General features: G+C 34.8%; 3 protein-coding genes across 4 annotated transcripts in view; 2 read left to right on the top strand and 1 right to left on the bottom strand.

Annotated features, from left to right (window-relative positions):
• The first annotated feature begins 6,392 nt into the window (after nt 1-6,392).
• On the top strand, nt 6,393-34,140 carry LOC144962587 (uncharacterized). Of its 2 annotated transcripts, XM_078895670.1 has the most exons (11): nt 6,393-6,776; nt 11,157-11,236; nt 19,821-20,449; nt 20,940-21,090; nt 23,880-24,011; nt 25,110-25,339; nt 27,789-27,946; nt 29,085-29,132; nt 31,120-31,233; nt 32,538-32,648; nt 33,907-34,140. In XM_078895670.1, the coding sequence occupies exons 2-11, from the start codon at nt 11,175-11,177 to the stop codon at nt 34,075-34,077; spliced, it is 1,806 nt and encodes a 601-aa protein (XP_078751796.1). In that variant the 5' UTR covers nt 6,393-6,776; nt 11,157-11,174; the 3' UTR covers nt 34,078-34,140. The 2 variants fall into 2 exon arrangements, with proteins under 2 accessions (XP_078751796.1, XP_078751795.1); XM_078895669.1 differs by lacking the exons at nt 6,393-6,776; nt 11,157-11,236 and adding an exon at nt 17,463-17,668.
• An 8,276-nt stretch (nt 34,141-42,416) lies between these two features.
• Nucleotides 42,417-53,790, top strand: LOC144962588 (uncharacterized). Its single transcript, XM_078895671.1, has 8 exons — nt 42,417-42,527; nt 43,539-43,841; nt 44,226-44,308; nt 46,339-46,422; nt 46,749-46,853; nt 47,683-47,796; nt 48,407-48,479; nt 48,919-53,790. The coding sequence occupies exons 2-8, from the start codon at nt 43,604-43,606 to the stop codon at nt 49,128-49,130; spliced, it is 909 nt and encodes a 302-aa protein (XP_078751797.1). The 5' UTR covers nt 42,417-42,527; nt 43,539-43,603; the 3' UTR covers nt 49,131-53,790.
• Nucleotides 53,791-62,771: 8,981 nt separating this feature from the next.
• Nucleotides 62,772-64,668, bottom strand: part of LOC144962586 (heat shock protein 83-like) — an 11,857-nt gene continuing 9,960 nt past the window's right edge. Inside the window, 3 exon segments of the mRNA XM_078895668.1 lie at nt 62,772-63,108; nt 63,935-64,221; nt 64,223-64,251. Coding sequence (XP_078751794.1) covers nt 62,996-63,108; nt 63,935-64,221; nt 64,223-64,251 — 429 coding nt within the window. The 3' untranslated portion in view covers nt 62,772-62,995.

Raw genomic sequence — 64,668 nt, 5'->3', positions numbered from 1 at the left:
GCTGGATGATTAGTTTTTATTAAATTCTCTTAATCAGAATATTTAAAAATTCAATTTTATACACATATTTGTTTGATGGTAGGATTGATGTGGGGACGGCACTGATAAGTATTTTACCTTTAAAAACCAACAATATGATGTAAAAGCTCTCCAGCCGAAATGAATAAATGCTTTTTGTCATTAACTCTCTCCTTACCAGCGATTTTTAGAATTTCTCCCCAAAATTCATACTCACCCGACACAAAAATAGACTTTTCCTAATCAAACAAAAAAGAAACAATTCTATACAGATTGTTGTTCAGCAAAATGATGTCTTCAACACAGTGTTTAGTATTTGTAGCTGTAATCTAAGCATTTATTTGAATTGTGTGATGTACAAGAGAAATCAGAATGAGAAAATTGTAGATTGTATCGTGACGAATGTGAGGATTTTCCTGTAGTTGGTAACGAGAGGGGTACTGATGGTATTGGTGACTTTTTATCAGAACAATAGCATAAGCTCTCTGATGATATACGTTTAAGTAAAATATTCACCAGTTCTACTTCTCCAGATTCCATGTAAATCGTACAACACACATAATAATATTGTGTTGCCTTAAACATTTTTGTATGATTGATAGAATTTAGTGAGAACCAATCACCAAAGTGGCAATCTTAAATAATGAAAATGAGATGAATGACGTTAACATTCTCATATTGATGAAAATGGAAATAGTATTTAATATCTAAGTATTAATGCAAAATATCAAATGTTAGTTTAAATTCGTCCCTTATAGATAGAAATAAGTTGACGTCAATCAGGTCTTTGATATTGTTTGTTTTTTGTTTTTTTGCCATACATCTTTATGAGAAATTCCCACTAAACTGTATTAACCAGACTATAAACGTTCAAGATTATACATAGTTTTGTGTGTTGGTCCGTTATATTTCCGGATGGTAATCTTGTGAGTTTCTTAGCCAAACACACACTTTGTATAGTAAAATGAAGATGACGTCACTCAGGTCTTTGTTATTGAATTTTTTGTTTTTTGTTGTTTTTTTTTTTTTTTTGCCATCGACGTTTATGGGTATGCGATAGGCTTAGAAGCTCACAACATTGCAATCCGGAAATATAACGAATCAACACACAAAACTATGAGTGGCCTTAAACGTATAGAATCTGGTTAATACAGTTTAATGAGAATTACCCATAAACGCGGATGGCAAAAAGCAATAACAAAGACCCGAGTGACGTCAACTTCGTTCTATCTATTCTCACGTAACTGTATTAACCAGACTATAATCAACCAAGATTACACAGAGTTTTGTGTGTTGGTCCGTTATATTTCTGGATGGCAATGTTGTGAGTTTCTTAGCCAAGCGCACACTATCTTTTAGCTTTACACTGCTATGTTTACTTTTACATACAAGGGTGAATTTCATTGTGATAGATTTTTTGACATAAATTTGACATAGGTTGGTGAATAATGACAACAAACCACTCTAGATAGACAAGTGCATCGCCGAAAAAAAATGTACACGTTTTTTCCGGAGTGCTGTGGTGACGCATCGGCTTATAAAGAGAAAAAAAAACTATAAATAATGCACGAGTCCAAAGTACCTGGAAATACTCTTTATTCAGTTAATGGCCGTATTTTAGAAAGTTACGTATTTAATACTTTGGCCAGAAAACGTATCCTTCGATCATCAATCGATTTAAATGGCCCTCATCTTTGAAAAAAATCTCAAACCTGGGACCTTGCGAAGTGCCAGATTAATTTGAGAGATTTTTTGCCAAGACCTGGGTTATTTAAAACCATATTTCAAAGACGAGTTTTCTGGCCAAAGTTTTAAATACTTGGCTTTCCAGAATACGTCAGTTAACTGGTTATATTATGTTCCCTTCTTGTCAATCTGGCATCAAATCGGAATGAAGTAGACGAAAAAAACAATACGCTTCAACAGTCATGAGGTCACTTCCCTCGTGATGACGCATGGTAACTTAGCTACTGGTTCTTAACTATCAGAACAATGGCGGACGCCTTTATGACATATTTATCCGACGAGCATAAACGTGTATCCCGAGGGAAAAAAACATTATAAATCGGATCCTGTTTTGACTTTTACACATTCTGATCACAAGACATATGAAAAGTTCTATCCAGCATGAAGAATAAAAAGTACCGATTTTCTTTGTTTAGAACCACGCTGCTCGCCGTTGCTGGGCGACATGACATCAAACTATTGAAGGCCATGAAGCCAGAGTTTATCCCGGTGTCTATAGCGTGAAACGGTCACTGTAATGTAATAGGTAATGCAATAACTAATTTAAATAGCGCGCAGAACCCACGAAGTGCTCAAAGGCGCTAAATATATAAAGACAATAGACAACACACACAAAAAAACAACAACAAAAATTTTTAAAATTGAGCTTTATATAGCGCAATATCCACTAAATGTGCTCAAAGCGCTTTACAAGGGGTCCCTGGTCAGCAGCAACATTTAACATGTAGGACGGGACATGACGCCTGTTAGGCGATATTACAATTTTTCGGGCAAAGACAACGCTGTTTAACGGCCAGGTACTCATTTTACAACTGAGTACGGTGAGAAAATGTGAGTAAAGAGCCTTTTCCAAGGACTCAACTATGCGCCGAACGCGAGGCTCGAACCCAGGACCTTCCGATCCGAAAGCGAGTGTCATACCACTAGACCACATAGCCGCACAAAGCAAATACTAATACGACTCAAAGCCTACCTGAATATGAATATTTTCATGTTTCATAAGTTTGTGCGGCTATGTGGTCTTGTGGTGTGACAATCGCTTTCGGATGGGAAGATCCTGGGTTCGAACCCGGATCCTTCCCGGTCACAGTGCAATACATTAATCACTGGGCCACTTCGACCCCTAGTTAACATATGGGAGCATTAACCAGTCTTTCATTTTGAGATTTTGAATACAATTTAATAGCAATTGTTTGCTACGCTTTGTATAGATTGATAATCGATCGCAAGGTACTTTCCGCTAGGTTGAACAGACCCAGCTAGCCAATCACTGTACGGTAGACTGGGCTGGGGGGGGGGAGTATCTAAAAATTTCGGCTTCATCCATGATTTTATGTGTGAAGTGACTGATACTCTAAAAACTGACCTATCGGGACTCCCAAAATGATCAGAATTAGAAATTAAAGTTTATTATCTACCAGAAAGTGATTGGGAAGCTGGGTCTGTAAAATCTAGGGAAAAGTACTTTAAGATAGACTAGAGTCTTATCCAATGGGAAGCAAGCAATTGTTATTCTCCGTTTCACGCTATAGAAATCGGTATTAACTATAAACTAAGGCTCCATGGGCCCAATGGCTCTGAAGGACTACTTTTTAAAAGTTTAAAATAGAAAAAAATCACCCCCACAATGGAGCCGTTTGTTTCAATTAGGATTTTATAGGTTAACCTTTCAACTCTGCAGCAAGCATTCGGTTCATCCTGATATGGTACCGTTCTGAGGTGATTGGTCACATATACAGTTTACCGTGTATTGTAAATAGATCGTAAATTGCCGGGGTTTCACTCCACTTATAAGCTTGAGTAAAGTTTCGGTGTGTTAAAAGTAATTATAGAAGTCATAAAAGAACATTGTCCGGGGTTATTCCTGAGGAAAAGCGGAGACGAATTAAGCAGGAGATGTTTAACTTTTTTTTTTTTAATTGAGCTTTTATATCGAGCAATATCCACTAAACGTGCTCAAAGCGCTTTACAAGGGGTCTTTGGCCAACAGCAACACGTAACATAAAAAAACGAGACATAACGCCTGTTAGGCGATAATGTATTTTATTTCCGATCAGGTACTCATTTTATACCTGAGTATGGTGCGAGACTGTGAGTAAAGAGTCTTTTCCAAGGACTCAACTATGCGTCGAAGGGGCTCGTACCCAGGACCTTCCGATCCTAGAGCGAGTGTCATACCGCTAGACCACATACCCGCATGTTATGGATGTTATCCTTCTTTAGGATAACAAAAAAAAAAGAGATGTGTTTTAATTTTGAACTTTAAGGTAATGACAGTGTTGTGATAATTCGATATCTTTTTCCTATCATCAATACTTTTAGTAATGGCACTTTGGCGATAAATTATTATCCTTCCCCTCATCAAGACTTTGAGGTAATGGCACTATGGTGGTAAATTAACAGTTGTCACTCGTCGAGAGTGGGGAAATGACAGTGTGTTGGTAATTTTTTTTTTTACCGTCATCAAGATTTGGGGTAATGATACTGTAGTGGTAAATTAATATTTTTCCGTCGTCAAGACTTTGGGGTAATGACACTGTGGTGGTAAAATAATTTATATTTTTTTCCGTCGTCAAGACTTTGGGGTAATGACACTGTGGTGGTAAAATAATTTATATTTTTTTCCGTCGTCAAGACTTTGGGGTAATGACACTGTGGTGGTAAAATAATTAATATATTTTCCGTCGTCAAGGCTTTGGGGTAATGACCACCGCTCAATGCGGTACAAATTTGATTCCTTGAAAAAGTATCTTTATTGACACACTTTTGGCACGACAATTTATGATCTTCAATGTGCACCTAAAAATACTTTCGGACATTTCATTCTTGTTAAATCTAGTGTGATAAGTAATCCGTGTTATGCAATATTTAACTATAGGTCTACTGTTTTCATTTGTTGAAGTGTGGGCCCTACTCTAAATATGTAAATCATATGTGATTATTTTTTTTCTGAATATAATGTCTAACAGACAACTAAAAAAATGTGAGCAGTCTAGCTGATTAACACATTGACATTACTGCTGTAATCTGTAAAAACACATTTTATTCAAATTTTGGCCAGAAAACTCATCCTTCAAATTCAATATCGATCAATTTAAATGACCCTCATTTTTCCAAAAAAAAAAAAAATTAATAAACTCTCAAACCTGGGACTAAGGAAGTCCCAGGTTTGAGCGGGGTTTTTTTAAAAGAGAGTCATTTGAATCGATTATTTTTTGAACCACAAAGAGATTTCGGGACAAATTTTAAAACGTGTTTTTTCCTGAATTTGACGGATTAGTTGTTTTGACATTTGACTCCCACGGTACTCGACTGGCTAGCATGTATAATGTCAATATATTATATTATATTGTGATATTATTATACCTAGTCTACGCCCGTCACAGAATAGATAATTATAAACAACTAACCATCAACGCTCATTAATAATGTATTGCTCCATCCATCTCAGATATTATGCAACTGGTCTTATCAATCTGGGATAGAGTCCTAATGAAATAGATGGAAAAAAATAAGCTCCAAATCAGAACGTGTTTGTGTGTAAGATATTTAATCATTTGAAAAAACGATATTTAGGTACCGAGGTTCCAAATCAGAACTTGGTTATATATTAGATATTTAATAATTTGAAAAAACGATATTTAGGTACCGAGGTTCCAAATCAGAACTTGGTTATATATTAGATATTTAATCATTTGAAAAAACGATATTTAGGTACCGAGGTTCCAAATCAGAACGTGTTTTTGTGATAAATATTTGATAATTTGAAACTACGATATATGCCGAAAATTGTCAGATTAACTATGAATGTTGTTTCTATAATTTTGAAAAATGGTATCTATGTGTGAAACTTATACAGATCATTTAAAGGTATTTCAAGCTTACAAGCGCTTAAACAATACGATAAGACAAAAAGTAGGAAACTTAAGGCTTTTTAAAAGTTTATGAAACAATTACCTCTTTTCTCAATGAAGGATTTTTTTAAATCTCAAAAGTTATCATTTCAGCTTACACATTCTATTCATGTTCTAATCAAGTCCAACCCTACATAAACCTGTTTTAGACGATTAGTCACATATAAATAACTAACCATCATCACACATTCATGTATTGCTACATACTTCGCAGAAAGATGTGGGACCCACCAGCTCAAATTGGTATGAAGTCGGAGTGAAGCACGACGTGATGAAAATTGAAGTAAACGTTAAAATAATCAAAAATATGAACTTTAAAAAGTAATACCCCTCCTCAATAAAACATAAAAACGTCGACCAGGTTTTATAATTTGTACTATAAATTAAATGAACTTATTACTATCTAAATCACCCTGATGTCACTACCCTTTGGAGGAGATGGATCATATATATATATATATATATATATATATATAATATATATATATATATATATATATATATATATATATATATAATCTAACATACACAAACACACATATATATATATATATACATATATATATATATGTGTGTGTGTGTGTGTGGGTGGGTGGGTGCGTATGTGTGGATGTGTGTGTAAACCACTATACCTAATTGTTGATGTCGGCGGAAACACATGACCAAGTCATTATTCTGGTGTGTCTACTCGATCTGATGGTCTAGAAGTACTTAGGGGATTCGTGAGCGTTCAGTAGTCGAGTTGTGTCATCCTATTTACAAGCACATAACAGTTTCATATCATTGTTATTGCTTGACAAGTATTTTTAAAAAGGCATATTGCTTCATAAAACATTCATTTATAACAAAGGAAAAGTTTGATATTTTTTGTACCTAGTAAAGAATTTTCGTGGAATTATACTCTCTTGAGTAATCGTGCTGAAATAGCCTTGTTATATTATTATTATGTAAAGTCAGAGGCGATGATATATATTTTACTTTGTTACTTGTTCGTTCAGACATCCTTAGGTGAGTGTGGTATATTCACGGATACACGACCAGCTAAATGCATTCTGTTGTAAGGCGATTATGTCAATAAAAGAGCGGATATTGAACAAGGTAATATTTGCCAATGCATATAATTTTATAGGTGAATTTCCGTGATTGGAGTTCAGTCGACTCCGTGTACAAGAGAATTGTGTGAATCTGTCATGGATTATTGCTTATTTACTAATTTATTTGTTTATTAAATGTGGTTTCTAAGTAAATTTGATAACGGATTGACAAGGTATTGTGTGAAGTTTGTAAATTAAATTTATAACCATTATATCGGGGACCCGTCAACAATGTATTATAGATAACTAAAATTAAAAGGAGGTAACTTCTATTTAAGTCTCTTACCTACAGAAGTACAGTTTTCGACTATTGATGACGACCATTCTGTTTGAATTGCATTGGTTGCCAGTGAGAGACAGATTTGAATACAAGATCACACTTATCTGCTTTAAATGTCTTAATGGTTCAGTAGCACCTAGGTATCTTAATGAATTCATAAATGTTTAAGTTCCTTTTAGAATCCTAAGGTCTTCATCTGACCACACTAAACTTCAAGTAAACAACAAATCAAATTATTTATTTTATGATGGGAGATCATTTTCAACTCTACTCAAATATGGAACGATTTTTCCAGAGCTTTTCGTGAAGCACTAATTGTCGAGGTTTTTAAATCAAAGCTTAAACATTACTTTTTTTTTAAAGAAGTATATTTTTAAGTCTCTGTCAATGTTTCACATATGGAATTTTTTTTTTTAATTTTGTTCTTTTAAGTAAAAACTGAAACGGTCGCTCGTCTTGGCGAAAAACTGAGTGTTCTTAGTTAGCAAATATATATATATATATATATATATATATAATATATATATATATATATATATATATATTTATTTATTTATTTATTTATTTTTATATATAATATTTCAAGTTTAATTATAATCAGCTTCTTGATCATAATTACACTTGAAATATTATATAAATAGCTCCTTTTATCAAAAAGTTGAGCACTATTATTTCATGGTTTTTTTTAATGATTTATTTCTAGATATGAACTTTAAACATAAGTTTTGTTGTTTTTTTTGTTGTTGTTGTTGTTGTTGTTGTTTTAATTAATGTTTATTCGCCTAGAGCTTTATTGTATAGAGTGGGCGCAATATAAATAAATTTCATTATTATGATTATTATTATTATTATTATTATTATTATTATTATTATTATTATTATTATTATTATTATTATTATTATTATTATTATTATTCAAAAATGTGCCACTCATTTTTTGTTTCAATTGTTTGACTACGATGAGTGTTCGACAAGAAATTCTTCTTATCAAAATCAGATAATTGATTTTTTAAAATCATATGGTTTTCACCAAGAAATATTTTTTATGTAATGTATTCATCCAAAATGCATTGTAGTGACCGGAAATTACTTTACCATCGATTAGCTCCTTGTCCTATCCAAAGAGTAGCAGGCATTTATTATTGTCCCTTTAAAACTATAATAGTAATCGGAAAAAACTCCGCAAGTTTTCGCTCCTTTGCTCTAAAGGACTTTTTTCAAAAATAAAAACTCGAATTTTTCCTAGTACAGTATTTATTTATTCCTCGTTGCGGTCACATTTTGGTCATCACCATCAGTATTCACATAAAGCCAGAATAAATATCGGTATTCGGTAACAGGCAATGCTATTTTAGTTTTAGGGCGAAATGTAGGTCGCGGAGTGTAAAATGAATTGCACGTACTCCCGGAGGTCCCGGTTCGAGTCCTGCCTTTTGTCGGCTTGTTAAAGAAACAAGAAATTTAGCCTTTATTGCCTACTATGTGGCGTTGCAACGTGACTGCTGCTCAGTTATTTTTTGTCTGTGATACTAAGCTGCTCTAGAAGATGTGGACTGTAAAAACTAATAAAAATGAATATAACAGCTTCAAAATAGAACAAAATACCAAACACGGAACGTTTTGGGTTCAAAATCCTTCTTCAGCCAACAACAACAAAAAAAAACAATATAAACATAAATACATTACCAAAAATAAACCTGATCGACGAATAAATAAATATTTCGTACATCCTCTCTGTTGAAATAAAATCTTTCGAAACATGACACGACACCTACTAGGCGATATCACATTTATTTTTCCGACAGAGATAACGCTGTGAATGGCCAGGTACTCATTTTACACATGAGTACGGTAAGAGATGTGAGTTAAGAGTTTGTTTTTTGTTCCGAGGATTTAACTATGTGCCGCTAAGAGCAGGAATCAAACCCTGAGCCCTCCTAAGTGTTAAACCATAATATCACATGGCCACACAAAATCATTTCTCAATTTTATTTTGTATTTATTTATTTTCAGTCAATAAGATAGAGATCGCAATGGTTGACCGTGATCTTACTTACCCTGGCATTTTTCACCCTAAAGTAAATAACATATATCGTGAAGACAATGACTGATGGACATATGACCTACTTCAGGCTTAAGTGTTCTGTGGGTGTGTGTATGTATGTTTACGCATGAGCGAGCGCTTATGTGTATGTGTGTGTTTGTGTGTGTGTGTGTGTGTGTGTGTACATTTATGAGTAACACTTATTTTCTTAAATAAGATGGTCAAGTGGATACATCATCACAGCACACACGTTTCAAAGAAAACTTTACTCGTTAAGTCATAGCCTGATACTGACCAAAAAATCTAGGTCTGAAGACAAGTCCACGACCCCCAAAAGAAGACAAATCCTGAGTTGTATTCAAACGTTCAACCAATGGTATCATTTGTTTCCTTGAGCAATACGCTTCAACTGTCGTGACGTCCCTTCCCCCGTAATGACGCAGAGTAACTTAGTACTGGCTCTAAACTATCGGAACAATGGCGGACGCCCTTATGAAATACTTCTCTGACGAATAATAAAATGTATCCAGAGGAGAAAAACATTATAAATCTGATCATGTTTTGAATTTTATACATTCTGATCACAAGACATGTGAAAACGTTCTAGCCAGCATGAAGAATAAAAAGTACCGATTTTCTTTATTTAGAACCAAGCTGCTCGTTGCTAGGCGACGTGACATCAGACTATTGAATCCTATTGATGCTGTTCGTTTACTTTTTTTTAAAAACAATTCATAACAGTGCCAGCCGGATAGTGTCAGACCGTCGCCATCGTTAACGTATAGATAGAACGAAGTTGACGTCACTCTGGTCATTGTTATTGTTTTTGGGGGGTTTTTTGCCATCCACGTTTATGAGTAATTCTCACTAAATTGTATTGACCAGACTATAAACATTTAAGATTACACATAGTTTTGTGTGTTGGTCCATTTTATTTCCGGATGGCAATGTTGTGAGTTTCTTAGCCAAGCGCATACTATCTATAGCCTGACACTAAAACCCACTAAGATCATATTTTGATATAATTTTTGGGTTTGTGGACCGCCTAGTGAGTTGTCTTTAGTAGTGGTGAAGGAAACAAGTGATCACGTTGGTTGAACTGTTGAATACAACTGACGATCTGTTTTGGGTTTTGTTTGTGACCAAAGACTTGTCTTTTAACGTCATTTGTCGGCCAGTGACAGGCCATGATTTTTACGAAGGCCACGGTCAGTCCCACTCTTCGTCGCCATCGTACACTGGCAAAACACCCTAATTTCTATTTAAGTCGAAATTTCAAAATTCAAATAGCGATGAATTAATAGAATTGACACTCAACATTTTTTTTTTTTTTTTGCTTTTATTTCGAGTCCTCCAATACTGCCGTGCTCTGGAAACTTAGAAATTTGGCCAGAAAACTCGTCCTTCAAATATCGAACGATATAAATGACCCTCGTCTTAGGAGAAACTTTCAAACCTGGAACTTAGCGAAGTTCCATGTTTGACAGTTTCTCCTAAGACTAGGGTCATTTAAATCGATCGATATTTGAAGGACGAGTTTTCTGGCCAAATTTCTAATAAATATATATTTTTCAAGAGTACAGCAGAATACAGGATCTTCAGTCACTGGAGATAACTCAATTTGTTCATTGTAGACAATAATACGCCATTTAGAATTCCATAGATTCATTTTTGTGGCTTGATGGCTCGTCTTGTCGCAAAATTCAAGCAATGTTAAGCATGGCCAATGGTCGGTGGGTGACAATGATCGTGTAAAATTATGGTCCCGACATTGTGTCCTTGTGATAAGGCATTTTACACACATTTCCTCAATAGACTCGGATATTAATAAGTACATGGCTTTGGGCAATGACGGATATATTGTACCAGTGTTAGTACAAATAGGAAGCATTACAGGCAACTGAAACTATATGAAATGGAAATATGGTTCTTGATGGCCTGCTCGGGGTAAGAAATAAAACATTGTGATGCTCATTGCACATAGTAAATCCGTGGAGATGCGCTATTTAAATGTTCATATCATTTTTGTTTATCAATATTTTCCCTTTACTCAATTGTAGACAAGATGAATCTGTGACATGGCTCCTGTCAAGATGGACGCACACAGCATGGAGGAGGCAGTCTACTCAAATATCTCAAGGTTGGTTTCTTAACGATTTACGTCATATTATTGATAGCAAAACAATCTTCTTTTTTTTTTTAACTAAAAAAATAAATTTAAAAAAATAAAAAAGGGGCAGCGTGGCTCAGCGGTACGGTCTTTGCTTCGTACCCGAAAGGTATCGAGTTCGATCACCCGCCGCTGCGCTGTGTGGCCTTGAGCAAGTCACTCGCCTTAGCTCAATTTGCGGCGCTGCACTGCGGCTGACGGCTGGGTTATTCCAGTTTTCCCTTGGAGTAGACCCTAAAGATAAATTTCCCCTATGGGATGAATAAAGGGAAGTTTATTTATGATATTTTATTATTTATCTAAATTCTTGACCGTTGACACGTAGGACATTAACTATTTTAACGCTCTCCTTACAGTAACTTACAGATCATTTTCAGTATTTTCCCAAAATGGCAGGCTTACCCAGCAAGAAACATTAATTCTTTAAACTTAAAAAAGCTCTATACAACAATATTATGTTCTATTAATCAAACAAAGATCATTCTTCAAAGTTTTTGATATACAAAATAAATTTGAATAAGACAAAATGTAAATTGTGTGACGATTTTGGTCTAGGTGGTAAGGAGAAGGTTATGCAAAAATAAATAAAAATAGGACTTTCAAAAAAAAAATTAAAACTTGGAAAAAAATCCAATTTAATTACTCAGCAATAGACAATCAACATCAAATTAACATCAAACAATATTGAGCTGACTGCTTATTGTCATATCAATGATCGTTATTGTTGGGGATGGGGGGGGGGGGGGGGTCTTTTGCTTTTTTTTTACAAAAAAAAAGATTTGATATCGCTTAATTTTTGTTACGAGACGATACACCTTAGATAGTCGGTTGCTGGTGCAAAGGTTTTTAGATTGTCGCCTTTTACAATGGCAACTACATAGTATTGAGCTTTTTTAGCTTTATATAGTGCAATATCCACTAAATGTGCTCAATGTGCTTTACAAGGGGTCCCTGGTCAACAGCAACATTTAACATGTAGGACGGGACATGACGCATGTTAGGCGATATTACAATTTTTCGGACAAAGACAACGCTGTTAACGGCTAGGTACTCATTTTACACCTGAGTACGGTGAGAGAAAGTGAGTAAAGAGCCTTTTCCAAGGACTCAACTATGCGCCGAGCGTGGCTCGAACCCAGGACCTTCCGATCCGAAAGCGAGTGTCATACCACTAGACCACATAGACGCATATATAGTATATATTGAGTGTACTTTCAGGTCAAAGATCTTTGATAAATTAAATTAACGGATCGGGTCATTGATAATCTAATTAAAAACGATATATATATATATATATATATATAATATATATATATATATATATATATATATATATATATATATAGATATATATATCGATCACTCGAATGTATGTCAAATGCTTTTGTTTTTGGGTCAACGACTCTATCAGGTGTCGTTAGTAGTGACCACATGGTTAACCCTCGAGCAATATTTAGAAATGAAGACATCAATAATAATAAAATACCGATAGCGGTGTCCATTTAAAAATCCTGATATCTGATATTTCAACCAGTTCTCAAGTCTATCGAAACAACCGGTGTCACGACATTTAAATAAGTTTCAAAATTCGGTGTGCCGTTGTGTTCATTTTAAACAAAACTATCTGTATTTTCTTAGGTGTAGATCAGTATTCAAATTCTCCCTTGACGGAAATTTGTATTAGTGATTAAGTATAGTGTATTCTTCTCTAATGGAGTCATACCCTAGTGAGGAATCTTTGTACGCCATCCCGTTCAAAGGCAATTTGGATTGCATTATGAACCCAGTGTATGACCATGAGTAAGTTAGACAAAGAAAGTTTCGAAATTTTAGCTTCATTATCATTATTTCAATCTTAACATTGGAAAAAACTGTCACTTTTTTTTGTAAAGACATACTCATTGAATAATGTTTTGATCCCGTTGAGTAAAAGTTTTATTTAACGTTTGCACAATACTTCCGCTTAAATGGAGGAAAGTTGATAAGACGGCTGATTGACCATCTTAAACAATATCTTATTGCGTGTAAATAAAAATTCGCTTTTCGAGTGATCAAAATTGTCATTCTTGCATACAAAGAATGGCGAATGGTCGTTAAGAAAACCATCACTCATTAAGCAGTGCGAGCATCGCTGAATTATCTTCTGTTGGCATTCCCTCTCCCCCCCCCCCCCCCCCCCCCACAACTCCCCCGATATCAGTACAAAGTACTTACATTTGTAGTTTAATTTACTTTTCTTTTCCACTGGGTATATAAAGGTCTTTGAGCTAAACAACCCTTACCATATACCATGTTAGTAGTATTTGTCGTAGTAGTAGTAGTAGTAGTAGTAGTAGTAGTAGTAGTAGTAGTAGTTGTTGTTGTTGTAGTAGTAGTAGTAGTAGTAGTAGTAATAGTAGTATAGTAGTAGTAGTAGTAGTAGTAGTAGTGTAGTAGTAGTAGTAGTAGTAGTAGTAGTAGTAGTAGTAGTAGTAGTAGTAGTAGTAGTAGTAGTAGTAGTAGTAGTAGTAGTAGTAGTAGTAGTAGTAGTAGTAGTAGTATAGTAGTAGTAGTAGTAGTAGTAGTAGTAGTAGTAGTAGTAGTAGTAGTAGTAGTATAGTAGTGTAGTATAGTAGTAGTAGTAGTAGTAGTAGTAGTAGTAGTAGTAGTAGTAGTAGTATAGTAGTAGTAGTAGTAGTAGTAGTTAGTATAGTATAGTATAGTAGTAGTAGTAGTAGTAGTAGTAGTAGTAGTATGTAGTAGTAGTAGTAGTAGTAGAGTAGTAGTAGTAGTAGTAGTAGTAGGTAGTAGTAGTAGTAGTAGTAGTAGTAGTAGTAGTAGTAGTAGTAGTAGTAGTAGTAGTAGTAGTAGTAGTATATAGTATAGTAGTAGTAGTAAGTAGTCATAGTAGATCTTAGAGAGTAGTAATTTTATCTCAGATTCTGTAGCACTGAACGAATAGTGACGTTTTATTAATACTCTTGTAATATAACATCGCAAAATACTTTCCACCATGTTAACATAAACCCAACTACCCAAGTAATTCATAGAAGAAAATTGCCTGGTAGTTGCGGAGTCAAGCTCTACCCGTTTGTATACGACTTGAATGCTCTAGTTGTTAATCTGTCTGTCTGAACCATCACGAAAAGAAAAGCCTTTCAACATAATTTTATCGAAAAAGGCGGTCCGAGAAGAATTTGAATAGGCTTCAATAGTCGTGACGCCACTGCCCTTGTGATGACGCATAGTAACTTAGTAACTGGTTCTAAACTATCGGTACAATAATGAAATATTTATCCGACGATAATAAAAGTGTATCCAGAGTAGAAAAACATTATAAATCTGATCATGTTTTGACTTTTATACATTCTGATCACATGACATGTGAAAAAGTTCTAGCCAGCATGAAAAATATAAAGTACCAATTTTCTTTGTTTAGAACCAAGCTGCTCGTTGCTAGGCGTGCGTGACATCAGACTATTGAATCCAATTATAATAAGAGTTTTCTTAATGTTTATTAATTTCTTAAAGAGTCCTAAATGGTCTTTTCTACCTCAAAATGTGACACATCATTTAACATGAAAAGAATAGTAAAAAGTATTAGGCCATTAATAAGATTTGGTATGTTAGTTCACACGTCCATGAAAAGTTCCTATCAAACAAGAGCTGGACAGCTTATTTATATATATATATATATATATATATATATATATATATATATATATATATATATATATATATATATATATATATATATATATTATATTCAGACCAGAAATCTCCATGACATAATGTACAGTTCTAATAGATCTTCCAAAGATTTGTCTTCAACACACGCACGCACACACACACACACACACACACATATATATATATATATATATATATATATAAGCAATGAGAGCACACTACAACAATGTCACTACACATCAGCACTAATATCACCACTATACAACGGAAGTAAGGATACAAGAGTGTAAACACCAATCTCAAAGGGAATACATTTTTTCTACGGACATTATTATGCCAACTGACGACGTGGACCAAAGTCACAGAAACATATGATATGATTATATATATATATATATATATATATATATATATATATATATATATATTATTCAGACCAGAAATCTCCATGACACAATGTACAGTTCTAATAGATCTACCAAAGATTTGTCTTCAAATTTTTAATGAACAAAAGAAATCTGAAATGAAATATAATGATAGTTGTATCATGATGAATGGGACGGGTTTGCAATTGATGGTATCGAGAGATTTGTTTAATGTTGGGCGGGGCGGATCAGACCTCTGATTCAGAAGTGTGATCCGCCCAAAATTAAATACAACACGGTGCGCAAAGTTCGTATGTAGACTTCAGAGTTTTGATCCACCAGTCGTGAAAAGCGGATCTTCAGATGTTTGATTCGCTGACCATCGAAGTGGTCCTACGTACACACATTAGCAGGTCTGATTACCAAACACAATTATGGACTTGATTTAACATTGCTGTAATGGACCATATCTTTCATTGGTTTGAAAGCATCTCCGTTACGATAATGAGGTCATAAAAATTGTTGGTTAATCAGACCTGTAAATAAGTACACGTTGGTTTGGTACCTTTCAAGCTAAATCACAGTTACTTTATCAAATATCCTTTCGAATTGTAGTCTTATGTTTCTGAAAAAGCCTAATTCTATCTAAAGACATCTCACCTACTTACTGGCGTATCGCCTTTCGCATCATAAAAAACACGTCCAATTGGGGCGCCTCGGCTGCCCCTTTGATTTGCTGTGTGAAGTCCCTTCACTTTTCACGCTCTTCTCCCAAATTTCTTAGGGTTGTAAGGTCTTTTTTCGTAATTTGAGTTGAAGGTGTTTGAGGTCCTGTTCAGTACTGTGTAGTGTAGATTGTTATTGGTGGTCTCCCTTTGTATTTATCCTGCCCAGATGTTGTGAAAAATTGCGTTCATGGGTTTATTTGCTGGTGTAATATCATTAACTCAACTCAGTATATGACCGAAAAGTCTCCATTGCGTCTCTAAAATCTGAATTTCATTGCACTTGCTGTTTAGATAGTGTGCGCTTGGCTAAGAAGCTCACAAAATTACCATCCAGAAGTATAGCGGACCAACACACAAACCTATGTTTAACCTTGAACGTTTATAGTCTGGTTAATACAGTTTAGTGAGAATTACTCATAAGCATGGATGGCAAAAAAAAAATAACAAAGACCCGAGTGACGTCATCTTCGTTCACTCTATAGTGTTTCATTGCTAGTTTTTGTTGGGTATCGGATGTTGAGGACATAATTTCTGAGTTGTTTCATGTGAAAGCTGTCCAGTCTTTTCTACTCTAAGTTTTTAAATTATTATTATCATTAAATGATTGACGATGAGAACCGGGTGTAAAAGCGACGACAACTTCAAGATAAATCTTATTGGAACGAAAGACTGGGGGCTCTGTCAGCGAATTCGAGACATAGTGTGTTTGAAATAAAGTAAATAAAAATAATTGTTTTACAAACAGCACTGCAAGAAAATATGATATAATTCTATAATATCAAACAAACAAAAAAAAAACAAATGCATAAGGTAGAAAGACCCTTATATCTCTGTTTCTTAATACGCTTCAACAGTCGTGATGTCACTTCCTTGGTAATGACGCATGGTAACTTAGTAACTGGCTCTAAACTATCGGAACAATGGCGGACGCCCTTATGAAATATTTCTCCGACGAGCATAAAAGCGTATCCAGAGGATAAAAACATTATAAATCTTATCATGTTTTGACTTTTACACATTCTGACTGATCACAAGACAAATGAAAAGTTCTAGCCGGCATGAAGAATAAAAAGTACCGATTATCTTTGGTTAGAACCACGATGGCCGCCGTTGCTGGGCGACGTGACATCAGACTATTGAATCCAATTGTGGTTATTATCTGTAATTTTTATATTACAAAGGGGTGTTAAAAGTGTTGGGGTATAAAATACATAGTTTAGACCAATTATAATGATTATATGGGTATGTCTCACACGTCGCTTTTACATCCGGTTCTCATTGTCAATTTTTCAATAAACAATTAAATATGTTTTAGCTCACTGCATTCGCAATATTGAGGCGTCACGCTTCGGTGAATTCTGCTACCAGGAAGTAAAAACTTTCCATCTTGTGCATGAATTTTGTTCTAAACATGCCTGTGGCTTGATCATTATAATAGTTTGACTGTAACCTTTTCTGAGTTTAACTTCAAACATTATGTGTGCATCAATAATAATGAAAATTGCATTATGATATTATATTTTTATCGCTTTAATTTCGGCTATGGATTCTGTCACCGATTCTGCTAGTGAATTAGTTATGTCATTCGGTGCCGATTCAAATGTTAGAGAAGGGATGGAAAACCCAAGTTTTAACTGTCTGTGAGTATAGAACTGATAGATTTGACGTTCCTCGTCTCTTTGTTTTTGACTTTAGACAGCCAGTTGGGTGATTAGTTCTCAGTAAAATCCTTTTTACAGATTATAAATGTTATAGGTCACACGTAGCTTTGTGTGTGTGTGTGTGTGTGTGTGTGTGCGTGTGTGTGTGTATGTGTTACGACTCAGTTGGGGGGTAAAACAAGTGAATATTTTACCTGAATGCATAGCATCAATATAATCAGTATACACACTATAATGATAAGCAGTCTCTATGGAGTGAATGAATTTGACGTCACTCAGCTCTTGTTATTAGTTTTTGACGGCAGTTGGGTAATTGATTGTCAGTACATTCACCCAATCAGACTATAAACCTTGCATTGTAAAGCAATTTTTTTCGATCAATGTCAAGCTATGAGTGTGCAACGGTGGCAGTCCTACAGGTGTGAGTCCAATGCCCAACGTGCTCATATTTGCAGGTCTGGTAACAGGACGCTTATTGGTTTGATTTAACATTGTTGTATTGGACATTTTGCATTGGTTTGAGAGTATTTCATTTACAACACTGAGCCCATAACAATTTGGGTTATCAGTCCTTCAAATAAGTATACGTCGCCAATGCCCTATCCACTCGGTCGGTCATCTCGCTACCTATAGACCTATAGAACGAACGAAACTGACGTCACTCAGCTTTTTGTTTTTGTTTAAAGACAGCCATGTTGGTGATTAGTTACCACTAAATTATGTCGATCGGACTACACACGTTCAAGTTTGCACATAGTTGTATGTGTTGGTACGTTATATCCGATTGGCGGATGTTGTTAGCATTTTACCTAAACGCATAGCAATAATGGCATTGGTTTTGGTTTCGTGTCTTTCCATAAAAAATAGACTAAATAATAATTTGATTTGTCATCATTCTAGTTTCATTTGAGTCATCACTATTTCCGTGTAAATGAATGACACATTCCCAAAGACTAGTCGAGGCCACTTATGAATCACAAACACCCATAATATAATGTATACTATTAATGAAATATGTACTTACTCCACTCCTCGCTTCAGGTTAAAGTTTCATTACAACGGTGAAAAATAAACACGAGAACAATCAGTGTGTATGTTTGTGTGTGGTTGTATGTGTGTGTTTGAGTGTTATTGTGTGTGTGTGTGTGTGTGTGTGTGTATTTGTTTGTCTGTTGGAATGTTATTGTACGAGTATGTATTACAATTTGCTCTCTTGATTTACAATCTATTTGTGTGTCCTGAATATCCGGAGAATGGGGGGGGGGGGGGTTTCTATTTACTTTGTTTTATTTTGTTGTTGTTGTTGTTGTTGTTGTTGTTGTTGTTGTTGTTGTTGTTGTTGTTCTTTGTTTTGGGTAGGGGTTCGTTGTTGCTTTGTTTTAGTTTTTTGTTTGTTTTTATTTATTTTTTTTTTTGTTTTGTTATTCTTGTTTATTAATTGTATTTTTGGGGGGTTTTTTTGTTTTCTTAATATGATATAAATTTACGTAGACTACAATCGAATTCGGCATGTAACTGTACTTTAAAGATGGCTTTGCAATCATAGTAGGTAACCGAAACAAATTTAGTTTTTCTCTTTTGCAAAAAATATGACATGAAGACCTTAAGACACATTTGATATTACTTACTTACTTATCCTCTTGGTTTCTAGGTGGAACATAGGGCTACAAATATGTTCCGCCAGTCATCTCTGTCCTGTGCCAGCCAGCTCAGCACATTCCATGTCTTTCCAGCCTCGTTCATCTCCTCTTCAATAGTCCTCCGCCAGGTGCCCATTTGCTATTATATGAGTTTAATTTTGAGCTTGAGCTTTTATATAACGAAATATCCACTACACGTGCTCAAAGTGCTTTTCAAGAGGGTCCCTGACCCACAGCAACACTTAACATGTAGGACGAGACATGACGCCTGTTAAGCGATATTACAATTTTTTTCGGACAGAGACAACGCTGTTAACGATCAGGTACCCATTTTACACCTAAGTACGGTGAGAGAATGTGAGTAAAGAGCCTTTTCCTCAACTATGCGCCGATCGAGGCTCGAATCCAGGACCTTCAGATCCGAAAGCAAGTGTCATACCACAAGACCACAAAGGCACAAACAAAAAATTTTCTTTGTTTTATTTTCCTAGGGACGACATGGTGGGTTACGAGGTCGCAAGTCCAGAGTTTGTCGAATCAATTAGCATCATCTCAGAACCCGACACATACGCCAACCACCCACCTCAATACATCAACCATGTTCCTTCCACGACAAACGACGACACGCCATTGTCACCTAGTAAACTTCAACCACCAAAGAGGCTCAACGAAGGGAGGCAACTCAAACAAAAGCGCGCGCTCCTGGAAGCCGACATGGGTTACAGCCTTTGTAAAGAATTCCCTCGAGGAAGTTTGGATATTAAAGACATTCCACAAAAGGCAAAACACGATATCGAATATGAAAAGGGAGGCTACGTCCAACCTGTTGAGGTTTTCAATCCGGCATTGGTAGAAGAATTTAGTTGTACTGAAGAAAGTGAAAATAATATTCTTAGTTCACCCTGTGCGAACACGAAGATAGAATTGAGGGGAATAACAGGCACTGCTGCAGTAGACAATCCTGACTTTCGTCATGAAGAGAACGGATACGTCGGGCCGTCTGGTGAACGTATAAGTTATGAAATGGAAGATACCAAAAAAGGTGCTGGTATCACAAATGAAAACCCATATACGGGAACACCAAAGGCAACGAGGCGACCTATTCAAAGGTTTGATTCAGGTGAGCTTGTTTTAAAGACATTACAGTGTTCTTAGTTTTGTTTTTTGTTTGTCTTTTTTTGGGGGGGGGGGGGTTAATCCTTCAGAGTCATGAGGCCAATAGAGCCGTAGTTTATTCTGGTTTCTATAGTGTGAAACGGATAAAAGCAATTGATTTATATCCTTTGGATTGGACGCCAGTACTCTATAGCGCACCCATAAGCTCAGCTCGTTCACAATTCTTAATCTAACTTCGCCGCAAGTCATATTAAACCTAATTTTAATTCCATACTGTACAAATCGCTAATGTTTACTGTCAGGTCACTTTCCGTCTTCTGGTTCCATTGGACATAATACCATCATCATCATCATCATCATCATCATCATCATCATCATCACCATCATCCTCATCATCATCACCATCATCTTCATCATCATCATTCATATATCCACCCATCATCATTATCATCGCCATCGTCAGTCTTCATCACAAAATCTGTCTTCCTAATCAGGCGTTGATGACTGTGACAATGGGAAAGACACCCCATCGCCCACCTTGGCCGTTCCCAGCCCATTCAGGACTCGACTGTCCACATTTGCAGAGGAACATTACGAGGATATCGATATCTACACAAACGAAAAGAAGACAACTGCATCATGGAGGTAAAGTCATAGTCGATTCCACTATACAATATGAAAACTAAAGCAGAGAATTGGATTCAATAGCCTGATGTCACGTCGCCCAGCAACGGCGGCTATCGTGGTTCTAAACAAAGAAAATCTGTACTTTTTATTCTTCATGCTGGCTAGAACTATTCATATGTCTTGTGATCAGAATGTGTAAAAGTCAAAACATGGTCAGATTTATGGGTTTTTTTCCCCTCTGGATACGCTTTTATGCTCGTCGGAGAAATATTTCATAAAGGCGTCCGCCATTGTTCCGATAGTTTAGAGCCAGTTACTAAGTTACCATGCGTCATTACGAGGGAAGTGACGTTACGACGACTGTTGAAGCGTATTATTGATAGTGCGATTTTGACAGACGCCACCTTCATCTTCAGAGTCAGATCGAAGCCTTCGTTAGCTTAGTAATGCGTTAAGGAAAAATATTCAAAATATCCCCCATCCAGATTAAACACACCAACACACAAACTTTAACTTCATAGTCTCGTTGATATAATTCTGTGAGAACTAGTCACTAACAGACTGTCTAAAAACAATAACAAAGAGCTGAGTGATATTAACTTCGTTCCTTCAACAGCATTTCTTTAGAGCATAACAATGACGATGTTTTTCTCTATGCGCTTATGCGCATTCCAATATCGGTACACTACTATATGAAAGCGAAAACAGAAAGTTGATAGCGCTATTTTGAGAGTCAATATCTTCATGTTCAGAAATCCCGATTGACTGTGGCCTTCGTAAAGTTATGGCCTGATACTGACCAAAAAATGACGTCAAAATGCCAGTCTTTTGCCACAAAAGAAAACAAATCATGAGTTGTATTCAATAGTTCAACCAATGAAATAACTTGTTTCCATGAGCTCTACTAACGACAACTCACTAGCCGGTGCAAAAACGAAATGATGACGTCAAACTGCCAGTCCTTTTGGATTTCAGTATCAGGCTATAACATAACGATGGCAAAGGATTGACTCGGTCAGACTGTCGTCTTCGTTCACTTATAGATAGAACGGAGATGACGTCACTCAAGCCTTTTTTATTGTATTTTGCCATCCGGGTTTGTGAGTGATTCTCACTAAACGCTATTAACCAGACTATAAAAGTTCATGGTTAAACATAGTATGTGTGGTCGTCCGTTATACTTCCGGATGGCAATGTTGTGAACTTCTCGGCCAAGCGCATACTACAGATGCTGTGTGCTTGGCTAAGAAACTCACAACATTGCCATCCGGAAGTATAACGGACCAACAAACAAAACTATGTGTAACCGTGAAGTTTATAGTCCGGTTAATACGGTTTAGTGAGAATTACTCATAAAAACGGATGGCAAAAAAACAATATCAAAGCCTTGAGTGACGTCAACTTCATTATATCTATAGATAGTGTGCGCTTGGCAAAGAAGCTCAAAACATTGCCATCCGGAAGTATAACAGACCAACACAAAAAATTATGTGTAGCCATGAACGTTTATAGTCTGGATGATACAGTTTAGTGAGAATTACTCATAAACGCGGATGGCAAAAAACAATAACAAAGACCCGATTGACGTTAACTTCGTTCTATTTATATTAGACGACAAAAGACAAGTCCTTGTATCGAGCTTTAGATTGAATGACGTCACTCGGATCTTTGTTGTTGTTTTTTTTTTTTTTTTTTTTTTTTTTTTTTTTTTTTTTTTTTTTTTTTTTGCCATCCATAAACTTTCAAGGATGCACATAGTTTTGTGTGTTGGTAAGTTATATCCGGCTGGCGGATGTGATGGGTATTTTACCTAAACTCATTGCTACATTTACTGTCTATGTACATATCCAAGAGAAAGAGAAAAAACAAAAATTCTGTGCTGTCGTGATATTATAATACTCACCTTCGGGCCGGAAGGACCAGAGTTCGAGTTCCGCTATGAGCAGAGTTTGTCCTTGGCTATTACTCACCGTCATTCCCTCGCCGTGCTCATGAGTTCCTGGCCGGTAACATCGGCATTTTTTGACTGCTGTTCGAAAGGCCTCAAAGTCAAGAAGAAAGCCAACTAATGCTAATACTACTATGACTCTCCACGTAAGGATAATCTACCACTAATGACTATTATTTATAATAATATTATAGCGCTTTATAAGGGGTCTCTAGCCGACGGCAACACTTAACATGGAGGATGAGACATGCTGCTTGTTAGGCGACATTACAATTTTTTCGGAGATATGCAACGCTGTTATCGCTAGTTACTCATTTTACACCCGAGTCCAGTGAGAGAACGTGAGTAAAGAGCTTTTTCCAGGGACTCAACTATGCGCCGTTCAGAGCGGAATTCGAACCCTAGACCTTCCAATCCGAAGACGAGTGTCATACCACAAGACAACATAGCCATTAATACTGGTTGTCTTATCAAAGATTACTTTAATAAGGCAGAGAAGTCGTGACGTCACACATTTTACTCTTCCGGTTCCAAACTCCTTGGAAGTGTGATGAAAAGGGTTTGATATTGAACCATAAAGGGCCATACTTATTATAGTTGCAGGATTAAAAGCAGATTCTTATGATTATTTCGTGGCGTAAAAGAGCGAGAGTGGATAACTTTTATTGAAATCCAGTATTTATTTAGACTAGAAAATAAGATGCACCACTCTGAAACCAGAAGATCAATTGCATAAGGTATGTAGCACACTTCCGATAAGATTGGAACCAGTATTTTGACATCACATTATTGTCCCCTATTACATTTGATATTCTATTATGAAATGCTGTCTATAAATAAAACATTTGTCTAATTATAGGAAAAAGGTCACCTCTAAGAAACTTGGCTCGAAGGAAAAATCTGATTCTATGAAGGCTCGAATCCTGCCCAATTCTTCCCACGGATCCAAACGGCCCAGCACTGAAGAAGAACGTAACCAGCCTAAAACTCAGTAAGCAAATTGGTCTCGCACTTTTCCAGCCCTGACTACGTAATTGATTTTTTTCTTTCTGACAGTAACTGAAGAAATAGATAAATATCTTAAACTCTCTCCTTGCCAGGTTTCGATGCAATTAATTGTGAATAAAGAGAGACTATCCAAAAGAGCTCAACTACGCGCCGCTCTTAGCGGGGCTCGAAATCTGGACCTTCGGTCCGAAGGCGAGTGTCATTCCACAAGACCACATCGCTTCACAATAAACATTTTTCTCATTCAGATAATATGTTTTGTAGAATCAAAAAAAATGAAGAAAACCCCAGATCTATGCGATATTTATAAAAATCCTAATGATGTTTTGTAAAGCTTGTTTTCCCGCACAAAATTATATATAGACGTCTAATATCGATGTTCGGAGGATCAAATCTCTGAAGTCTCGATTTTCACGTTCGGCGGATCAAACCTCAGAAGTCTATATACGAGCTTTGTGCACCGTGTTTTATTTGGGCGGATCAGACCAACGACGACATCAGAGGTCTGATCCGTCCAAAATTAAATAAACATTGTGCGCAAAGCTCGTATGTAGACTTTATATTAGAGTTTTGATCGGCCGATCGTGAAAATCGAGATTTCAGAGGCTCTGAAGTACTACTTTTTTTTAAAAGTAAAAATTGAATTTCGTATCAAAATAATAAGATTCACTCATTCTCTTTTTTAAACTCGATTTTTAAACGTTAAATTTAAGATTCAATTTTAAGCATCAGGTTCGCCACAACATAATACCGTTTTAACAAGAACAGTCACATATCAAATACTTCTGAGTGTTACTTAACCAAAATGCATATTTTGCAGGGCTGATAACCGAGTGCAATTGTGGGCTTGATTTAACAGTGTTGTCACGGACAATAGACACGAGTAGCTTTGTTTGCTGTCTTATCACGTCCATTGCCAACTACAGCTGTAGTTGTATTCTGCAGTCAATATTCGTGTTGTATCTTTATTTGAAAAATAAAACTTAATCTATGGTAAACTGTCAACTACTACTGCCACTGTTGCTGCTGTAGTTGCCGCGCTGTTGCCTGCGTTAAATAATTTCTCTATCATCTTCTCTAGAACTCTCACGGCGCAGGAGCGAATCTCCCCAACAACAGCGGATGGAGGACCGGTCTCGAACTCCCCCAATCCTTACACACCCATAGAGATGGATACGCCACTGGTCAAACCAGACAAGAAGAAACAAAAGAGGAGGAAAGATTGTTGCATATTTACCTCTGTTCTTTTGGTTCTGTTTTTTCTCGTCACTGTGTCACTGGCCATCAGTATTTCTTTACTCATTGTGAAAGGTAAGTTGACATGATGTATTTTAACTTTCAAATTCTTTTTTTTAATGAGCAAGTGCTTTATCCTAAATGTAATCGATGCGATTTGCAAAGGAGCCCCAAGTCAACAGCAACACTTAACATGTTGGACAAGACATGCGGCTTGTAAAGCGTTATTGCAAAATATGTCAACAGAAAACACTGTTGCCAGCCAAGAACTCTTTTTAAACCTAGGCACGTTGAGTGGATGTGTGTAGAGAGAGTTTTCCATGGACTCAAATTTGCACTGCCCATAGCGGGATCGAATCAGTGACCTACAAGTCCGGAGGCGAGAAACTTAGCAAAGACGTCAACGTCGCATTGCACCATTGTAGCTGTTATGTAACAACCGTTCAGGAGAAGAAGAAAAAGGGGGTGTTATCTCTTTAACTTTAATTGTCTAAGTGAGGCAACTCAGTAATAAAAGATCTCTGCAGTGGTCATGATTGAGTAACACCCCTTCAATTTCTGTGCTGTGTCTTATTTATTTCATCAAAGTTTAATGATCATGAAACAATAGATTTTTGATCAATGAAAAGATGGAATTTGTGACACACATTCCCATGTTCTCAGACAAACATAGTTGTTTTTTTATAAACAATAACATAAATGAAATCGACCTCTCTCTGATCATTGTTCTTGTTTTTATACCGCCAGGCGGGTGACTAGCTATCACACGATTTTCTCGGACATATTATAAACGTTTAATAGTTTTCTGTGTTGGTTTATAGACAGTATGCGCTTGGCTAAGAAGCTCATAACATTGCCATCCGGAAGTAAAACGGACCAACACACAAAACTGTGCGTATCCATGAACGTTTATAGTCGGGTTAAAACAGTTCAGTGAGCATTACTCGTAAACGTGGATGGCAAAAAACAATAACAAAGACCTGATTGATCTTCGAACTATCTATTGATCAAGCGGTAGAACAGTGTGGGTATTTTACTTAGACACATACCAGAGGTCGATTTCATTCACGTTATTGTTTATAAACAACCAACTGTGTTTGTCCGGACACGTGTAAAGGTGTGTCACAAATTTCATGTTTCGATTGGCCAAAAATTGGTGCTAAACTAAGCGATAAGCAATCGATGGTTTGCGTTTTAGTAAAATACTCACTAGCGTTGAAACACCTGATCAATTATACCATCACAGAAAGCTATGTGTTGTGTTTAACTTTTATAGTCTGATTTGGCGAATCTATCGAGAACTAATCACACAACAAACCGTCTAGAAACAATAACAAAGAGCAGATCTATTGTTTATCAGAACGGACTTGACGGTATGTCATAAATCCCGTGTTTTGATTGCTCAAAAATCTGTTGGTTTATTGCTTTCGGTTATCAGTCCTGCTCATAAGTACCTGTGACACTGAAAATTAAATGGAGGTTCAAAAATATGAAACATTACTGAACTTTGAGCGTTTTATTCAGGAAAATGAGTTGTCTATAGATAGTATGCGCTGCCAGGCGTTCACACATTGCCATCCGGAATGTTAAGGACCAACACACAATTGTGTAACCAGACTATTAATATTTCTGGTTATACAGTTTAGTGAGAACACTCACAAACCGGATGGCAAAAACATAACAAAGGCCTGAGTGACGTCATCTTCGATCTATCTATAGATTCTTATTTTCGAACAGCAGGGAGATTTCAAATTTCTGATTGTTTTAATTATGAGCTTGTCAAATATTGTTATAACTAGTTAACTGCTGTATTCTGAAGAAAAAAAAACTCGATTTAAATGACAAAAACTTTCAAACCCGAGACTTTGTGATCGATATTTGAATGACGAATTTTCTGGCCACATTTTTAAATACTAGTTTTTCCAGAGGGCAGTTAACTGGTGAATAAAGTATATTCCTATTAACTTGAAAGTGTTTCTAATTTAACAATGAATAAGAGTAGAAAATTGAGAATGGAAGCTTCAATCTAATAACCGAAAACAGACGATTTGGACATTTTGTGTTTCCCCTTTATCAACAAAACCCGACGAATGAAACACTAAAGACTTTAGTCTACTATGATTTTAAACTGGATGAATTATTCAAGTATTTCATTTCGACAATGAATGTTATGAATACAATTGGATTCAATAGTCTGATGTCACGTCGCCCAGCAACGGCGGCCATCGTGGTTCTAAACAAAGAAAATCAGTACTTTTTATTCTTCATGCTGGCTAGAACTTTTCATATGTCTTGTGATCAGAATGTGTAAAAGTCAAAACATGATCAGGTTTATGTTCTTTTTTCCTCTGAATACGCGTTTATGCTCGTCGGAGAAATATTTCATAAGGGCGTCCGCCATTGTTCCGATAGTTTAGAGCCAGTTGCTAAGCTACCATGCGTCATTACGAGGGAAATGACGTTACGACTGTTGAAGCGTATTATTCAATATCAAACACAAATGAAATGATTCCATTCTTTTCAGTGTCCAATGAAGAAGCTGGCCATCCTGTGGAAATGCCTCAATTTCATGGATACCGAGTGAACTCAAGTGAACAAATACACCAAGAATATCCAAAGCCCCTTGATGATAGGAGTCTTTTATTTGAGCTCCAGTCTCAACTGCACGACCTCAAACTGGAGGCAAGTTGTTTTGTTTGGGATTTTTTTTAACGTTGATTGAAATCCATTTGGAACGCTTTATCACAGAGCAGTCGTGAAAAAGAATCTTTGTCTATTTTTAAACGTTCGCTTAATTAAAACTTATCTGTTTCGGTCATAGTAGATGATTTGAGAAGCAATATTATAGGCGTCTGGTTTGTATTGTGTTGTGTGTGTCTGAGAGAGAGAGAGAGAGAGAGAGAGAGAGAGAGAGAGAGAGAGAGAGAGAGAGAGAGAGAGAGAGCGAGTGATTATGTTCCGGCAAAAGTAATTTGTAATTTAAGCGCTTAGATTCTGATGTCTCGGAGTTACAGCACTACCTATATAAGTTTTCACCATTATTATTATGATGATGATGATGATGATGATGATGATGATGATGATGATGATGATGATGATGATGATGATAGATGATGTTATGATATTATATTTATATTATTATTATTATTATTATATTATTATTATTATTATTATTATTATTTATTATTATATATTATTATATCATATCATCATCATCATAACCATCAACATCATTACACTACTACTACTACTACTACCTACTACTACTACTACTACTACTAACTACTACTACTACTACTACTACTACTACTACTACTACTACTACTACTACTACTACTACATACTAACTACTACTACTACTACTACTACTACTACTACTACTACTACTACTACTACTACTACTACTACCTACTACTACTACTACTATACTACTACTACTACTACTACTACTACTACTACTACTACTTACTACTACTACTACTACTACTATTACTACTACTACTACTACTACTACTACTACTACTAAATACTACTACTACTACACTACTACTACTACATCTACTACTACTACTACTACTACTACTACTACTACTACTACTACTACTACTACTACTACTATTACTGCTACTGCTGTTTTTGCTGGGGGTGGTTTGCTATTGGCTGAAGAAGGGTTTTGAGCCCAAGACGTCCTTGTTTGGTATCTAGTTCTTTTCAAAGCTGTTTAATTCATTTTGCACAATACTTTTTACAGCCTACGACTTCTAACAGATTAGTATTCACAATCAATCTTTATATTTTTTTTTTCACTCATTTTTTGCAGAATATCGTACTCAAAGAAACCATTCTTAGTCAAAAGAACGAAACAGAGGTATGTTTTAAATTGTCCGAAGTTAACAGTCCAACTGCATTGGATCAACGTTTATAAAGAAAAAACTAAATAAGAAATCTATCTGCTTTTCAATGCATAACCACACATTTTAAAAAGTCTTTACAATATTATCGAAGTGTTTAATGCCAAAAGACTTTTCTTAAACAACATAATATATCATGAAATTCATTTCAAATACACATCTTATGTGTATATTCCGTATAAGATATGAACCTGATCCTTGATAAGCATTTCTTATCACAGGGGATGATGGATATACCGATGTCGACGGAACCCCGGAGACAAAATTCGAGTTATTCCAGCAATCGACTTAAGCGCATTTGATATAGAGAGTTGGATACGCGACCCGAGAAAAAAACAATACATGAAAATCGACCAGCGCGCGAGCTATTCGTCGCCCACTGTACCATATATTACGGGCAACAGTCACAGATAAAAGTTATAGATAGTATGCAGATGGCGTCACTCAGGCCTTTGTTATTGTTTTTGCCATCCGCGTTTGTGAGTTGTTCTCACTAAACTGTATTAACCAGACTATAAAAGTTCATGGTTACACAGAGTTTGTGTGTTGGTCCGTTAGACTTCCGGATGGCAATGTTGTGAACTCCTTGGCCAAGCGCATTCTATCTATAAGCAACTTCTATAGATATTTCGAAGATGACGTCACTCAGGTCTTTGTTATTGTTTTTTGCCATCCGCGTTTATGAGTAATGATCACTGAACTGTATTAACCCGACTATAAACGTTCATGGATACACACAGTTTTGTGTGTTGGTCCGTTATACTTCCGGATGGCAATGTTATGAGCTTCTTAGCAAAGCGCATACTATCTATAGATGGAACGAAATTGACGTCCTTCTGGTCTTTATTGTTGTTTTTAACGAGCCATTTTATGAGCAGTTATCACTAAATAGTTAGTATTAAATAGACTATAAACGTTTTAGGTTACACACATTGTTTTGTGTGTTGGTACGTTATGTGGATGTTATGAGTTTTCTACCTAAATGCAATACATCAATGGGAGTGATCTATATTCATGTCCAACCTAGTCATCGTTCACATGATTTTTGCTGTACAACGATTGGACATTTCTCAATAAATGTTTGTTTGTTGCTTTAGGTCTCTTCCAACACAATTGAGGTTATATGAGAGACCGCTGAAACAAAAAAAAACAAGCAATCTAACAAAAATAGTACAAATGTAAATCAAAATCATAACCTAAAGATATCATAAGCTAAATTATAAATAACCAAGAACAAACAGGCAGAAGATTTACAGAAAAAAAATATCCCCTGTCAAAAATACAATCACAAACCAAAGAAGCAGGATAGGCTAGTAAAGAGAAGAAGAAACGACATCACTATCGGATCGTACACCCATGCGAACATCATAGGTATATGATTCAAGGGTGATGCTCCCATCCAACCACCCGCCTCAATAAATGTAAACAAGCTGCTGTTTTTATGAAATTTGTAAACATAACCCATGAATCCCGCTGAGCAAAATGACCAATTGTGATGTTGGATATTTCTCAAACTGTGAACACTTTTCACTATGTGGGTAATTTTGAGCACATATTCCAATGTGACCAATGACCTCCAGCACATGGAAAGGTAATATAGATCGGTCCCATTCTGAGAGTTTCTCATCACGTTAAAATCCTACAGTATTATTATTATATTATATGTTCTTTGTGTTAGATCTGTTGATTGTGTGGATCAAGGAAAGTGTGGTGAGAGTGATTTCCTGTTTATTTGACTATTGTGGATTGTTGTTTATGAAACTAATTTTGATTTTCGCTTGATGGCATTGATAGAGGACAGAAAGCTTGGACTGTTTTAGGAAAAAGTATTGTTTGCTTCTTGTCTTTGTTTGAAGTCTTTACTTAACTCTTTTAATTTTTGAACGTTTCCGCCCTCAATGCGTCATATGGATATAAAATTATTATAAATTTCACTCCATACAGGCCACATTGAACCAATTGAACTCTCGTCAGAAAGATTTGGCTTCCCAGAATGCTGTGTTAGCATCTCAGCTTAACTCAAAAATTAACAACATCAGTGTCTCTCTGAAACCTCAGGTTTGTTATTTTCATCACAAGTTTCGATGTCAATTTATGATAAAACGAATGGATACGGTGTGTATGTATATGTACATGTATGTGTGCATGTGTGTGTGTGTGTGTGTGTGTGTGAATTCTTTTACCCATAAACACAACATCTCAATGTAAATCAACGAGCTGGTGCAATACGCTTCAACAATCGTAACGTCACTTCCCTCGTAATGACGCATGGTAACTTAGTAACTGGCTCTAAACTATCGGAACAATGGCGGACGCCCTTATGAAATATTTCTCCTACGAGCATAAAAGCGTATCCAGAGGGGGAAAAAACATTGTAAATCTGATCATGCTTTGACTTTTACACATTCTGATCACAAGGCATATGAAAAGCTCTAGCCAGCATGAAGAATAAAAAGTACCGATTTTCTTTGTTTAGAACCACGATGGCCGCCGTTGCTGGGCGACGTGACATCAGACTATTGAATCCAATTAACAAAAAGATTTTTGGCCAAACAAAATATAGAATTTGTGACAAATCCTCACACGTGCTTGATCGAACAAACATAGTTTGTTGTTTATAAACAGTAACGTGAATGAAATCGACCTCTCTCTGATCATTGTTATTGTTTTTATACCGCCAGATGATTGACTAGTTATCACATTAGCGGAAGAGTAGTGTCCCTTGATTGGGCGTCACCCATAGTCTGTGACGTCACCGGTGGAAAAGTTATTAGAGAGTGACGGCTTCGAGGACGAGAGACGCATGCGCACAACCAACATGACGTTCTCTCTCTAATAACTTTTCCGCCGGTGACGTCACAGATTATGGGTGACGTCCAATCAAGGGACGCTACTCTTCCACTAATCTCATTCCCTATCGATAAAGTGGTAGAGCAGTGGATATTTTTCTGTAACACATACCATCGATAGTAAAACCTGTGTAGTTTGCTGCTTACCAATCACTGCCATTGTTTACATTATGACGATTGTCCGAGAGGCATGGTTATCTACCTGTCTATTATTCATCAATATAATATACAAACACCTAGAAATGAATAATAATAATAATAATAATAATAATATAATAATAATAATTATATATTATTATTATTATTATTATTATTATTATTATTATTATATTATTCATCATACATAATAATAATAATAATAATAATAATAATAATAATAATAATAATAATAATAATAATAATAATAATATATGATTATAATATTAATAATAATAATGACGATGATGATGATGATGATGATGATGATGATGATGATGATGATAATAATAATAATAATCATGATACAATCCACAGGGCGTACAGAGCCTCTCATCTTGCAAAATGAAGTATTCCACCATCACCAGATTGAGCTCGAAAGGAATTCACGTCGAGACAAGCTTCAAACCAGACCAACAAGAAGTCAAGGTTGGTTTACAATTCAATTATGCAACCAACCGTCTTAAAACAGAATTATGTGGGATAAAGCGAATAATGTAAAAGTACAAAAATATTAGGTTTAAAAGATTAGAAATATAACATTAACCCTTTCCTTGCCAACAACAGGAAAATCGTCACATTCGTTACGATGCAAACAACAATTATTTTTCATTCTGAGTTCTTTTGTACATCATAGAATTTGAAGAAATGCTTTTGACTAACAATAAGAACTCGGGGGCGAAGTGGCCGTGTGGTTAGGGCATCGCACTGCTATCCGGAAGGTCCCGGGTCCGAGCCCTGTTTAAAGCACTTTCGTTTTTGTTGTTGCTTTTCCTTGGACAAGGTTATCAACCCCCAATTTGTTCCTTTGGACAACATGGGTGATTCCTGATGACATCAAACATCATGTTTTGATACATTATATAATATATTCCTTCGTGGAATGCCTAGGTGATGTAAGGGCGCAAGTTTTTTGTTTAACTTAACACCGTGTTGTAGAGCTCATTTTTTGATGAATAATATTAGACCTATGTATAGAATGGACTTGTTTAAGTAAGCAAAATCTATTTTTGTGTGTGTGCTCCACCTGTGTAAAGCCACGAAAAAGGGACAAACCTACAAATCATGTACTTTGTATTATTGGCTTTGTCCGTTGAGATGACTTTGGGGGGATAAAGTAGATTCCATGCACGCCACTTGTACTTATATGCAGGTCTGATAACCCTATGGGGGAAATTGGGAAATTCTGAAAATGGCTGGTAAGAAGAGAGTTAATTTACTTTTTAGCTAGTTAAGAATTGTTATTCTTTCTACTTAATGACAGAAAAAAAAACGTTTCCACAAGTCTCATTTTTCTGGCTACAAATTCAATTGTCACGAGTTAAACCAGCACGGCCTAGGTGCACTTTATAGCAGGGTCTGATAGCCGAACGCAATTATTGGCCTGTTTTAACGTTGTTGTTTTGGGGTTTTTTGTATGTTTGATTGTATTTGTTTTGTTTTTTTTTTATTTGTTTGTTTTTGGTGGTTTTTTGGTGGTTTTTTTTGTGGGGTTTTTTTTTTTGTTTTTGTTTTGTTTTATTTTTTTTTTTTTTTTTTTTTAATTTTGGTCTTTTTTTTTCTTGCTTGTTTGTATGGGGAGGGTGATGGAGCCTTTCCTTTTTTTAAAACAATATATAACATTGATATAATTTAAGACCCAGAATATCTAATATGTTATTTTCCTTCTTTTTCATCATCATTCCAGGATCATTTCGTGTTATTTGCCTTCTGTACATTCATGGGTATGGAGGATGTGAATCTCGACACACAGGAAACCAACTCACGAGTGCAATATCGATGCCGGTGTAAAGCCACGAAAAAGGGACAAACCTACAAATCATGCACTTTGTATTACTGGCTTTGTCCGTTGAGATGATTTTTTTTTGGGGGGGGGGGGGGGGGGGGGATAAGGTAAATTCTATACACGCGACGTGTACTTATACGCAGGTCTGATAACTCTAATTTTTTTTAGCTCATTGTTGTATTGGAAGTACTCTCAAACCAAAGCAATAATATATAGATACTCTATTACAATAATGTTAAAATAAGCAAATAATTACGTTCGGTTACCAGACCTTAAAATGCATGTACATTGTGAACACGTCTTTATATTATTGTTATGAAGTCTCAATGTTGTTGCTATTCATTTTTTACTGAGATGCCATAAATTCAACGCGCACGCAGTTTTGGGGGTCCAGTTGAATAATGCACCCATCTGACAAAAATAAATATTAAAAGGGTTTTAATTATTTCAAAGAGTGACATGTGATTATTGCCACACCTTGTAAGGAAAAAAAAAACAAGTTTTTAAAATTTTGGCCATAAAACTCGTCCTTCAAATATCGATCGATTAAAATGATCATCCTCTTCGCAAAACTCTCTCAAACCTGGGACTTCGCAGATATCAGGTTTGAGAGTTTTTGGCACAATGGGTGTCATTTTAATAGATTGATATTTCAAGGACGAGTTTATGGCCAAAATTCCAATACATGGGTTTTTGTGGGGGTTTTTTGTTTTTTTTTTTTTTTTTTGGGGGGGGGGGGGGAGGTGGGTTTTTTTTCCCAGAGTCCGGCAGATTAGAACTGTTCAATATAAAAGTTCAATCACTGATGGCCTTAAAAACATTATAGAAAATATTGATTTAACAACGTATACGACATATATTTTGGTCTGTCATGAAAATACATAAACACCGACATGTATATGTGTGTAAGTAGGTCTGACATCGGAACCCATTTATCGATCTATCTAGTTGTAATGGACTATATTTTGCGTCTTTTTTATTTTTTTTTTATTTTTTTTTTTTTTGAGATTTCCATTACAACAAAGGATTGGGTTATCATACCTGCAAATAAGTGCACCCCGATAAACGCCAAAAATATTTTCGTTTCACTTAAAATTATTACTTTTTTTGTGTGCATAGAATTTTTGGATTCAGCAGACTCAAAAGATAAAACTTCATATACCGGAGTCACAACCATAGGGTCTTTGCATATATTATATTTTTTATGTGCAATGTTTTTAAAAAATATGGATTCTGGTTTCCTTCGCAATTGCTACAAGCAGGCTCTACAAATTCAATGTAATAGAAATAAACCGTTTTGACATAGATGAATGAGGGACACATGATTGCGTAAAACCGACGTCTACATATATGCAGGTCTGACATCCGAATCCACTTATGGGCATAGTTTAACATTGTTGTAACGGACAATAGTGTGCGTCATTTTTTTTTTTTTTTTTTTTTTTAGATTTCCAATACAACAATGAGCCCACAAGGAATTGGGTTATCAGACCTACATATTAGCGTACGTGGCGTAAAACTATTGATAAGACAATTACAAGATTTTATGACTTAATTACAAATATTTTTATGTAAAAGTGTACAATATGATGTGTTGTATGACGAGTTGATACTTTACTCTAGAAAATATTGATTTACCAACGTCTACATAAATTTGGTATGTCATGAAAATACATAAACACCAAAAATAGAGGACCTACCAAATTCCTCTGTCGTCGATCTGGAATTTAGAAATGTATTTATGTCTTTATTGGGTTTTTTTTTTTGTTGTTGTTGTTGTTGTTGGCTGAAGAAGGGTTTTGAGCCCGAAACGTTCCGTGTTTGGTATTTTGTTGGGGTTTGTTTTTTTTTTAATTTGTTTTTTTGTTTTTTGTTTTTGTTTTGTTTTTTTGTTCTGTTGTTTGTTTTTTTTTGTTTTTTGTTGGGTTTTTTTTTTTTTTTTGTTTGGTTTTTTTTTTTTTTTTTTGAAGCTGTTATATTCATTTTTGTTTCTTACTTGATGTAAAAGAAATGCAAGTGTGGATGTTTCGATCATTTGCATTTGCAGGACTCTTAGTGCTATCAGAATATTTTCACGAGCACCGCTCAACGTAGCGACGTGGTTTTTAATATTAAAAATTATTTAATTAAAAGATCCAAGTAGCATTTTTTGAGAAATCGAATTTTTTATGGATCTGTTTAAATAGCTCTCATTATTGATTTATTAATCTAAAGAGACAATATTGGCACCAAAGTACGTCGAATTTAATTAGAGTTGGAATGTGTTATTTACAAATGCATGAGAAACTGATAAAATGCTATTTTAAAATATTATGAAAGGTATAGTTTCTTTAAGAACTAACTGTATACTTAAATGACCTCCAGTGTGCAGGACAAGACTATAATCATCATCATCATCATCATCATCATCATCATCATCATCATCATCATCAGCATCATCATCATCGTCATTATCATCACCATCATCAATATTATCATCATCAATATTATCATCATCAATATCATCATCATCCTTACCACCATCTTTATCGTCACTATCCCGATATTCGTCATCAATTTATCTTTGATTTAAATTGTGATATGAAACTTTTCAATTGAGCATGTAGTTAACGATTAATTTGCATTTTGTGCAATGAGCACTTTTCACCTAAATAATGTATCTAGATTCAGACATCATCATAACCACCATTATCATCATCTCCATCCTCACCATTATAATCATCATCATCATCATCATCATCATCATCATCATCATCATCATCACCATCATCATCATCATCATCATCATCATCATCATCATCATCATCATCATCATCATCATCATCACCATAATCACCTTCATGACCACCATTATCATCTTCATCATCATCATCATCATCATCATCATCATCATCATCATTGTCATCATCAATCAGCACCATCATTTTCGTCAATTTCTTCGTTTTCGCATTGCCTCGATTCTCTGTACATAATTCAGTGTTATTTCAATTCTCAATGAGATGTCAAGACTTATAATAAAGTTATTTGTACTTTTAAACAATTTTCTGCTTTGTGTCATTTGCTCTTTTCAAGTAGGATCTGAAACTAGCTAAATAACGTTGTTGTTTTGTTTTTTCTTTTGTTTTTTTTTTAATTTGTTTTGTTTTGTTTTCTTTCTTTTTCGTTCTCGTTTTGTTCTTTGTTTTGTTTGTTTTGTTTTGTTTTTTGTTTTGGTTTTTTGTTTTTTTTAATTTATTTTTTATTTTTTATTTTTTTTTGTTTAGTTTGATGCTGTTTTTTTTTTTTTTTTTGGGGGGGGGGGGGGTGAGAGAGAAGGGGTTGGGTTTAGTTTTGGTTTTTTTCAAATTATTTTACTTTTGATTTGATTTAAAAAATTATTTTTTTTAACTCGACAGTTTCTCCATTTCTGTGTGATATGTAAAATATTATGTAATCAATTCATTTCCATTACACTCGTGGGGTACCTATATGATATGTGGCTCACCATCTCAAAGAGAACCAAAAACTAGAAGTGCCTAAATGAGCCAATAAGACGGGGATAAAAATAAAGTTAGTAAATGTTACTCATATATAAGTGGGAAAAAAACACAAAACAAACAACGTTTCGACCTTTGGCCTTCGTCTGGGGACAAATTAAATAACAAAACACAAAAATGTAAGGATACAGAAAAATCACATTTTGTCAAATTATGGTCTGTCAAATGATTCACACATCTCCCATTCGTCCTTAATGTTTCATTCATCATGTTTTGTTGATAAAGGGGATTCCCGAAACGTCCGCAGTATCTGTCGTCGTTTAATAAATTGAAGCTTATATTTCAATAGATAGAATGAAGTTGACGACACTCGTGTCTTTGTTATTGCTTTTTGCCATCCGCGTTTATGAGTAATGCTCACTGAACTGTATTAACCTGACTATAAACGGTCATGGATACACATAGTTTTGTGTGTTGGTCCGTTATACTTCCGGATGGCAATGTTATGAGCTTCTTAGCCAAGCGCATACTATCTATAGATTTTTTGAAGTTGACGTCACTCAGCTCTTTGTTGTTGTATTTAGCCAGTCATTTTTATGAGAAGTTCTCACTTAATTACAGTAATTAGAATATAAACGTTTACGGTTTCATAATATATAGTTTTGTGTGTTGGTATGTTATATCAGCTCGCGGATGTTATGACTTTTTTAAATAAACGCATAGCATGAATATAGAGTAATCTTTTTATAGCCAAAATGAAAAAAAGAATAGCTTTTTGCCATAATGCGGCCAACACATGTTGAATTATTCGGACTCCACAGCACAGGTTACTCTCCTAGGAATAAAAGCCGTGTGTGTTCAGTCGCACGGATATCCCCAACAACACATTATCATGAATGATTCAGGTAGGGATTGTGGTGCCAACCGTAATTTTGATGTGATGGAAATGGCTACTATATATATGCGGCCGTACCTCCCCCCCCCCCCCCCCCCCCCCCCCCCCCCCCCCCCCCCCCCCCCCCCCCCAAAAAAAAAAAAAAGATTTAAAAAATACGCTTTATTTTTAAATGTTGGCCTCCTCAAAACTCTTTTTTCAAATATATATTAAAATTATCCTCTTATGGAAAAAAAAAACAACAACTCTCAAGCATAACATTTCGTGAAATCCCAGGTTTTGACAAGATGAGGGTCAATCGATCAGTATAATTTGAAGGACGGGTTTTCTGGCCAATTTTTTTTTTTTTTTAACGTGGGTTTGTTTTCTTGTTTTGTTTTTTTTTTTGCTTTTAATTTTGTTTTTGTTTCATTTCTGTCTTCTTTTTTTTTTTTTTTTTTTTGTTTTGTTGTTGTTGTTGTTTTTTTGTGGGGGGGGGGGGGGAGGGGGGTACTTTCTTTATATTTGTTTTTTGATGTTTGTTTTTTGTTGTTGTTTTGTTTTGTTTTTTGTTTTTTTGTTGTTGTTTTTTTTTTTTTTTTTTTTTAGGGTAGTGTCGATGACTGCATTGTGACGATGTCAACATAACATCGGATCGGCTACCTAATCTTAGCCATAATGTAGATACGTATTTGACCTACCCATCGTTTTATGTCGGAACGAACTAGTGGCTGAAAATTTAATATAGCTATAGCCACAGATAACAAACGTGACCTTAATTTATTTTCGTTTTTGCGGAAAATAAAAATGTAGTTCCTTACACTTTAAAAATCTCAAAGTTTGTTGGGATTATTTGTTTTGTTCTGTTTTGTTGGGTTTTTTTTTTTTTTTTTTTTTTTTTTTGTGTTTATTTTTTTTTTTTTTTTTTTTTTGTTTTTTTTTTGTTTGTTTTTTTTTTTTGTTTTTTTTTTTGGTTTGTTTTTTTTGGGTTTATTTTTCTTGTTGGTGTTTTTTGGTTTGTTTTTGTTTTTTGTGCTTTTTTTGTTTGTTTGTTTTTTTTTTGTTTGTTGTTGTTTTTGTTTTTGTTTTTTTTTTTTTGTTTATATGCAGGTCTGACATCCCCTCAGTTATGGGCCTAGCTTAACATAGTTTTTATGGAATATATTTTGCGTCATTTTTTTTTTTTTTTAATTTGAGATTTCCATAACAATAATGAGCCCATATGGAATTGGGTTATTAGACCTGCCAATAAGTGCGGACGGCGGGTCTCGTATTATAGCTACTGTGGAGATGAGGTTGACAACGGGTTTCTTTCGCCATACTTAAATTTCATGTCGATGGTCAGCGTATCAAACCTCTGAAATCTCGATATTCACCATCGGTCATAGAATTAAACGAATGAGAATACGTACGAAGCCTAAAAAGTGTCCACCAATGAAAGCATTCAGCGCCATTTTGTTGTTGGCTGGGAATGTAGTAATTACCATTCATTCGGTATCTATGTCAACATAACGACACAAGAAAAACAACAAACAATATCAAAATCCACAATAAAATGTTTCAGAACTGTTGCGTATATTTATGGCACAACGAAGCTGTCAAAAAATGAAGTTAGAGAATGTGTGTAATCATGTATTATAATAACCTGTAATGTGTTTTCCAACCACCACATCATCTACTACTACAACCACCACCACAATATCATCACTAACACTACTACTACAACCACCAGCCCCACATCATTATCACTACCACTACTACTACACCACCACCAGCACATCATCATCACTACCACTACTACAATCACCACAACCACATCGTCATCACTACCACTACTACTCCAACCACCACCACCATATCATCATCATTACCACTACTACCACAACCACCACCACCACTACTACTACAACCACCACCACATCACTACCTCAACTACAACAACCACCACCACAATAGCATCACTACCACTACTACTACAACCACCACAACCACATCGTCATCACGACCACTACTACTACAACCACCACCATATCATTACCATTACCACTACTACTACAACCACCACTACCACCATATCATTACCATTACCACTACTACTGCAACCACCACTACCACCATATCATCACCATTACAACTACTACTACAACCACCACCACCACATCATCATCACTACCACTACTACTACAACCACCACCACATCATCATCACTATCACTACTACTACAACTACAACCACCACCACATTATCATCACTACCACTACTACTACTGCAACCACCACCACCATATCATCATCATTGAAATATATATATATTTTTTTTTAATTGAGCTTTATATAGTGCAATATCTACTAAATGTGCTCAAAGCACTTTACAAGGGGTCCCTGGTCAACATTTAACATGTAGGACGGGACATGACGCCTGTTAGGCGATATTACAATTTTTCGGACAAAGACAACGCTGTTAACGGCCAGGTACTCATTTTACACCTGAGTACGATGAGAGAATGTGAGTAAAGTGCCTTTTCCAAGGACTCAACTATGCGCCGAGCGCGAGGCTCGAACCCAGGACCTTCCGATCCGGAAGCGAGTGTCATACTACTAGACCACATAGCCGCATCATTACCACTACTACTACAAACACCACCACCACATCATCATCACGACCACTACTACTACAACCACCACCACCACCATATCATTACCATTACCACTACTACTACAACCACCACCACATCATCATCACTACCACTACTACTACAACTACAATCATCACCACCACCACATCATCATCACTATTACTACTACAACTACAACCACCACCAACACCACATCACCTCACTAACACTCAGTACTACAATCACTACCATTAGGTTTTGGAGCTTTACTTCATTTGAAATAAGGAAACTTCGGAATTGTATTTGGCATTGTGTTTATATATCATAATATAATTCTAATCAGTTATCTATTTAGAACTAGATACTATACAATATGCATGCCAAATACCACCCCAATTCCCCTTTCTTGTGTGCGGGAATTCCTCTTTCGGCATTGAAATTTAGTGTGAGAGAGTCATCACTACACACATAAACAACAGAAACAATTTAAAAACAAGACTATGACACGCAACCACTCACACACGAGGCTATACTATTTATCCTTTTCTCTATATAGAATAGGACAAGACAAACAATAGCTTGACTCTCGCTACACTTCGCATTGATGTTTGTCGTCTCACGAGTTCAACTCTCGGTCGACCTGTCAATATTCCTTTTTGCCTCGGACGTAATCATTAATAGAATGTTGTGTGGTTTTGACCGTGAAGAAAACCTTAAGAAGTCACATTTATATCATTTTAGAGAGATCGTTTTGAATAATTTTGAGTTAAACGAGCGAGCAGCAACTTGTTTTCGTGAACGGCCGATCAGCGCTTGTTTACTATAGTAACGCGATTCCCAGCCAACATCAAAATGGCGGATTTTTCTCATCGAGGCCGCTGGTTGGTTAACCAATAAGAGCACCGTACGGTTTCCATTGGGTAAATTCCTTGCCATCGGTAGATCAAAACTCTAAAGTCTACATAATGTAAATGTTGCTGCTCGAAGCTCGAAGAAATAAATAATAATGTGAAATTGAATGTAAGCTTCAATTTAATTACAAAAACAGATCAAATGAACGTTTCGGGTTTCCCCTTTATTAACAAAACAGGATGAATGAAACACCACTGATGAATGAGATGATGTGGTAGTGGCGCCACATCGTCGTCATATGACAAGAATATTACATACATATTATTTAGATTCATTCATATAATATTCAGTGTGCTGATAAATTCCAATGATGTTACAGGCTACACAATAGTGGGCAGCAGTCCAGCTTGTGGTAAGCCACAGAATGGAAACATCGATCTGCTGATTAATTGAAATCACATGAGACTTAAAATGCGAAATCATTATTGGTAGGATTATAAACCGCTCCAGAATTTGCCGAGTTTGCCCGAATGGTTCCGATGGTGTGTGATTGTTTACATGTCGCCATGATACAACGACGTCATTTTCTTCACAGGATGTAGGTACCTGAAATAGCACTCCGGTATTGAACACCGAGACATACCAGAGCTTCATGCCGTTTGAACTTCTCAGCATAATGTAGAAAAGACGGTTTTGATTATAACTTGTAAGTAAAAATATGTTTGTATATTCTATATTGTTATTCTATCTTGTATCGGGTTTTTTGCCGATCAGTGACCGGTGTGAATCATAAATCTTACACGTTCCTTTTTCTTTCTATTTTTCTTTCTTTTTTTTCTTTTTTTTAAATTTATTTTTGTTTTCAAACTTCTTTTTCCTCAGCTACTGTTTTATGAGTGAATAGTTATAGAGCTAATTATCTATAAAATTATATATCTCTCACTTTGTCTTTCGTGGTGTTTTCAGTGAGTTAAATTCCTGCACGTTATATTGAATTTCATTTGTGAGAAAACCTCCCATTATCTTTATTTTAAAATGATTCTTGTCCACTCTTCACCAAACCAAGCATTGCAATTATTTTTATTATCATCATCATCATCATCATCATCATCATCACCATCATCATCATAATCATTATTATTATTGTTATGTATTATTATATGTATCCATGATAGCGTGGAGTTTGTGTCATGTTATGCTATCTTATCTTCCGAAGCGCCCAACCAGGTCACATTATTTTTACTGGGTTATTTGGAAGAAAAGCCATATATATCATTTCAATCATTAATCTCATCATCATCACCACCATCATCATTAACATCATTATCATCACCATCATCAACATCATCGCCATCAACGCCATCATCACCATCAACGCCTTCATCACCATCGTCATTATCATCATCATCATCATCATCATTACTCTTATTAAACACCCTTGTCCTATGTTCATCTTCTTCCTCATTATCTAACTTTCTATTTCTCCAAGATATTCTAAACCCTTATTGTTGTAGTAGTTGTACTGTTAATTGTCCCTGGTGAAATCAGACAGATCTGCGATCATGATGACATATAATGGGATAAATGATAATTTGGTAGAAATTAAATCATATCCATTAAGGAAAAATAAATCATATCAAATAGATTAGAGATTATGCTCTTGAGATGATCAGTGATAAAACGTAATATTTTTATCTTTTTATCTTTTTGCCCACAGTTTATCGTTTATTGATCTACTGTCTCAAACCTCGTTTTGTCACCCACGGCTAACATTTCAAAAAAATGGGTTGCTCCTCATCAGCAATTTCACCGGAAGGAGAAACTGTTCAAGTGGCTCATAATGTGGAAAAAAAGGAAAACCAATCTCCGAATCACAACAAATCCAATGGGCATACTAGGGCTCTACCACCACCACCACCACCTCATGGAGGAAGAAAACAAATTCAAGAAAAAGCACACAAACCAATTCCATCCATCGACAAAAATGCAAACAAACTCAGTGCTATGGATCAAACACCTGGTAAGAAAACGGAAGTCATATGAATTTAGTGGGATACTTGATTTTTCTTGCTCATAACGACTGTTATATCACTATGAAATAAAGTGGTTTGATTTCTTTTTATAGTATCTAGTACTTTTTACCACATATCAAAGAAAAAAATATTAATTAAACACAGTTTCCTTGGTCTTCTGCCACTTGTACTGTTATCTGAAGCTTTTTGATTGTTAAATGTATGTCTAACATTTTCTCATAGAGATTATATATTCTTTTAATCTCTTTTTTTTTCATGACAATATAGACGTCTAGTATGGATTTTATTTGCTTTGTAAGCTTTGATAAAATTCTGTTTTGAAATCTAAAGCTTTGGACCATGATCATGATTTGCATTCTCTTTAATTTCAGTGCCAAAAAGTATAGCATTTGATGTGTCATTTGGTGACGATTCAGAAAACCCTCTAGTCAGGAAGAAACCTGCACGGCTATCGGTAAATATTTAACAAGTTGTACTTTAACTCACTTGGCCATCATTCTGAATAGGTTACCAAAATTTGATATTGTATTGATGTTAATATAATAAAATTGTACTTTATTCATCCAAAAGGAAAATTGATATATTTTATTGATATTTTCCACAATGATTTGAACAATTCATTTGCATTAACCATGCTCTGAGTTTATGGGTTTTTATTCAAGACTAAATTATGATGTGTTATATACTTCACAGAGCAGATATATCGAAACTGCTATTTCGACATCACACTTGTATTGACAGGACAACAAAGTCCTGTAATTTTTTGCTATATAGCATTGGTAGGGGATGAAGTGGCCAAGTGGTTAAGGCATTGCACTGTTTTCCAGAAGGACCTTGGTTCAAGCCCTGCTTCAGGCACTTTAATTTTTTCTTTTGGGCAAGATTTTTAACCCCCAATTTGCTCACTTTGGACAACATGGGTGATTCCTGTTGACATCAGATATCTTGTTAGATGGATTATTTATATTCCTTCATGGAATGCCTAGGCGACAGTATCTAATGATGCTTTGGCAGAAGGGCATAATTTTAATTTCATAACATTAGTAAATGAAGATCTTACCAGAAGGCAGTTATATCGACAAAGCAATCTATCTGTATTGGCATAATTTGGATTTAAAAGGAAAAATAAACAAGACTACAATTTTTGAATCGTTAACAATATCCCCCTTTGGGATAAAATAACATCCAATTAAAGAGCTATACATTGTCCAATGAAACCTTGTGAATGGGACCAATGTTTCTAAACTGCTTTCGTCACACTGCCTTCCACAAGACCAAAGATACAACTTTGCTTCTTGAACAGCATGAGCCACAATGTCAAGAGGTTAGAAACCTTTTAAAGGCTTATAACCACCTGCTATTTGAACGAGTGTCTGAGGACTAGATCGTCATTGATCAGAGGCATGCTTCTTAGATCGGACAAAGAGAGATAAAAAGCTAGCTTTGAGCTATGAGTTACGCATTTGCTATCCAGTCAACTGCCACAGACTTGTACTTGCTCACACTACATATGATGAGAAATTATAATATCTTTGGCATGCGATTGGGAACCACGGTGGTCAGCTGGCTAGTGAACACTTGTGCATCTCGCATCGCCACTCAAGTTAACTTTTTATATCACTTTGTCCCACCTAAGAAACATGCCTCAGAATCTTGAGGTCAACTGTGAAGTTTCAGTCATTGTTGAGGTTGAGAAAGCCTGATGCAGAGTCAGATGAGGAGGATAATGTACCATTGGAACCAGTTTCCATTCATGCTGCTAAAGCATCTATCAAGATCCTACTCTGCTTTGCTCAACAATATACTGAGGGCGATTTCTTATTTAGCATCATTGCCAGTGCTGAGGATAGGTCTATAAAATGATTCTTGGCCTTTAGAAACAGGCGAAACCAATTGAATATTTAAAGTTGATTTAAGTGAAGCACCCTCAATTCAAAATCAGCCCTTCCCTCATTGTGATTTCGCATTTTCCATCTGTTTTCCTTTCATTTTTTGGAAGAACCGATATATCGACATGACACTTATATCGACATTTTACCATGGCCTTGACAATATCGATATATCCATCCTCAACTGTAGAACTATATCTCAAATAAGCTATGTTCCAGTAAATTAAGGAATATACCTCACCATGAATTGAATCAATCATTAATTAACATAACAATAAAACTATAAACAAGCAAAGGGCTCACATAATGCAGTCTGTCATAAAACTTCCCAGGACATTGCAGTAGACTCAATTTTAAAAGTAACATGAATTGAGATGTTTGAGAAGCGGTGGTTAACAAAAAAAAATATATCATTATCAGATCTGAATTTGCACAAAATTCATTGCATATCTGTTTTTATAGAGGAAGTGCCTTTTCATTCCTTTATCATTTTGATTATAAATGATTAAGAAACTAGCCTATAAACTATAATAACATTTTAGTCGTGGCCAAGCTTCTTATTTCAGACTTTGATTTTTTTTTCATTATGTTGCAGACTTTAGAGCCTCTTAATGTATCAAGATTGACAGCTGAACAGTTGGAAGAAAAACAGAGATTAGCAGATGAAAAAAGAGAGAGGGTATGTAATTTTATATAATGGATGATTGCTTCATTCTACTTCTATATTTTATTGTTTCACTTCAATCTTAGTCAAATCAAATTTTGCTCCCAAATTTGGCATAAAATGAGTATAGGACACAAGGATGGATTAATTTTGTTCTCAAGCAGCATCAGTACATACAGTGATAAATGGTCGGATAACTACCAGTACATTGTATTATTCTTTTGAAATGCCTACAAATGATTTTAACTCTTGTCCGTTCAATTCCATTAATCCATATTTGAATATAATGTTCACCATTACTTTATATGTATTTTATTTTATTATTATTTGTTTTGTATTAGATACGGCAGAAGAAAATCAACAAGTCACAAAAATCTTCAAAGCGACGGAAAGAATTGTTAAAAGCCAGAGAATTTGGTATGAGGCAACAATTAGAACAAGAAAAGGTAACGGTGACAAAACGTTGATACAGCATATAAATCATATCATATGGAATTTAAAGCATTTGTCTTATTTGTCTAAACAGATTGCAAAGGTTTAGATTGAAAACAAAAACAGCTGTATAATACATAATGCTATATAAATGTTTCAATGTACCTGTACTCTTACTCTTACTAGCATATTATTTTTTCTAATACAATCATTTTTTTATATTTCAAAAAATATTTTTTATCTTTGAAATGCAATTCATTTGCTGTGAAATGCAACTTGTTTTTGTACTGCCCATTGTATCAAATACCATCATCACCAAGTAAAACTTTTCACACCTTTGTATGCTGCTATACGGTCTTGTGGTATAACCCTTGCCTTCGAATCAGAACATCCAAGGTTCGATTTCACTTTGGGCAGTGGCAGTGTGTAGTACTCGGGTATAATATGACTCCCTGGCTGTTAACAGCAGAAAATAATTAGTAATATTGTCTAAGTAGTGTCATGTCTCATCCTAAAAGTTATGTGTTGCTGTTGGATAGGAATCCATTGTAAAGCACTCTGAGCAGGTTTATTGGATTTTGTGCTATATAAATATTACTTGTCTTTGTCAGTAAAAGAAAATAAATGATCAGTGTTGCGTTAAGCATTCTTTGAGTTATTCGCAACATTGAGAATTTTAAATTTGTTTCTTTGCCATAAATATTGGCTAAGATGTAATCGGGAAAACTGATATTCTGTATCTTCAATAGATTATAATGGGAGGAAGTGTTCTTCTTGTTAAATTTGAATAATTCAAAATTTAAGGGGTCATTTTTAATTTGTTTTAATTAATTTCAATTTCAGAGTGTCTTAGATGATAGCCAGAGACAAGCAGAAATAAAACGAGAACAAAGATTATTGGAGGTCAAAGAAAAACAAAGGATAAGAGAGGAGCGAGCTAAGAGAGCAAGAGAAAGAGTAAGCCTATGCAATATGCATGTTTAACAAGTATGAGGTTTTAACCGCATTTTAGATCAAAACTTGACTGTTATTTGCCATAATTTTTTTATGATTGTGGTCATTGCTGTGACTATAATTTTTTACAATTGTAAAGGAAATACTTTTGCAAGCAGATTAAAGATCATCTTTTGACTCTATATGGTTTTAATGGAATGTGCGGTTCCATTTATAATTTACTGCATGTAGAGAGTCGTTTTAGTTTTGCACCCATGTATAATCATTACTGCGTACAACTAGGCACTCATTAGCGTGTGCATCAAGAGGGGTACTTGTGTGTTTGAAACGTTATATTTGATAACATTTCACCTTTAGCAGAGTGTTTGCAACCATCATCACCCTTCCAGTCCTGATTTTTGCCTGACTGTATCACAAGATGAGACAGTGGGTCCCAGAGTCATTGATGCCAATACTGTCCATTACATCATAATCTTACCTTATCAATATTGTTACGTTTCCCCTGGAATGTTCTCTCATGATGTCGCCATTCAAATACTTTCTATTAACCATATGTTTATGTTGTTCCTGTTAAATTGTTATAAAATGAAGTAATGCATTTTTTCTTTGACAGGCCAAGAAAATGCAAAACCCAGATGATGAAATTGAAGTTGAAAAAGACGAACAGTTCAATGCAACATCTGATGGTAAGTTACATGTTTATTAATTAAAACTGATTAGGTATGTTGAACTTTGTGAGAATTCATTCTCGTTTACAACAATGGCTAGTTATTCTGAGGTCAAGTTTAGACTATTACCATCACCGAACATAGTCTTGCAATGTTGTTGCTTTCCATATTATCCTGCGTTAGGACAAGAAGGAAATATGTTTGTAGGAACATTGATTTGTAACGAAAGGTACTGAGTTCGATTACCTGCTGCTGCACTGTGTGGCCTTGATCAAGTCACCCCGCCCTAGCTCAATTTGCGGTGCCGTAACCTGGCTGATGCCTGGGTTATTCCAGTCTTCTCTTGGAATAGACTCTAGAGACAAATTTCCCCTATGGGATGAATAAATGGCATTTTATTTATTTATTTTATTTAAAAGTGTAGTCTGAATCACTTTTAATCAATATTCTTTCACAGAATCTTGGCTTGATAATCCTCAAGCTGAAAAAGAAAAGGATACTGAAGAAGGTCTACAGAAAAGGGTTAGCCGACAGTCAAATCTGAGACCTACAGCAAGTGCCAGTACAGTGGACAGTTATGACAATGCCTTCATGAGGTCGAATACACATGAAAAAGTATTATTTGACGATGCTGCCTTGGGTAACGACGACGACTTTTTTGGGTCTTGACAAGCATGAGACATGATGTTATTGTTGTGGTTGTTTTAGATTTGATTTATGTTGAAGCAATCAGGTTATATTGAACATGGGGTTATAACTAATCAGTTGTATCTGTTATTTAATTGAAATAAAAGCATTTAGCCATTTCTTTGAGAGTTCATCAAACTCACAATTTCATAGATAGTTGGGGTTTTTGTTTTGCCATTTGTTTTTTTTTTTTTTGTTATTATTTTTTAAAGATTTGTTCGTCATTATTCATTATTCCCCTTGAGCAGCAGCGCACATGTGATAGATGAGTATAGTTAAGAGAATTGTGATGATTTAGTAATTTGTAGAGTAGAAGCAAAAATAATTGTCTTATGCAATTGCTCACATTTTGAGAGTCCCCACTGCTGAAAGAATTCATTGTGAAACATAGAAATGAAATTTATATACTCATAGCTGTGAATTCTTCATAAACTTCTAAATATTTTCATTATCATCGAAGGTTCATATTATAACCTTTGTTTCATATGCAATTTGTTTTTGATAATTTTAATAAAATCATGTTATATTTTTGACTTTGTAATATATACATTCAATAACAATGCAATGTTCATCAAATATGGTGCATATCCTTTATTTAGATTTTTACATTCATCTTAATCTATGTTGTTTTTTTTAACTCTTTTGATTTTAAGAAAAGTGTACCATTTAGTTGCTTTGAGATTTAGAATGTCATTGTGTTTAATATGTTTTGAAAATTCTTTTTGCAAGTCCTTGTTTTATGTTTTAAGAGTCTTCATGGAAACTTTTTTACAACCCCTGCAGAGAAATTGATTTTTTACTTGTTATACAATTACAATGTAAGATGAGGTCGTTCTGGTTCTTCGGTTTTACTTATGTTCCTCTCTTACTGAATATTTTGTGTAAACTTTCTCGATGTCAAGATGGAGATTAAATAACTTCATACCATTGCTAACTCAACACTTTCTTTTTGTAAAAGGAAAAAATTATTAATGATGATTTCTTGAAAAAGTGATTTCAGTATACGCAAGTTTATGACCACTCTTCAATAATGATGTCGCAGAAACGCGATATTTTGACAACAGAGTATTTTTTTTAGTGATGGCGGAAATTAAGTTTGATTTTTTTTTATCCTTGATTATTTTTTGGAACTCAAAATAATAGGCTCATGTAATCTGGAAAGTTTGTTTGTTGTTTATTTTTAGGATAGTAGTTCAGCTTAATGTTGTTGGGGATTTTTTAGTGAGATGAGAGGGGGTGTTTTTATTTGTGTTTTTGGTAGATGTAGTCATGTTTTGTTTTGTTTTTTGTTTTTTTTTTTACTTTGCTTATTGTTTTTGTGTGTGTTTTTGTGTCTGTGTGTTGCATTGTTATTATTTTGTGTTTTGTTTATTGTTTTATTTCCGTTTTTTTTTTTTTCTAAGGCTACACGTCTATAACAAAACAACGCTTTCATTTCATGTACTTTAATTTCATGATTCTTGCTCGGTTCAATGTTGGCTTTGTTTCCTATGGGCTCCATTTTGGGTTATAAGGTTCTATATAACTATCAAGAATTTTGCATATTCAGTGTGTTGGTTTTAAAACAGCTTCATCATCTCGAGAATTTGCAAGTTACAATATACGTAATTGAATATGTATAGTTAACCTCAACTGTTATCCACATGTGAACCATAACACCTTTTAAAGTTATCAAACACAATGGAACTGAAGTTATTCCAAGTTTTTATAACCAAAAATGTTCAGTCACAAATTCTTGTTACAACTGAAAAAAGGGCCACTCTGTTAAGGAGAAGGTATCACCAGAACATATTTTGAGTTGTGAAGACTGTCAGATATCCACTTCTTTTTCTTCTTGTCTTTTCCTTTAAATGCTGGACGTCATATGCTGGTTAGTGTCATGTATCCAACGGCTATTGTTTGAATGAGCTGTTTTCTTGTGCCCCATAACTTGCGAACATAATATTTGTTACTAGTTTCTTTGTTATGTCTTTGTTGTTTTTTTACCTATATTTTCTTCCTGTTTAATTTCGAATATTATGTATTGAAGTTCAGCTTTTAAAGTCCAATTGTGTTTGTGAATGTATATGTTTTTATCAATTACTATGACCTAAACAAAAATTGCCGATTCGTTTTGTCTTGTCCTACCTCAACGTGTCCTACTGGTAAAAAAAAAATAATTCCAGAGTTAGGAGACATAAATGCAACCATCTAATACTACTGACCAAGTGATATATTTGCATACAACAAGGGAGTCATTGATGGTAATCTTGCAGCTCTTTACATTGAACAACAAAGGGTACCTCTGTTTTTACATGAATAAATTATAAACCATGGGATGAAGATGTTTTCAATACCAATGTGTGATAAATATTACATATGTGTGCACTTTAATGTTTATGTGTTGTTGTTTATTCCGAGTGTGAAGTTTTAAATTCCTCACATTAAAATTGTTTATAAAACCAATATAACGTTACAAATTTATTTTTAAAAGCATTAGACGTGAGTTTCATGTATTTTCTAGTCTTAACGTATTCCAGTAATAATCACTTTTCACATAAATCCTTTTGAGGTATAATTTATGATATTTTATTCCTCCCTTTGATTTCCAAGAGTTTATTGTTGATCAAAGAGGAGATTTTTTGTTCTTCTAGTTGCATTCTCATTGTTCGGGGTTTTTGAAGTTTGTTTGTTTTTTTTTGTTTGTGCTTTTTATTAATTATGTCACATTTATTATAGATCAGAATAAGAAATTCAAAACTCGAGTCTAATGCCATAGTTTTGTCATGTCATAATTAATTTGTATGTAGTTTTCATTCTTTTACATTATGATAGTCAATGTAATTTATGTTATATTTGTGTCAATCATAATTTGATGCCATAGTTTTAATTGATTTTATGTGTACATACATACATTAATTATTAGAGAGTGGCTACCAGCACTTGTTCAATCGTACATAATATATATGTATATATTTGCACCTAGTTGACATGTTTTTTAATATGGTCCATTTCAGTTTGAGCACATTGAAATGAAATGTGTAATACATTTAACTTTTTGAACACCTAACTAAAATAATACGATTAGGACATGTTACAAATTTAAGACAGACTGGGTGGGGTTCCAAACCTCCCATATTGGGCAGGGAGGCACTTACTGTGTCTTCTATCCCCTTATATCTGTTTTCCAACATGCTTTCTGTCTTTGTCTTGGAATGAGATTACTTGGTTTTGTCATGGCCCTGGCCGGAGTCCTGGATGGGAGGGAAACAGTCAAATGCATAGTTATTGTTTTGGGAGATGATATTTTTTTCCTTGTAAATCGTCTCTCTGTTATGGATTATTATATATATATTTTTTTTTTTTTTTGAATGTGTAATATAAGCATTTGAGTGTCTTTCTCTTTGTTGGATCTTGTGCTTGTGTGAGACATATGGGATCTCAAACTAAGTACATTGGTGGTATGTTCTTGGAATCTACATCTGATCCCTATTTGTTCCCAGTTCCCCTTTGTCTTACTTTCTCTTGGGTGCTTTAATTGTAATTCTAGAACTTTTTACTATCCCATTTTCTTCTTTTTTTACTGGCGTTGATATAACCTAAATGTGTTGCAAGCGCCGTAAAACCCTTAAAAACAAACAAAACAGACTCGAAAGAAAAGCATGATTCCCATAACTCACAATGTTTTGTAGGCCGTGGCGTTCTAAATAGATCTACCTTTACTGTCCCCTGTATTCTCCTTATGTAACTTTGTGTCCTTGATCTGTGAAATGAGAATATTCACTTTTTCCTGGACCCTGAATGCAATCAGCTGTTGAGACGAAAACAGTCTAGTGGTTGTGTCTTTTTGTGATAATTTTTTTTCCCGCCTGTAAATCATCTTTCTGTGGTTTGATATTATCTAGTGAATGATATTACATAATTTTGTAACCATTTGAATTGGCCATAATCCAGACAAAGAAACATTGCTCTTTGATCTTACTCTTGATTTCTGCTTGAACTAGTTTCCTTTGTCTAACTTAAACTTGGATATCCTTAAACTCAGCTTATCTCTTGAACAAGTCCTTGCTCTTGAACTATAAATCTTTCAACTATCTTTTCCTTCTTTATTGACACTGTATGACCTGAAAGTGTCATATGCGCCATAAAAACTCCTATATAAACAAATGAAGCAATTCACGTTGTATTCATTTATAGATCTTCTGCTCATTTTCATGTTGGCTGCTCAATTTCTTACTTTTTAATTACGGTAATTTTTTTTTTTTCGTTCTTCATTTTTCCTATACAGTTTGTTATTTGGACACTGGACTTTTTTTTTTTTGGACATGATATCCCTGTGAAGGATTGGAGCTTACTTAAATATCTCAACATTGTGCCAGTATTAAAATGTATCTATCTTCTATTATAATAAAAATGATTATCCCGTGAGAAAGCTATCTGTTTATTTCCTCTCCTTTCAAATGTTAATTGTGTACAAATAACAAACCATACTATATATTTTACAAACTATGAGATTGAATATCAGTATTTATAGTAAAGTTGGAAACGCATAAGATTCCATCATTCTATCTTTTATCTGTGATCCATACTGCTGTTTTATAATAATGATAAATTGATTCTTTTTGGGTTTCATGAATGAAATAAAAATGAACATTATTTTTTTTATGAGTTGTTTGTTTTGTTTTATTTATGTTTTTGTATTTTGATTTTCTTTGATTTTTTAGAAATTTTGTTTTATATTTTGACATAAAGAAATCGATGACATTATCACTCAAAACATATTGATATTAATAAGAAAGAATAAATAGCATTTATAGCAGTTCGTGCTAAGACTGCTTTATGTTTACTTTATCTTATTATAAACCTGCGCTCAGCTATTTTAAACTCAAAATCTAAAGGGTACACGAAATTAAGTCTTTAAGATTTCCCTTTACATTCCATTACTTCTTCTCTGAGATGAAATGAATCATAAATTGCAACATTTGTATCAATCACCTTTTGAGACGTTTTTTGTCTGAAATGCTGAACAAATATCCAAATTAAAAGAATTTCCAATTCCCCCAATTACACCTACGTGTATTTAAAAAATAAAATGTTACCGTATGGAAATGAACACATAGCCACATCACCTAATTAAAATGAGAACAAAATAGCTTTACAACAACAACAACAAAATACAATCAGGTTTTCTATGTACGATATTTCTTTAATTTCTACGAATTTGCTACCTAATGCGATGATTGGAATGCTGTTTGAGGCGAAGGAATAATGTTTTGGACCATTCTCGGCCAGTGCATTTTTTTTAATTGGTCCACGGCCTTATCTGTTCTTTAAATCATTTGGGGTTTTTTTTAATGTGGCTTTGCGTCCTTGTTCTGGAATGGGACGATTTGCTTTCGGCTGAGCCCTGCCTGGAGTTTTGCTAAGAGGGACACAATCGGATAGATTAAACTTTTGCCAGTTCCTTTTTTTATTTTTTATTTTCAAATTCAGAGCTAATTTATTTCCGTGTATTTCTTTTGGTGGAGATCCTGCAGTAGTGTGTCAATATAGGACTTTCATATGATTTCAGTATCAATTCACTTAATCTATCATATGAGATAATACATTCACTCACATTTTAATTAAATTTCATATTGTCCCTCAAAATCCATCCTTATTCTTTATCTAAGAAACAGTAATTACATTTAACTTAATTTCATTTAACCATGTTTGTATGCTGATAATATAAATGGTAGAGCTATATCGATATTTACAAAGTAATATAAATTTATTTCAGGTTTAAGACAGATTTAACCTCTATAAATGTAGTAATGATTATTGTTAATTAGACTCCTTGGATCAAAGAAGAAAAAATAAGGTTTGTCTTATCCATTTTCAAGGGAAACAACCTTTGAATTCAAAATGAGTGATGAGTAAATGTCCAGTAGCTTCCCCTTTTCGTGAAACTAGTGCGTGACTTTAATTTTTTTATTTTTCTTTAATATGAATGATCCATGCAGAGTAATGTCATTTGGGAATCTTGATGTACGTTTTAGTGGGGTTTTTTTGTGTGTGTGTTTTATTGGAGATGTTGGCCCATGAAGGTGGGGGAAAGAAAACCACAGGGACGGCTGGTAATAATGGGCAGGGTGGGCAAATACCAGCCTGTTTTTTCAAGTTATATGCTGTATTACCAGGTCCGAAATAATCAAATTTAAATTAGATAATTTCAAAAGTTACTACTTAAACTTAATACTTCATACTGAAATCAATTTGTGTGTATCTTTGATAGATTGCGAATCACCATGCACCCCGTAATGCATAAACCAGGATGCGCTCCTGTTCTTTTTATCACCCCCCTCCCCCCCCCCCCCCCCCCCCCCAACCACTCCACTCCACTCCGCCGACATCGTCATCTCATCGTCACGTCGCCTGACGGTGATTTTGTTGTCTGGCCTCTCTAGTACTAGGTCGGGCTAATTCAAATGAGCCCACCTTATTAACCAGTGTACACTAAATAGAGATTTTGGCAAACGAACTTTTTCTTATTTATTGCCTTACTTGTGCTGGGAAGGTTCCAGTATTGAATTAAATTTATTAATTTACTAATATTATATCAATTTAGTATTAGTTTGTGTTGTTTTAATATATTTGTTTATCCATTTAAATTATTTCTCTTTTTTTTTCCCCTCGTTTTCTTTAGTGTTTCTCAAAACTCATTTATTTAAATTGTTTTCTTATTTGTTTTTTGTTGTTGTTGTTGTTTTTTGTTGTTGTTTTTTAACAAATTAATTTGTTAATTCTTTTTTTTTAATTATTCTTAAAGTAATTACCGCAGTATTTTTATTGCCAGACTAAATAATTTTGCAAAACAATGTATTTTCTATTGTATTCCCTCTAATAAAACAAAACACTTTTATTCAAAAGTCACGACTAAATAAATATATAAAATACAACCACCATTTTGGTTTTCTCAACAATTGAATTAGTATACGAGAAATACTCTTCTGAGTAAGGAGATAGTTGAATTCTAAGTTATAGAGACCTTTAAAGGAAGGGTGGGCAGATTCCGTACTTGCCCGTCCTGAAGCTAATACACACATAAGATGGTTCGCGATGAAGAGGCGGGAAGCAAGGGATTGGTTGGGTAAGGAGCAAAGATAACACGGTAATTATTGTGACGATAGTCAAACGAATACATGAGGAGAGATTGGTAACATTATTTTGTCTTAATTATATTGTATGAAGTATTGGCGAAAGCCTAATATTAAATAAACGTTGTTTTTGTTTGTCTTATTTTGACTATGGAACTGATACTGATACTTGTCATAGCAGACCTGCCTACTTTAGATAGGAAAATAAAAATCGTAGTTTTCAGGGCTAATAAAATCGTAGATATTTTAACTACCCTTTAAAAAAATCACCGGAATTTTCGTCTGTTTTGATAGATATCAAATTTTAAAAAACGAGAAAAAATAATTGGGAACGTAATAATGATGGTGATGGTGGTATAGTGGTAGCGGTGGTGGTAGTAGTAATGATGATGGTAATATTATTATTATTATTATTATTATTATTATTATTATTATTATTTTTATTATTATTATTATTATTATTATTATTATATATTATTATTATTATTATTATTATTATTATTAATATTATTATTATTATTATTATTATTATTATTATTATTATTGTTATTATTAATATTATTATTATTATTATTATTATTATTATTATTATTATTATCATTGTTATTATTATTGTACGTATTGGTGGTATTACTATTGTTGTATTTTTTTTTTTGGTGGTTATTAATGGTATCAGTTTATTGTTTGGTCCCATTTGCCATTATTTTCCACTTTCATGTATGTGGTCATCAAATTGTATGATTAATTGGCGAAAGCCTAAGATTGAATAAATTTTGTAATATCGTATGGTAACCATCATTGTCGACAACATCGTCGTTGTCATCATAATCATCATCATCATCATCATCATCATTAACAACAACAACAACAACAACAATATTAACAACAAGTACAACAATAGCAATAAAAACAATATCAACATCATCATACAATTTCCGTCATCGTCTCCACAACTATCATTCTAACCAACAGCACCACCAAAACCACTACCATAATTACCCCTCACCGCCTCGTCTTCCTCCTCCTCCTCCACCACCACCATCACCGCTACCACTATTCCAACCACTACCACCACCGGCACAATCATTCTGACCACCAAGACAGCAGTAAAAATTATGCAATTTGAGCTCTGAATGAAACTCGAGTCATATCGCTATTGTTGCTTCTCCATGAAAACTTTAAGGTTACTACGTACTACTGAAAACCAGAAATATGTAAAAGCAATATTAATATCGCCGTTGAGGGATTAAAGCATCTCTTTAATTTTTGGAGTGAAGGAAATGGACTTGTATTGTCAAGGTGTTGTCGCATTATGTCTCGTCGCTTTATTTTTTAGTTGTATTCTCTTTCGTGATTCATTTTTGATTACGTTTGGAAGAATTAAAATCTACTGGTATTGTCATTTCATTGTGAATGTGATTATTGGTGGTTGAAATATTTTTTGTTTAAAGGCGAAAAAAAAAATCAAAAAAAATTTTTATTAAAAAAAAACAAAAAAATAAAAAATATATATCATGTATATATATATATATATATATATATATATATATATATATATATATATATATATATATATATATATATATATATATATATATATATATTATATATATATATATATATATATATATATATATATATATATATATATATATATATATATATATATATATATATATATATATATATATATATATGACCGAATCCTCTTTGCCCCACCACTGTAAATAGGCTAGAACCGCCACTGGAAAACCATTATGGCAGAGAACAATTAATTTATTTTAATCGGACCGAGGCCTATTAATGTTTATATTTATATACCAGACCTCAAAAAGGACCATACGGGAGAAGAAATGACACGGACGATAAGATTATTTTAAACGATGCTATTTTTAACGGGTTTATCTTATCTGGACTCCATTGTATGCCCAGGTCTTACTCATCCTGATTATCCTCTGCCAACTTTTAATTAACCGCTGTAATTTTTCAAATGATCACCTTGCTATTTTCTTTTCTTTTCCTATAATGTTATGTACTGTTGATATTTATAAATACATAGATAGCATCGCTCCATGCATTGTGTCTTATTTCAGAACGTGCTGGAATTCGCATACTATAATCCAACGAGTATCGTAATATACTAGACTGGGTAATGATCCTGTGGTCCACCTCTGATGTCTAGTCTTATCTCTATAATTTGGTCCCCTGGGTGGGGTACCTAGCCTCCCATAATGGGCAGGGAGAAACTGACTGTTCTTCTATCCCCTTATTTATATATGTTTCCAATTTGCTTTCTGTCTTTGTCTTGGAATGAGATTACTTGGTTTTGCCCTGGCCCTGGCCGTAGTGCTTGGCTGGAGGGAAACAGTCAAATGCATAGTCATTTTTTCGAGAGATTATATTTTTTTCCTTGTAAACCATCTTTTTATTTTTATGTATTGTTATATTTGTTATTTTGAATGTATAATGTAAGCATTTGAGTGTATTCCTCTTAGTGGGATCTTGTGCTAGTGTCTGGGTGAGACTTTTAGGTAATCTCAAACTAAGTACACTGATACAACTACAACTCAACCATAATTAATGGTCGTTTTCCTTTTCTTTTTTATCATCTCGAGAATAGACTTAATAGGAATAATGATCAAAGTAAGTAACTTTTGGTATGTTAAGGCTCTTGAGTGAAATTGATTTACATGCCTGCTTTTATATTCTCCTCAATCATATCATTTTCTTGTGATATATAAATTGTCCTATAACTATAATCTGTTATTCAGAAAATGAAAATACACACAGCATTAAATGTACCAAACTGATTTCACCCAATCTGGATTGTGAGTTTATTCTATTTCTTCGTGTTTTGTTGCTTCTTCAAACTTTAGTTCTCTTATTTGCACATTGTCATTGGGTATGCCTTTTTTTCCCCCTCAATCTTTATTGTTCTCTATATTTGCACTTTCCTATGATTTTTCCTCTCAAACAAGTTTTGTAATCTATGTACTACACATATTATGCATAAGCTACAGGGTGGGGTTCCTGACCTCCCATAGTGGGCAGGGAGGCTCAGGTTACTTTCTGGTGTCTTCTATACACTATAATATCTGCTTTCCAACATGCTTTTTGTCTGTCTTAGAATTGAGATTATTTGGTTTTGTCTTGGTCCAGGCCGGATACCTTGGCTGGGAGGAAAAGTCAAATGTATCGTGAGAGTAGAGTTGGGAGATGATACTTTTTGTCTTGTAAATATCTCTGTTCTGTTTTTTTTTTTAATTTTGTTATCAATATGAATATATAGATATTGGTTTGTAAACATTTAGTGCATTCCTCTTAGTGGGGACCTGTGTCTGGATGACTTTTAGGTGATCTCAAACTAAATACACCGATACTGATAGTGCGCTCTTGGAATTAATATCTGTTCCCTATATCAACCCATCCCCTTTTGTCCAATTTATTTTCGTGTTCTATCATATCAACTTGTAAATCTAGAATCTAGACTATCCAATTTTCTTCCTTTTTACTGGCGCTGCAATTTTTAAGGGCAGAAAAAAATGTAGTCTAAAGTCTACCCAACCAAGTGAACGACATACCAGTACCAATGGGTTATTTTTAATTATCTCTCAGACTCTACATGAGCCATCGAATTGAAAAAAATGGGTGTTTTTTTCTTTGCAAAATCTCGAAAATTTGTTTTTAAATTGCTGATTTTGCGGACCTAAGGTAATGCAAAGAAGTGATATATTATGATTTTTTTGAGGCCCCAAGCGTTGCAAAAACACAGCCATGCCAGTCTAATCGTTGATACTAGTGCCGGCTCCATACTTTTTCTGCAATATCGGAACTATTTCCATGTGGTTTGTCCTATTTGTTTCTATGTTACCATTTACATTACCATGTCTTGTTTCCTACATAAGAGAGGGGATAGCTTCATTTGCCCGCTAAGTGTAGAGTTAATCAGCTAGCCTCATTGTGGTCCCCAAAGTAGTTAACTGTAGAGGCGCAAGATTAATCCTGTGATCATTGATAGCCATATTTTTGTGTGGCTCGATAGCTAAGTCGGTTGTGTGACTGCTCACTGTCCTCTACTATCACTCAACCAGGAGGAGGGTGTCGTGTCAATTGGATCCAGAGTTTGGCACCGACCCAGTGACTATTGTTTTCATCTGGCAGTTCTCCATCCCTATTTTTCTCACACAATTATTGGATGCATATGTCTGCTGCAAGCGAATGCTCAGGCCAGACAATATGAACCCGAATCAGAATAATACCATCTCAGCGACAGTAAATAAAAGTTAAGACGGGAGAGCAATTGGGTATAGGTTTTCAACACAAGGTCATTTCAGAACTGAAAAGATAGTTAACCTTGATAAAAGCTAATTGCCAGTAAAACTAGCGAGTCACAGTTGCCCAAGGAGACAATTACAGGTAAATATAGGCAACAACCCTTCCCAATCTCACAAAGATGGTATGGGCTCCCTAGAGACTCCAATTAGAACTATAAGCCTCCTGCCAGGGCCTTCACAAAATCAAGTCACCCCCCACCCCCTTTACAAGAATAGACAGAATGCACCTACAAATAAGAGTCTGGATACAGGCCCCTTTGATTTTGAGGGTCTTATAGCGCTAACAACACATTTAGGTCATATCTATCAGCGCAAGTAAAAAGGAAGAAAATGCGACAGTAAAAAAAATCTAGAATTACAATTAAAGCACCCATGAAAAAATTGGACAAAGGGGAATTGGTTCAAATAGAGAAAAGATATAGATTTCAAGAACACACTACAGTGTATCAGTGTACTTAGTTCACCTAAAAGTCTTACTAAGACACCAGCACAGAATCCCAGTGAGACTAAGAGGAACACAATCAAATGTACACAAGTTTTTATCAGTGTATAGCATGATTTACAAGGAAATAAAAATACCACCTCCCAAAACTATTAACACTATACAAGTGACTTTCCCTTTCAGCCAAGGACCAGGAAAAATCAAGTATTCCCATTCCAAGACAAAGACAGAAAACTCGGATAACAGACATAGGACAAGAAGTGTCATCCTACCCACCATGGTAGGTCAGAAGACCACACCTAGTTTTGTTGTTTTTAAGGGCTTTACGGCGCTTGCAACACATTTAGGTCATATCAGCGCCAGTAAAAAGGACGAAAATGGAATAGTAAAAAGTTCTAGAATTAAAATTAAAGCACCCAAGAAAAGGTAAGACAAAGGTTTTGTTTTTTTTTTTTTGTTTTTAAGGGTTTTACGGCGCTTGCAACACATTTAGGTTATATCAGCGCCAGTAAAAAGGAAGAAAATGGTATAGTAAAAAGTTCTAGAATTACAATTAAAGCACCCAAGAAAAAGTAAGACAAAGGGGAACTGAGAACAAATAGGGATCAGATGTAGATTCCAAGAGCATACCACCAATGTACTTAGTTTGAAATCACCTACAAGTCTCATCCAGACACAAGCACAAAATCCAACAAAGAGAAACACACTCAAATGCTTACATTATACATTCAAAATAAAAATAATAATACATAACAGAGATGATTTACAAGGAAAAAAATATCATCTCCCCAAAACAATAACTATGCATTTGACTGTTTCCCTCCCAGCTAGGATCCCGCCAGTGCCAGGACAAAACCAAGTAATCTCATTCCAAGACAAAGACAGAAAGCATGTTGGAAAACAGATATAACGGGATAGAAGACAGTGTGTACCTCCCTGCCCACTATGGGAGGTCAGGATCCCCACCCAGGGTAAGACAAAGGGGAATTGGTTCAAATAAGAAACGGGTGTAGATTCCAAGTGCACACTATCACAGTACTTAGTTTGATCACTAAAAGTCTCATCCAGACACATGCACAGGTCCCCACTAAGAGAATAAACTCAAATGTTTTACAAATCATAAATAATATAAAGAAAACATAATACAGCGCATAACAGAGAGATGATTTACAAGGGGAAAAAATATCTCCCAAAACTAAATATATTTGACTGTTTCCCTATCACCCAGGGCCATATGACCAGGACCAGGACAAAACCAAGTAATCTCATTCCAAGACAAAGACGGAATGCAAGTTGGAAAGGAGATATTGGGGAATAGAAGACAGCAAGTACCTCCCTGCCCACTATGGGAGAAGAACACACCTAGACTAGAGACCCCTTTAAGATAAAATGAAGTTACAACTAAAGGTCATTTTCATATTGCTTAGATGATTAAAGCGATCAAAGTAAAGATCTTTAAAAAAATAAACTATAGGATCTAATTTGTTTCAGTTTATATGGGTTGAACAATAAAAAAAATATTTTCAAAACTAGTTGTATCGCAATGTGATGGAAAAAGTGTAAAGTTTCAATCATTTTCCACAGATTCTATTCCCCTCTCATTTACAATTGTAAGTCTCACTGTTGAAAGCTAGACCAGTTACATTTATAATTACTCATTATGAAAATCACCAATAGTCACAGCCTCAGTCCAACCAGAACCCACAAAGCAATAAAAAAGACTAGCAGCTCATCAAATTTTACGATTTTTATTCACGAATTTTCTGTTTTTGTAACTAACAATTTATGAATTTAAAAAAACCCTAAGAACTTGAGAATCTGTTAATATGAATACAGATGTTCAGGAAAAAAAAAGGTTTTGAAAAATAAAATAAAAAATCAAAACAAAACATCCGCACTGTCACATGAAACAGTTCAAAAATTCCACAATATCAACAAAAGTAAAACCTAAAACAACTAATCAACTTCCTCCATTCTTGAGGCATCATCCTCATCACCTTCCAATGGAGGCATTTCTTCGGAGGCAGCATCAGCACCAGCATCTGTAGAACTATCATCATCATCAATTCCTGCAAGAAAAATAAATGTAATAAAGGTAAATGATTACATACTTATATGCATGGAATGTGGATAATAAATCAAAAAATTAAAATATAGCAACCCAGCCTTTGGGATAACATTACAGGTATGTCATAGCATCTTCAATATTCACTGATAAAGCACCTCCAACTCCACCCAAGCACTGATCAGTTTGACCACAGCAAGAGAGACCAACCATCAAAGTTTTGAAAAAAAGTGCAGCCAACAATTGACAGCTAGGCACTAGTATTTCTGATAAGAGCATGAAAATAACTCCACAAAATATCAAAACGAAACTAACTCTTGTTACTTCAACAACAACAAAAATATAAATCTTGAAAATGATGCATTTTTCTCATCTCCGCAATCTCTTCCAAAACTACTAATCAAGAAGATGAGTGAAATACTCAACATATTTAATTCATATAAAATATTTTGAGCAATTGGCTAAGAATATAATATGGTGCTGAAAATTATCTGCCACAAAATGTTCTCCGATTTGTCATACGATGGATATTGTAATACCCCCCCCCCCCCCAGACCGCATTTAATAAGTCAGGCAGCCCAAAATGCATGAATTTTTTTATTTTAAAATAAGAATTGATCAAATGTTTTAAAAACTATTAGTGTATAGTTGAGCTACAAATGGATTGTCAAGCAAAACAAGATCAACAAATTCCAAACAGTTGAAAAAAAAAATGAGAACCATTATTTGACCAACAAGTGGAACCTGAAAAATTATAAGAAATCTTTTTATTTCAATTATTTGTGGTGCATATATCCATAATTCTCCAATCGTAGAAATGAAACGCTTACCCAAACCAAGTTTGACCATGCATGATTCTATGCAGGATGTGGGGTCTTCCAAACTGAAACCAGATGCCAAGAGGGACGTTTCAAATAACAATAAGCAAAGATCTTTCACTGCTTTATCATTTTTGTCCACATCTGATTTCTCTTTGAGGGTTTTGATGATGGGGTGATCAGGGTTGATTTCTAAATGCTTCTTGGCAGCCATGTATCCCATTGTGCTTGTGTCACGGAGAGCTTGGGCCTTCATGATTCTTTCCATATTGGGGAACCAAATGAAGTGACTATACGCATGAGAGAACAAGCCTGTTGGAGACCACAACCTGTGCAAGAACAAACCAAATTAATGGGATGAGCAAATCACTAATTGATTAACATCTAAACCAAAGATAGATCAAACCCAGCATATTCATAAAATTTAATCTATTGACAAATTACAACAAACCTACTGAAGGCAGACTTGTCACTACCAATAAACATAAAAATCTGTATTTCAAAGAAAAAATTAAAATCTGTTTAAACCTAAAATATGATTTCCACCCTTACAATTATGAATTATCAATTTAGATGCAACGTGCAACGTACTTTGGCAGACTTTCATCTTTCCATAAAATTTGATGCAAAATTCAAAACGGAGAAGAAAAAAAAATAACTCGGAAATTGGCCCCTAAAAAAAAATAAGCGAATACCCATTAAATGTTAAAAAATCCCCCTATAAGGGGTCTGAGAAAAAAAAAGGG

The sequence above is a fragment of the Berghia stephanieae genome, chromosome 1, assembly GCF_034508935.2.
Source record: "Berghia stephanieae isolate SIO BIC M18660-M18661 chromosome 1, UCSD_Bste_1.3, whole genome shotgun sequence".
Classification (NCBI taxonomy): Eukaryota; Metazoa; Mollusca; class Gastropoda; order Nudibranchia; family Aeolidiidae; genus Berghia; species Berghia stephanieae.
The sequence above is the reverse complement of the archived record's forward strand: the minus strand, read 5'-3'. Positions and strand labels throughout refer to the sequence as shown.

Bases quoted from the DNA above. Each gene is read 5' to 3' on its own strand.
- LOC144962587 (XM_078895669.1), top strand. From the start codon at position 17,571: ATGGATTCTGTCACCGATTCTGCTAGTGAATTAGTTATGTCATTCGGT. The intron at 24,012-25,109 runs GTAAGCAAATTG...CATCTTCTCTAG, and splicing joins CGTAACCAGCCTAAAACTCA to AACTCTCACGGCGCAGGAGC. The intron at 29,133-31,119 runs GTATGTTTTAAA...CACTCCATACAG, and splicing joins GTCAAAAGAACGAAACAGAG to GCCACATTGAACCAATTGAA.
- LOC144962588 (XM_078895671.1), top strand. From the start codon at position 43,604: ATGGGTTGCTCCTCATCAGCAATTTCACCGGAAGGAGAAACTGTTCAA. The intron at 44,309-46,338 runs GTAAATATTTAA...ATTATGTTGCAG, and splicing joins AGAAACCTGCACGGCTATCG to ACTTTAGAGCCTCTTAATGT. The intron at 46,854-47,682 runs GTAACGGTGACA...TTTCAATTTCAG, and splicing joins AACAATTAGAACAAGAAAAG to AGTGTCTTAGATGATAGCCA.